This window comes from Hippopotamus amphibius, chromosome 12 (assembly GCF_030028045.1).
Source record: "Hippopotamus amphibius kiboko isolate mHipAmp2 chromosome 12, mHipAmp2.hap2, whole genome shotgun sequence".
NCBI classification, from domain to species: Eukaryota; Metazoa; Chordata; class Mammalia; order Artiodactyla; family Hippopotamidae; genus Hippopotamus; species Hippopotamus amphibius.
The window spans coordinates 51,428,212-51,500,300 of NC_080197.1; the positions used below are offsets into that span (position 1 = coordinate 51,428,212).

At 39.9% G+C, this 72,089-nt stretch overlaps 1 protein-coding gene across 1 annotated transcript; it reads right to left on the reverse strand.

Annotated features, from left to right (window-relative positions):
* Nucleotides 1–37,236: 37,236 nt before the first annotated feature.
* Nucleotides 37,237–49,614, reverse strand: LOC130833432 (dol-P-Glc:Glc(2)Man(9)GlcNAc(2)-PP-Dol alpha-1,2-glucosyltransferase). The gene is made up of 3 exons (XM_057703106.1): nt 49,321–49,614; nt 47,919–48,116; nt 37,237–46,258 (listed from the first exon to the last, which is right to left on the reverse strand). The coding sequence occupies exons 1-3, from the start codon at nt 49,501–49,503 to the stop codon at nt 45,203–45,205; spliced, it is 1,437 nt and encodes a 478-aa protein (XP_057559089.1). The 5' UTR covers nt 49,504–49,614; the 3' UTR covers nt 37,237–45,202.
* Nucleotides 49,615–72,089: the final 22,475 nt, after the last annotated feature.

Sequence of the window (72,089 nt, forward strand, 5' to 3'; positions counted from 1 at the left end):
GTAGTGAAGAGAAGAGGGGCATTAACGGTGTTATGTGGAAAGCTTTGAGGCCACTATCCTACCTCTTTAAAATGGGCAAGTGACAATTATTCATGGGACTCAAATTTCAAAGTTGACAGAGAGCATCTGGACCTGTGTTTCCTGAGCCCCTAAAAGACACAGAGCCACACTTTGGGCCATTCCATGAAGAAAATGTCCTCCACATGGTGTCTGCTGGTGGAGAATTGCATAAGATATTTGAGGCCCTAGGTAGACCTAGGTGACCCTGGGTCTGACTTGACCCTCACAGTGCTAAGGGGAAAACTGTCCTTGAATTTCCATGATGGGCCTACAGTCAAGTTCTTCTTGAGTCAGAGAGACTTCACGTAGGAGTTCCCAGGGTGAAATCTAAGCACAGGGCTTCTTCCATGCATCTCAGGTTTCCTTAGTAGGGAAGACCCTCATTGGAACAAAAAAGGTTTAGAAATTTGTTCCTGAGGTTCTTTGAAACCTGGGGAAGTTAAGCTATCTAACAAAGGGAGCCATGCATTGCCCATCACTATACACACAAAACAGATGATCCCAAAGACTTCTCTAACTGTATGTTGCTCAGAAGCCCCAGAAGAGACTTTTGGTACACAGTGTTCATCAATGGAAAAGAGTGTGGACACAGCGTCCATTTCCTCCCTAAATGTATCCTAACCTGAAAGCACTCCATTGACTAAGGGTCCCGAAACTGCACCTTACTTTGAGTCTAGTGCTCAGGTAAAGAGGGTTCTGGGATGAGGTCCTTGCACGGATTTGCAAGCCCCCTATTTCTTTCAAGAAATTTTTATTTTCCTTCTGGAAACTTGCTGGCAGTGAAGAGAAGAGTGACAGTAACAGTGTTATGTTGAAATCTTTGAGGCTGCAATCCTAGCTGTTTACAATTGATAAGTGACTGAATTTCCCCTGAGACCCCAATATGAAAGTTGACATACAGTATATTTACCAGCCATTTCTGAGCCCCCAAAATACCGACAGACCACACACAGACACCATCCAGGAAGAAATTGACATCCACAGGCAGTCGGCAGTTTTATGGTGACTATTGTAATTGAGATGAGGCCTCAGTTTGGCCAACGTGACACCAGATGTGGCCAAGGCTTAGCACTGCAAAGGGGAAAAGTGTACTTGGTTTTCCAGGCTGGATCTACAGCCGTATTCCTGCCTGAGTGAGAGAGATCACGTAGGAGATTGCAGGTTGGATGCTATGCTCAGTAGGGGATTCCAGGTCGGATGCTATGCTCAGTGCTTTTCTCTGATTAGCTCGGTTTTCCTCACAAGAGCAGAAACACATTGGAACAAAAAGACTGGCCTAGCACATTATTCCTTTGGCTGTTTGAAAGTGGGCCAAGTTGAGCTATCTAACAAAGGGAGACGTGTCTTGCTGTCACTCTGCACACAAAACAGCTGATCCCAATGACCAACATTGCTGAATATTAATCAGAAGACCAAGAGGAGACTCTCAGCACACATTGTTCCTCCATGGAAAACAGTGCTGACACGAACACACTTTTCCTCCTGAAAGCCATTGCAGCATAAAAGTGCCCCATTGACTAGGGTTCAGGGAAAGTGCTGCCTGCCTTTCTGGATGGAGAAACTGCAACTTACTTAGAAGCTATTGGTTAGTTTTCATTTGCCCCTTAGATAAAGAGGGTTGTTTGATGAGCTCCTAGCAAAAATTTGCAAGACTCAAGTCTATTTGAGAAAACTCACTTTTCTCCTAGTATCTTGCCTGCAGTGAAAAGTAGATGGTAGCAACTGTGTTTTGTAGGCATCTTTGAGACTGCAAAACTCCCACCTTCCAGTGGGGAAATGAGTGTTGTCCCCTCCAGACTTCAATTCAAAGTTGACAAATAGCATCTTTACCTGCAGTTTTTGAGCTCACAAAAGACAGACAGGCCTCACCCTGGACCGAACATGAAGAAATTAACCTCTGCAGAGAGTCTGCAGTCTACGGCCAGATGAGGCCCTAGTTTGGCCTAGGTGACACTGGGTTTGGCCAAAGCCTAGCAATGCTAACAGGATATTTGCAATTGGTTATCCAGATTGGATCTAAAGTTTCTGCTTGAAGTAGAGAGACCTCACTTAGGAGTTACCAGGGTTAATGCTAAGCACAGTGCTTGTTCCATGGAATTTGGGTTTCCTCACTGGGCAGACAAGCATTATAATTAAAAACCTGACCAAGAACTGTGGTCCTGAGTCTTTTTAATACTGGGCTATTGAGCTATCTAATGAATAGAGCTATGCATTGCTCAACACTCTGCACATAAAGCAGTGGATCCCAACAGCTGCTGTGGGTGAGGTTGATCAGAAGCAGCAGAAGAGACAATCTGCACAGAGTGTTCCTCAATGGAAAACACATTTCCTTGTGAAAGACATACCAGTGTGAAAGCACTTGTTGACTTGGGGTTCAGGGAAACTGCTGACTGTTTTTCTGGTTGGAGAAAGTGTACCCTACATGGAGGCCTGTAGCCAGATTTCCTTTTCTCTTTAGTTAAATAGTGTTGTGGGAAAAGTTCATAGCATGGATTTGCAATGCCCTATTTCTTTCAAGAAAACTCACTCCCCCTTCCCAGATACTTGCAGGCAGTGAGAACACAGGCAGCAACTGTGTTTTCAGACAGCTTTGAGGCTGCAACCCTCTCATTTTCCAAAGGTGTAATGATCCATTTTCTCCTCAAGCCCCAATTACAAAGTTGAGACATAACATCTGTACCTGCAGTTTCAGAGCCCCCAAAATATACACAGCCCCTACACTTGGACCTTCCATGAAGAATCTGTCTTCTCTAGGGATTCTGCAGGCAGCAAATATCATAAGCAATCTGAGACCCAAGGTCTGCCTACATTACACCCAGTCTGGCCAAGGCTTAGCAGTGATAAGGAGAACATTGTCTTTGCTTTCCCAGGCTGGAAATAATGTCGACTTTCTGCTTGAGGAAGAGAAACCTCACATAGAATTTCCCAGGGTGAACACTAAGCACAGTGCTTGTCTCATGAAGTTTGGGTATCCTCACAACAGCAGACACACATTGGAACAAGCAGAATGATCTAGAACTGTGTTCCTGAGGCTCTTTGGATGCTGGGGAAATGTAAGTGTCTAATGAAGGAAACTGTGCCTTGCCCTTCACTCTGTACAAAAACACTGATCCCAACAACTTCTGTGGCTGGAGCTTACTCAGAATCCCTACAAGAGACTCTCAGCATACACTGTTCCTCCATGGAAAATGTTGTTGTCACAAGCATTTTTTTCTTCCTCAAAGGCATCTTAGTGTGAAAGCCCTCCATTGACCAAGGATTCAAGGAAACTGATTCCTGCCTTTCTGGATGGAGAAACTGCACCTTAATTGGAAGTGAGTGGTCAGCTTTCATTTGCCCTTTTAAGAAATAAGGTTGTGGGATGAAGTCCTAGCAAAGATTTGCAAGCCTGCTGTCTCTTTTGATAAAACCTAGTTTTTCTCCCAGGGACTTTCTAACAGTTCAGAGAGGAAGGGCAGCAATGGTGTTCTGTGGTCAGCTTTCAGGCCACAACACTGTAGCTCTCCAGTGGAGAAATTACTGCTTTTCCCCTAATGCCCCAATTTCAACATAGACACAGAGCATCTGTACCTGCAGTTTCAGGGCCTGAAAAAGACACACAGATCACAAGTGGCCACCTCCATGAGGAAATTTTCTCTACAGTGAGTCTGCAGGCTCTGAATGGTGAAATTTTCTCTGCAGATAGTTGAGGCCACAGGTTGGCCTAAGTGACATTGGGTCTGGCCAAGGCCTGGCAGTGCTAAGGGGAAATGTGTCCTTGGTTTATGGGCTAGATCTAAAGTCATATTTCTGATTGAGGGAAGAAGACTCCATTTAGAAGTTCCAAGGGTGAATGTTAAGTAATGTGCTGGTTCCATGCAAATCAGGTTTCCCCACTAGGGAAGACCCACATTGGAACAAAAATACTAGCCTAGAACTGTGTTCCTGAGTCTGTTTGAAAGTTTAGGAAATTGAGCTTTCTAACGAAGGAAACTGTGCGTTTTGCAATCACTCTGTTCACAAAACAACTGTTCCCAACTGTTGCTGTGGCTGGAGATTGCTTTTTAGCCCCAAAGTAACTCTTGGTACACAATGTTCCTCCATGGAAAACAATGCCATCTGAAACGTCAATTTCCTAATGAAGGCATCCTAGAGTGAAGGCAAACCATTCACTAAGAGTTCAGGGAAATTGCCGCTTGCCTTTCTGGGTGGAGAAAATGCACCTTACTTGGGGGCGAGTTATCAGGTTTCATTGACTCATTAGGTAAAGAGGACTGTGGGATGAGGTCTTGGCAAGGATTTACAAACCTCTTTTTTTTCAGTGCACTCACTTATCTTCAGAGAAGCATAACAGTAGTGAAGAGAAGAGGGGCAGCACCTTGTTTGGGGGCAGCATTGAGGCTGCAAGCCTACTGCTTTCCTACGTGGAAATGACAACATTTGCCCTCATGCCACAAATCCACAGTTGGCACACAGCATCTCTACCTGCAGTTTCAGAGCCTAAAAATGACACACAAGCCACACACTGTACCCATTCATGAAGAAATTGACCTCCACAAGGGAGTCTGGAGGGGTGAATGCCATAGGCAAGAGAGGTCCTAGTTTGCCCTAGGTGACATCGGGTGTGGCTGAGGCATAGCAGTGCTAAGGGGAAATCTGTACTTGATTTTCCAGGCTGCATTTAAGTTGTGTTTTTTTTGAGGGGGGAGAACTCATGTAGGAGTTGCCAGGGTTAATGCTATGCAGCTTCAGTGTACCACTTCCACGCAGCTTCGGTGTCCTCACTAGGGCAGATTCATTTTAGAAAGAAAGCCTTGCCTAGAACTTCATTTCTGAGGCTTTTGAAAGTTGGGGAAATCAAATATCTAATGAAGGGAGCTGTGTTTTGCTCATCACTCTACACACAAAACAGCTGATTCCAAAATCTCCTGTGGCTGTAGGTTGTTAAGAAGCCCTAGAAGAGGCTCTTAGCACAGAGTGTTCCTCCATGGAAAATGGTGGAGACAGGAGTGTCCATTTCCTCTTGAAAGTCATCATAGCATGAAAGTACTCCATTGAATAAGGGTTCAGAAAAACTCCTGCCTGCCTTTCTGCATGGAGAAAATGCCCCCTTCTTGGAGGCCTCTGGCTAGGTTTTGCTGCCCTTTATATTAAGAGGGTTGTGGGAAGATGACCTAGCAAAAATTTGGAAGAGCCTTGTCTTTTTGAGAAAACTCAGTTTTCCTCAGAGAGGGTTGCTGGCAGCAAAGAGAAGAGGGGCAGCAACGGTGATTTATGGGCAGCTTTGGTGTGGGAAGACATTCGGGAACCTTTCTGAAACCTTGAAAATGTTAAAGTATGTGGGCCGAGCGATGGGATTCAGAATGTCCTGCTTGAGCAGTGGAGGAACTGAGGGTGTGGGGTGTGGAGACTAATATCACCCTGTTTGGCCCTGAAGGACGGCTGGTTAGCCAAAGATGGGTAAGATTCCTCAGAGGAGGAACAACCTAAGACAGGCACAGTCGCAGAGGGGCCAACAGGGGTGGTGCATAGAGCCTTCCTTATATCACCGTGTTTGGCCCTGGAGGATGACTGGTTAGCCAGAGATGGGTAAGATTCCTCAAGGGAGGAACAACCTAAGACAGGCACAGTCACAGAGGGGCCAACAGGGGTGGGGCACAGACCCCAAATATCTGAGAGAGGTCTCCTGCCCCCAGGGCTGTTTTGCTCTCCAGGCCCAGCTCAAATCCACACCTGCTCAACTCGGACCCAGGAAGCAAACAAAGATAATTGCCTCAGTCATGTGAGGCCTTTGATTGTTTATGGGTGTAACCTGAGAATGTTAGCCCACGAACTCAATAAAAGCAACCTGGGATGAGTCAGCAGGGCTCTTGATCCGAGAGGTCTTGAGCCCCCCGGTCCCACTTTTCTCTTCAGTCTGTGTCTGTGTCTTCTTCAAGCTTGCGGCACCCGTCACTCACCTCGAGTCGCCGAGCTGGTCTCGGCAAGTGGCGCCCAACGTGGGGCTTCAAAGGCTTGAGTGACGAAGGTTCACGGAAAGTGAAATTGATAAAAGTAAAGAATTGGGAAGTGCCGTGAAGCCCCCAAGAGGAGAGTAAGAGGCCTCTGAGAAAATCCTGCCAGTAAGTAAATCTCTTGGGTAGTTTGTGTTCGGGGTAAAATATGGGAAATAAAGAAAGTTCAGATTAATATCGACCAGATGTATGCCTGTTACAGCAGCTCCTAAGGGCAGGTGGAGTAAAAAGCAAGTGAAGGTCTTGTAAAAAGCAAGTGAAGGTCAATTGTTAGAAATTCTGTAAATAGTTGAGAATATTGTATGTGGTTTCCTTCTTTAGGCTAACACTGGGTTTATGTACTTGGGGATAAGGTTGGGAGCAAACTTAAAAAACTGCATTCTAAAGGGACTCCCGTACCTGGTTCTGTTTGGTCAAATGTGGTCTCTGATTAAGTCAGTATTAGAGCCTCTATTAGAGCCTCTAAGGGCTCCTGAAGGCTCAGATGATAGCTTTGATGAAGAAGCCGGTCCATCAGAGGACCGATGGGCATGTGCGGTGCCAAACAAAACTGAAAAACAAAAGGGAATACAAATGGCTGAGGGATTAAGACCCTCGGCTCCCTCACTTGTGGAGGAGGGCGAACTTCCTCTACTGCCCCCTCCTCCACCCTCTTTAATGCCGCCTGGGGGAACTTATGCCTTTCCTGTGTCTATAGGACACTCAGTTTTATCACCCTTACAGAAGGGCATTTTGCAGGCTAGACAAGAGGGAGATCTGGAAGCTATGCAAATGGCATTTCCAGTAACTATTCATGAAAGGGTGGCACCTGGAGTGGGTCCTAATAATCCTAATGGAATTTATGAGGCAATACATGAGCCGATACCCTTCAAAATATTGAAAGAATTAAAACAAGCAGTACAAAATTATGGAGTAAATTCTCCATTCACCATAGGTATCATACAGGGAGTAGCCGAAGGCTCTCATTTGATTCCAGCTGATTGGGCAACGTTGGCTCATGCAGTACTAGCCCTGGGAGAATTTTTACAATTCAAAACCTGGTGGTGTGATCATGCTGAAACTATGGCAAACCAGAATTGAGCAAGGCAGATTCCTATCTCCTTGAATCAATTGATAGGTAGTGGAAATTGGGGCAGAGTTCAAGATCAGATTCTGATGGAAGATCAGGCCATAGAACAGGTGAGACGTTGTTGCTTAAGAGCCTGGGAGAAAATAGAAGCTAAAGGGCAAGCTCCTGTCTCTTTTCAAAAGATCATGCAGGGGGCAAGAGAGCCCTATACTGAATTTATTGCCAGATTACAGGAGGCTATCAAGCGGCAGATCACTAATGCTGAGGCTGCTGATACTATTTTGCAATTATTGGCTTTTGAAAATGCAAATACAGATTGTAAGAGGGCCATTGGACCTATGAAAGGAAAGGGAACATTAAATGATTTTATTAGAGTGTGTCAGGGAGTGGGAACTGAGAGCTTTAAAGCAACAATGATGGCACAAGCTATGGCTGGACTGAAAATAAATAACCAATTTCCAGGGAAATGCTTTAACTGTGGTAAGCAAGGACATACAAAGAAACAATGTAGGAAGAGAGTGGATAGAAGGGCTGTTAATTTTCAAGATAATGTAATCAAAGGGCAAAAACAGCCTGGACTTTGTCCAAGATGTGGAAAGGATTTCACTGGTCAAGCCAGTGTAAATCTAACTTCCATAAGGATGGAACCCCCTTGTTGGGAAACTATCAGTGGGGCTCGCTCCTAGCCCCACAACCAAAGGGAGCCTATCAGATCTAGAAACAGGCAGAAATGGCCCATTACTCTCCAGTGCCATGGAATTATCACCAGCCACAGCACGCAGTGCAGCCTTAGACCTTCCTTGTGCAGAATCTATTATTATACTGCCTGGAGAAACTCCAACATTGGTCAGAACAGGAATTACTGGACCTTTGCCAAAAGAAACCATTGGCTTAATACTAGGAAGGTCTGGTTTAACATCAAAAGGAATTAGAATTCATACTGGAGTGATTGATAATGATTATACTGGAGAAATTAAAGTGATGATATCAACTTCAGTTCCATGGAAAGCCCATCCAGGTGATAGAATAGCACAGTTGCTTATTCTGCCATATTATAAGATTGGCAATCGTACAAAAGTAAGGATAATGAAAGGCTTTGGAAGCACAGGAGAGGCTGGAGTTTTCCTCACTGAAAAAATTTTAGAAACACGCCCGACGTGCTCAGTAACTATAAATGGAAAAGCTTTTAGAGGATTAATAGACACAGGTGCTGATGTTTCAATTATAAGCAGTAATCATTGGGCTTTTCTTTGGCTTACTTGTCCTGCAGACATTACAGTGGTAGGTTTAGGTAGAGCTCATGGCTTGCAGCAAAGTGCTAAAATATTGCCTTGTATTGGCCGAGATGGGCAGCCAGCCCACTTACAACCCTATATAGCCGACCTTCCCATTAATTTATGGGGAAGGGATTTATTGCAACAATGGAAGGCTGAAATCCACATCCCAACTTTAGATACTTATAGTATGCAAAGTCAAGAAATGCTAGTAAATCAAGGATATCAGCCAGGGTTAGGTTTTGGTAAATATCATCACGGGAAACTATTTCCCATTCCAGCTGAAGGTAATGCAAATAGAGAAGGTCTTGGATATCAGTCTTTTCATTAGTGGCTACTGTTCATAAAAGCTTACTGCTCCCCCCAGCACCAATCCCATTGACCTGGAAAACTGACACCTGTATGGGTTGAGCCATGGCCTTTAACCATAGAAAAGTTAGAAGCCCTAACAGAATTAGTGACTGAACAGTTAGAAAAAGGGCATATTGAAGAATCTTTTAGCCCATGGAACTCTCCAGTATTTCCAATAAAGAAAAAAACTGGTAAATGGCGTTTATTAACAGATCTCAGAGCAGTCAATGCAGTTATACAACCAATGGGGGCCTTACAACCAGGCCTCCCATCACCTAATATGATCCCTGCTAATTGGCCTCTAATAGTTATTGATCTGAAAGACTGCTTTTTCACCATTCCATTACATCCCAAAGATAAAGAAAAATTTGCTTTTTCTGTGCCTGCACTAAATAATAAAGAACCTCGAAAAAGGTTTCAGTGGAAGGTGTTACCTCAAGGCATATTGAATAGTCCTACTATTTGTCAGAATTTTGTTGCTAAAGCCCTTGAACCAATACGGCTAGAATTTCCTAATTGTTATCTTATCCATTACATGGATGATATCTTGTGTGCTGCTCCTAATCAAGATTTACTTACTTCTGCGTATATTAGCATGCATCTTTGCCTTGATAGAGGAGGACTTAAAATAGCTCCAGAAAAGGTACAAATGCATAGCCCATATCAATATTTGGGCACAATAGTTGATAGAACAACTATTAGACCACAAAAGGTGGAACTGAGGACAGATCAAATCCAAACTGTTAATGATTTGCAAAAACTCCTAGGAGATATTAATTGGCTTTGCCCATGCATAGGGATCCCCACCTATGCATTGTCTAACCTATTTGCTTTGTTAAAAGGGGATTCAAAATTAAATAGTCCAAGAACTTTAACATCAGCTGCTTTAGAGGAACTAAAACTTGTAGAAAATAAAATTCATTCTTCTCAATTACAGAGAGTAACTGTTAATCAGTCATTGCAATTAATTATATTACCTTCTCCTCATTCACCTACGGGGATATTAATGCAAAATGAAGGAATTGTGGAATGGTTGTTTTTAGCAAATACTGTGGTAAAATCCTTGTCACCTTATTTAGAATTATTAACTCAGTTGGTTCTGAAGGGAAGAACTCGAAGTAAGCATTTAATTGGAACTGACCCTTCACATATAATTATTAATTTAACTACTAAAGAAATTCAGGCTTGTTTCCAAAATTGTGTAAGTTGGCAAATTGCCTTTGCTGATTATATTGGGAAAATTGATAATCACTATCCGAAAAAATCCCATTTTGCAGTTTCTTAAGAGAACTCAATGGATTCCTATACCAGATGCTTCTATAATTTTTACTGATGGCTCTAGTAAGGGCCGAGCGGGATATATGGGATTTAAAACACGACAAATCCCTGTCCCTCACTTTTCAGCTCAGCAAGCATAATTATATGCAGTTATCTGTGCTTTGCAAAACATACTTCAGGCCGTTTTCACTATTAATTTTTTGAATGTATCTGCACAGGCTACAGAAGCAGCAGCTGAAAGGCATTTTCGACCCTCGTCTAGGAATGTGACTCACTTTAATGATGCACAGCCACTGATATGGTGGCAGGACTCATTGACTAATATCTGGTCATCAGGAAGGTTAATCACATGGGGAAGAGGGTTTGCTTGTGTGTCACCAGGAGAAGGCCTGGAACCTGTGTGGATTCCATCTCAGAGAATTAAGCCATATCATGAGCATTCCAAAGAAACGCCATTTTGAATGGGATGTAGAATCTCCAGAGATGAACTTTGTACATTTGTTTTCAGGTTTGAGTTTTGGATACTAAGTTTACTAATTATGCCATCCCTGATAGACCTTTGTGTGAAGTAAAACGGATATGGGCTGACAGACAAGATCAGATTCTTTGGGATGTTTGCCGTGGGACAGAGGGTGTGATACTACTTAATGGTTCCTATGGAACAGTATGAAACTGGTCCCCTAAGGGGTATACAGTCTCTAATGGTTTACACCAAAAAAACTCCTCCTGCAATCCCTATAAAAGGTTGTGATGGCATATACCAATATTGCCATGCACTCGCCCTATCCCATCTTATGGCTTAGGACTGGATTAATACCTCCTTGGCCTCAATTAAAGAATGGCAGAGCTCAAACAGAAATATGGAAACTTCCCTTAAGTTTAAGAACATTACAAATCTGGGATGGCCATGATGCCAGTGACACATCTGCTGGGATATGGAGCGGATGGTCTCACACTGGACATACAACAATTACAAACTAAAATAACTGGCATGCAATATGATTTTTGCAGTCTCTACACCAAATTTGCTACTTTACACAGTATAGCTGATGGATTAAAAGCATTGCATCCATTGGATTGGATAAAAAGCATGAGTAGCAGTCTCCTAAGCATTTTGATACTTTTTGTTGCCTTTTAATTATCCTATGTTTAGTTCTCAGGTGCACAGGAGAAATGCTCCAAGGATTGACGAAAGAGAAATAACTCAAATAGGCTTATCTTCTCCTACAGGCTTATCTTCTCCTACGAAAACAAAAAGGGGGAGATGTGGGAAGACATTCGGGAACCTTTCTGAAACCTTGAAAATGTTAAAGTATGTGGGCCGAGTGATGGGATTCAGAATGTCCTGCTTGAGCAGTGGAGGAACTGAGGGTGCGGGGCGTGGAGACTAATATCACCCTGTTTGGCCCTGAAGGATGGCTGGTTAGCCAAAGACGGGTAAGATTCCTCAGAGGAGGAACAACCTAAGACAGGCACAGTCACAGAGGGGCCAACGGGGTGGTGCATAGAGCCTTCCTTATATCACCGTGTTTGGCCCTGGAGGATGACTGGTTAGCCAGAGATGGGTAAGATTCCTCAAGGGAGGAACAACCTAAGACAGGCACAGTCGCAGAGGGGCCAACAGGGGTGGGGCACAGACCCCCAATATCTGAGAGAGGTCTCCTGCCCCCAGGGCTGTTTTGCTCTCCAGGCCCAGCTCAAATCCACACCTGCTCAACTCGGACCCAGGAAGCAAACAAAGATAATTGCCTCAGTCATGTGAGGCCTTTGATTGTTTATGGGTGTAACCTGAGAATGTTAGCCCACGAACTCAATAAAAGCAACCTGGGATGAGTCAGCAGGGCTCTTGATCCGAGAGGTCTTGAGCCCCCCGGTCCCACTTTTCTCTTCAGTCTGTGTCTGTGTCTTCTTCAAGCTTGCGGCACCCGTCACTCACCTCGAGTCGCTGAGCTGGTCTCAGCACTTTGGGGCCACAAACCTCCCACTTTCCAATGGGGAAATGACTGCATTTTCCCTCAGGCACCAAATTCAAACATGACACACAGTGTCTATACCTGCAGTTTCTGAGCCCTGAAAAGACACATAGACAACCCACTGGGAATCCATGGAGAATCTGTCATCTGCAGGGAGTCTGCAGGCAGTGAATGGCATAAGCAAGATGAAGCCCTGTGTTGACCTATGTAACACTCGGTCTGGCCAAGGCCTAGCAGGGCAAAGTTGAAAACTCTCCTTCATTTTCCAAGCTACAATGAAGTCAATTTTCTTCTTGCAGGAGAGATACCTCAGTTAGGAGTTCCCATGGTGCATTCTTAGCAAAGAGCTTGTTCCAGGAAGTTCAGGTTTTTGTCACTAGGGAAGATCTGCATTGGAACTAAAGTCTGGACTAAATCTCTGTACTTGACACTTTTTTGATAGTTGGAAAATTGAGTTATCTAATGAAGGGAGCATCTGTTGCCCATCACTCCACACACAGTACAACTGTTCCAAAGGCCACTGTGGCTGGAGGTTCCTCAGAAGCCCCAGAAAAGACTCTCAGCAAGCAGTGTTCCTCCAGTGAAAACACTGCATATGTGGGTATCCATTTCCCCTTAAAGTCTTCCTAGCTTGAAAGCACACCATTGAACAATGGTTCAGGAAAATGCTGAATGCATTTCTGGATGGAGAACCTACACCTTACTTGGAGGATAGCGGTCAGAATTATTTTGCCCTTTATGTAAAAAGGGTTGTGGGATGAGATCCTAACAAGGATTTGCAATCACCCCCTTTCTTTAGAGAAAACTCACCTTTTCTCCCAGAGGCTTGCCTGCAGTGAAGTCAAAGTGGGCAGCAATGGTGTTATGTGGGCAACTTTGAGTCTGCAACATTCCTGCTTTCCAATGGGTAAGTGACTGCTTTTCCCCTCAGGTCCCTATTTCACAGTTGAAAGACAGCATCTGTATGTGCCATTTCTGAGCCCTGAAAGGACATACAGGCCACACACTGGGCTGGTCAATGAAGAAATTATCCTCCACAGAGAGTCTACAGGTTGAGAGTGGCATTATCAAGATGAGACATTAGGTTGGCCGAGGTGACACCATAACTGGACAAGGCCTAGCAGTGCTAAGTTAAAAAGTGTCCTTGGTTTTCTGGGCTATATCTATAGTCGAGTTTCTGCTTGAGTGAGAGAAAACTCCCTTAGGAATTCCCAGGTTGAATACTAAGTGAAGTGCTTATTCTGTGCATCTTGGGTTTCTTCACTGGGTCATGCCTGCATTGGAACAAAAAGCAATTTTTAATCTGCACATAAACATCTGATCCCAATGGCCACTGTGGCTGGAGGTTGATCAGAAGCCACAGAAGAGGTTCTTGGAACACAGTGTTCCTTCAGAGAAATCAGTGCAAATAGGGTCCTACATTTCCTCATGAAAGGCATCCTAGCGTGAAAGCAGTCCATTGACTAAGGATTCAGGGAAACTGCTGCCTGCCTTTCTAGATGGAGAAACTTCACCTGACTTGGAGTCTAGTGGTGAGTTTTCCTTTGCCCTTTAGATATAGAGAGTTGGGAGATGATGTCCTAGTAAGGTTTTGAAGCCTCCTCTCTGTTTAAGAAAACACACTTTTTCTCCCAGAGGTTTACAAACAGTGAAGAGAAGAAAGGCAGCAACATTGTTTTGCATGTAGCTTTGAGGTCTTAAGCCTCCAGGTTTCCAAAGGGCAAATGACTGCTTTTCCACTTATGCCCCAATTTCAAAGCTCAGACACGGCATCTGTACATGTAGTTTTTGAATCCTGAAAAGATTCACAAACCAACAATGAGCCCTCCCATGATAACAGTCCTCCACAGGGAGCCGGCAGGTGGCAAATGGCAAAAGTGAAATGAGGCCCTAGGTTGGCTGAAATGACACCAGATTGGGCTGAGACCTAGCAGTACACCACTGAAAACTGTCTTTGGCTTTTTGTGCTGGGTCTAAAGGTGAGTTACTACTTGAGGGAAACAGCTAATATAGAAGTTCCCAGGGTGAATGTTAAACACAGTACTCATTCCATGCAGCTCAGTGTCCTCACTAGGGCAGACCAATATTGGAAGGAAAGCATTGCCTAGATTTGTGTTCCTGAGCCTTTTAGAAAGCTGGGGAATTCGAGCTATGTGACAAAGGGAGCCATGCTTCGCTCACCACTCTGCACACAGAACAGCTGATCCCAATGTCCTCTGTGGCTGCAGGTTGCTGAGAAGCCCCAGAAGAGACTCTTGGAACAGTGTTCCTCCATGGAAAACAGTGCAGACACAAGTGTCCATTTCCTCCTGAAAAGTATCATAGCATGAATGTGCTTCATTGACTAAGGGTTCAGGGAAACTGCTGCCTACGTTTCTTAATGGAGAATCTGCACCTTACTTTGAGGCTAGTGGTTAGGTTTCATTTGCCCTTTTAGATAAAATTGTTTGTGAGATGAGATTCTAGCACAGATTTGCTACCCTGTTTCTTTTGAGAAATCTCATTTTTCCTCCCAGTGGCTTGTCAGCAGTGAAGAGAAGAGGGGTAACAATGATGTTTTATGGTCAGCTTTGGGGCTGCAACCTTCTTGCTTCCTAGTGAGGAAATGGTTACTTTTTCCCTTAGGCCCCAATTTCAACATAGACACAACATCTGTACCTGCAGTTTCCAAGCCACAAAAAGACACACAGGACACATACTTGGCCCTTCCATGAATAAATGGTGCTCTGTAGGGAGTATCCAAGAGGTGAATGACTTAAGCGAGTTGAGGTGCCAATTTGGCCTAGGTGACAATGGGAATGGCTGAAGACTAGCAGTGTTAAGGGGAAAATGTTCCTTGTTTTTCTGGGTTGGATCTAAATTCGGATTTCTGATGGAGGGAAAGAGAACTCACATAGGAGGTCCCAGTGTGAATGCTAGGCACAGTGCTTGTTCCATGCAACTCGGGTTTCATCACTAGGGCAAACCCCCATGTTGAGAAAAGTCTGGACTAGAATTGTGTTCTCAAGGATGTTTGAAAGCTGGGGAAATCTAGCTATCTAACAAAGGAAGCTGTGCATTGCCCTTCACTCCGTACACAATCAGCTGATCATAATAGCAGCTGTGGCTGAAGGTTTCTCAGAAATCACAGAGAAACTCTTGTTACCCAATATTCTCTCATTTAAAATGGTGTGGACATGAATGTCCATTTCCTCTTGAAAGGTATACTAGCATGAAAGCACTCCATTGTCTAGAGTCCCTGTGTTTCTGGATGGAGAAACTGCACTTTTCTTGGAAACCAGAGGTCAGAATTTGTTTGCCCTTAGGAAAAGAGTGTTCTGTGATGAGGTCTTAGCAAGGATTTGTAACCCCTGTTTCTTTTGAGAAAACTCATTTTTCCTCTCAGAGGCTTGCAAGCAGTGAAGAGAAGCTGGGCAACAAAGTTGTTTTGAGGGCAGCTTTGAGACACAACCCTCCTGCTTTCCTATGGGGAAATGACTGCTTTTCCCCTCAAGCCCCAATATAAAGTTGACACAGAGCATCAGTACCTGCAGTTTCTAAGCCCAGAAAAGACACACAGGATACATGCTGGGCCTGTCCATGAAGATATTTTTGATGCAGTGAGTCAGCTGGCAGTGAATTGTGTAAGCAAGATAAGGCTCTAGATTGGCCTAGGTGACACTGGGCCTTGCTGAATTCTATATGTTCTATGGAGAAAAATAACCTTGGTTTTCCAGGCTAGATCTAATATCATGTTTCTTCTTGAGGGAGAGAGACCTCATGTAGGAGTCCCCAGGCTGAATGCTAAGCACAGTCTTTTTCCATGCAACTCGGGTTTCCTCCAGAGGGCAGACATGAATTGAAACAATAAGACTGGCCTAGACTTCAATGATGGGTGATGACTTAGAGGGCCAGGATAGGGAGGGTGGTAGGGAGTCAAGGGAGGGATGCAATATGGGGATATATGTATAAATACAGCTGATTCATGTTGGTGTACCTCAAAAACTGGCACAAGAGTTTAAAGCAATTATATTCCAATAACAAGCTTAAAAAAAAAACTGGCCTAGAACTGTATACCTGACCCTGTGTGAAAGCTGGGAAATTCAAGCTATCTAATGATGGGAACCATGCATTATGCAATCACTCTGCATGCAAAGAACTGATCTCAATGGCCATTAAAGCTGGATGTTGCTCATTAGCCCAAAGGAGACACTCACCACCCAGTGTTCCTCCATGGAAAATGGTACAGACCTGAGAGTCCATTTCCTCCTAAAATGCATCCTAGCGTGAAAGCATTCCCTTCACTAAGGGTTCAGGGAAAATATTTCCTGTCTTACTGGATGGAGAAAACACCTTACTTGGAGGGTTGTGGTCAGGTTTCTTTTGCCCTTTAGGCAATATGTGTTGTTGGGTGAGGTCTTATCAAGATTAGGTACCCCCACCCTCTTTCAAGAAAACTCACTTTTCCACCCAGGGGCTTTCCAGCAGTGAAGAGGAGACGGGCAGCAACAGTGTTTTGTGGACAGCTTTGAGGCCACAACCCTACCCCTTTCCAAGGGGAAATGACAGATTTTCCCCTCGGGCCCCAATTTCAAAGTTGACACACAGCATCTGTACTTGCAGTTTCTGAGCCCCAAGAAGATATTCAGGCCACACCCAGGGCCAATCCATGAAGCAATTTTCCTTTGCAGGGAGTCTGCAGGCATTGAATGGCATAAGAGAGTTGAGGTCCTAGGTAAGCATAGGTGACACTGGGTCTCAGGAAGTCCTAATAGTGCTAAGGGGAAAAATGTCCTTGGTTTTCTGGGATGGATCTAATGTTAACTTCTGGCTTGAAGGAGAGATAACCCACATAGGATTTCCTAGGGTGGATGCTAAACACAGTGCTTGCTCCATGCATCTCAGGTTTCCTCACTATGAAGGACCCATATTGGAATGAAAAGATTGGCCTAGATCTGTGTTCCTGAGGCTGTTTGAAAGCTGGGTAATCAAGCTATCTATAAAAGGAGCCATGAGTTGTTCTTCAACACTCTGCAAAAAAAAAAAAAAAAATTGACCCGAAAGGCTGCTATGGCTAGAGGTTGCTGGAAGCAATAGAAAAGAGTCTCTGCACACAGTGTTCCTCCATTGAAAATGGTGCTGACGCAAGCATCCAATTCCTCCTGAAAGGTATTGTAGCATGAGAGCACTCCACTTATTAAGGGTACATAGCAACTGCTGCCTGCCTTTCTGAATGGAGAAACTGCACCTTATTTGGAGGTAGTGGTCAGATATCCTTTGCCCTTTAGTTAAAGGAGGTTGTGGGATGAGGTCTTAGCAAAGATTTGCAAGTGAGAAGAGTCACATTTCCTCCCAGAGGCTTGATGGCAGTGAAAAGAAGATGGGCAGTAATGGTGATTTGCAGGCAACTTTGAGGCCACAACCCACCTGCTTTCCAATGTAGAAAGGACTGCTTTTCCCCTCAGGTCCCTATTTCTAAGTTGACACACTGCATCTGTGCCTGCAGTTTCAAAGCCCCGAAAAGAAACTCAGGCCACAATCTGGGTCCTTTTGTGAAGAAACTGTCCTCTGCAGAAAGTCTTCAGGTAAAAAATGGTGGAAGTTAGATCAGGCCCTAGGTAGGCCTAGATGACAATGAGTTTGGCCAAAGCCAAGAAGTGCTAAGTGGAACACTGTCCTTTGTTTTCTGGACTGGATATAAGTCAAGATTCTGCCTGAAGAAGAGAAACCTCACCTTGGAGTTCCCAGGGTGAATGCTAAGCACAGTGCTTGTTCTGTGTAGCTAGGATTTCCTCACAACAACAGACCCACATTGAAATGAACACACTGGCCTAGAACTGTGTTCCTGAGACTCTTTGAAAGCTGAGGAAATCTCGCTATCTAACAAAGGGTATCATGTCTTGCCCTTCACTTTGCACAGAAACAGCTGATCCCAATGTCCACTATAGATTGAGGTAGTTCATGAGCCCCAGAAGTTACTCTCAACATTCCTCCATGGAAAACGTTGTTGCAAGTGGCCATTTCTTCCTGAAAGTCATCTTAGTATGAAAACACTCCATTGACTAAGATTTCTGGGTAACTGCTTCCTGCTTTTCTGGATGGAGAAAATGCACCTTACTTGGAGGCGAGTTGTCAGGTTTCATTTGCTCATTTCATAAAGAGGGTTGTTGGATGAGGTCCTAGCTAGAATTTTCAAGCCCCTGTTCTTTTGAGAAAACTCATTTCTCCTAATGGAGGTATGCACACGGTGAATGGTGTAAGCAAGTTGAGGCCCTAGGATGACCTAGGTGACACTGAGTCTTGTTGAGGCTTAGCAGTGTTAAGGGGAAAATTGTCCTTGGTTTTCCTGACTGGATCTAATGTTGAGATTCTGCTTGAGGGAGAGAGACCTCATGTAGAAATCCCCAGAGTGAATCCTAAGCACAGTGCTTGTTCTGTGCATCTCAGATTTATCACTGGGGCAGACCTGCATTTGAACGAAAAGACAGGCCTAGAACTGTGTTCCTAAGCCTGTTTTAAAGATGGGATAATTGAGGTGTGTAACTAAGGGAGCCATATATTATGCATCACTCTGTACACAAAACAATTGATCTCAACAGCTGCTATGCTGGATGTAGCTCAAAAGTCACAGAAGAGACTCTGGGCCTTCAGTGTTCCTCCATTGAAAATGGTTTGGATGCAAGACTCCATTTCCTCCTGAAAGGCATCCTACCATGAAAATACCCCATTGACTAAGAGTTTAACAAAGCTGCTGCTTGCCTTTCTGGATGGAAAAGCTGCAACTTTCCTGGAGGCTAGTGGTCAGGTTTTGTTTGCCTTTTAGGAAAAGGGGGTTGTGGGATAAGGTCCTACCAGGGTTTGAAAGCCTCTGTCTCTCTGGACAAACATCACTTTTCCTCCAACAGGCTTGCAGACAGTGAAGAGAAGATGGGTAGCAATGGTGTTTTTCATGCGCATTTGAGGCCAAAGCCCTCCTGATTCCAGTGGGGCAATGACTGCTTTCCCTGTCATGGCCCAATTTCAAAGTTTACACAGAGCATCTGTACTTTCATTTTCCAATACCCCAAAAGACACACAGGCCACACACTGTGATCTTTCATGAAGAAACTGTTCCCTGCAGGGAGTCTGCAGGTGATGAATGGTGTAAGTGATTTGAGGCTCTAGGTAGGCCTGGATGACACTGGGTCTGGCCAAGGCCAAGAACTGCTAAGTGGAATTCTGTCCTTTGTTTTCTGGGCTGGATATAGGTTGAGATTCTGACTGAAGGAGAGAGACCTCATGACGGGTTTCACAGGGGGGATGCTGAACACTGCTTGTTCCATGCAGCTAGGGGTCCTCACAAGGGCAGACTGGAATTGGAACAAAAAGCCTGGCCTAGAACTGTGTTCCTGAGGTTATTTGAAAGCTGGGAAAATCTAGCTATTTAACAAAGGGAGGCATGTGTTGCCCTTCACTCTGTACAGAAACAGCTGGTACCAAAGTCTGCTGTGGCTGGAGTTTGCTCCAAAGCCCTAGAAGAGACTCTCAGCACACAGTGTTCCTGGAGACAGTGCATATCCATGGGTCCATTTCTTTCTGAAAGACATGCTAGCATGAAAGCACTCTATTGACTAAGGGTTTAGGGAAACTGCTGCATGAGTTTTTGGATGAAAAAAACTTGAGGCTAGTAGTCAGGTTTGATTTGCCCTTTATTTAAGGAGGGTTGTGGCATGAGGTCCTACCATGGATTTTCAATACCCCTGTCTATTTTGAGAAAAGGCAATTTTCTTCAAAGAGGTGTGTTGGCTGCTAAGAGAAGATGAGCAGAAATGGTGTTTTAAGGGCATCTTTGAAGCCTCAAACCTCTTGCTATTTAATGAAGAAAAAACTGCTTTTCCCCTCAGGCATCTATATCAAAGTTGACACACATCATCTGTATCAGCAGCTTTTGAGGCCCAAAAAGACACATATGGCACAAACTGGGCCCTTTCATGGAAAAAAAAAAAAAAACTGGCATTGGGTGTCTGCAGCTTGTGAATGGCATAAGCAAGTTGAGGCCCTAGGAAGGCCTAGGTGATTCTGGACCTGAGAGACTTAGGGATAGTAAGTGGTATATTGCTCTTTGTTTTAGGGGCTGGATTTAAAGTCATGTTTCTTCCTAAGGGAAAGAAACCTCATCACAGAGTTTTCAAAGTAAATGCTAAGCACAGTGCTTGTTTTGTGCAGTTCAATCTCCTCACTGCACCATCCCCACATTGCAATGAATAGTCTTGTCTAGAACTGTGTTCCTGAGGCTGTTTGAAAGCTTGGGAAATCGAGGAATCTAATGAATGGGGCTGTCCCTTATCCATTACTCTGCACACAAAACAGCTGATTCCAATGACCACTGTTGCTGGAATTTTCTCAGAAGCCCAAGAAGAGATGCTCATCACACAGTGTTCCTCCATGGAAAATGGTGCAGAGGCAAACACCCATTTCCTCCTGAAGGCCATTCTAGCATAAAAACACTCCATTGACTAGGGTTCAGGGAAAATGCTGTCTGCCTTTCAGGATGGAATAACTGCAACTTACTTGGAAGCTGGTGGTCACTTTTTTTTTGCCCCTTAGATAAAGAGGGTTGTGAAAGTATGTCCTAGCAAAAATTTGCAAGCCTTATGTCTATTCAAGAAAACTCACTTTTCTCCCAGAGGCTTGCCTGCAGTGAAGACAATGGGTGACAACTGTGTTTTGAGGTCAGCTTTGAGGCCACAAAACTCCTTCTTTCTAATGCAGAAATTAGTGTTTTCCACTCAAGAATTCAGTTCAAAGTTCACATACACTATTCTTACTTGCATTTTTCGAGCTCCCAAAAGACAGACAGGCCACACACTTGGTGCATCCAAAAAAACAATTGACCTCCACAGGGATTCTGCAGGCTGTGGATGGTGTAAGCAAGGTAAGACACTAGTATGGCCTAGGTGACACTAGATGTGGCCAAGCCCTAGCAGTGCTAAGGGGATATCTGTACTTGGTTTTCCCTACTGGATCTAAAATCCTGTCTCTGTTGGAGGGAGAGAACTCATGTAGGAGTTCCCAAGGTGAATGTTAAGCACAGTGCTTGTTCCATGGAGCTTGGCTTTCCTCACTAGGACAAACCTTCATTGGGGGAAAAAAAAAGCCTGACCTATAACTGTGTTCCAGAGTCTTTATAAAAGCTGGTACTATTGAGCTATCTATGGAATAAAGCCATTAATTGCCCATAAATCAGCACACAAGGCAGCTGATCCCAAGGGACACTGTGGCAGGAGCTTGATGAGAAGCTCCAGAAGAGACTCCACACACAGTGTTCCTCAGTAGAAACACCTGTAGATGCTAGCATCCATTTCCCTCTGCAAGACAAACTAGTGTGAAAGCACTTCATTGACTAAGGGTTCAGGGAAACTGCTGCCTGCCTTTCTGAATGGAGAAAGTACAAACTACACAGAGGTGAGTAGTCAGGGTTCCTTTGCCCTTTAGGGAAAGAGGTTTGTGGGATGAAATCATAGCAAGGATTTGCAACCCCCCTGTTTCTTTCAAAAAACCTCACTTTTCCTCCCAGACATTTGCTGGCAGTGAAGAGAACACAGGCTGCAATAGTGTTTGCCTACAGCTTTGAGGCTGTAACCCTCCTATTTTCCAAGGTGGTGATGACTGATTTTTACCTCAGGACCCAATTTCAAGTTTGAGACACAACATCTATACCTGCAGTTTCAGAGCTCCAAAAGGATACACAGGGCACACCCTTGGCCATTCCATGAAGAAACTCTCCTCTGCAGGGACTCTGAAGGCGTTGAATTGCATAAGCCTGTTGAGGCTCTTGGTTGGTCTCCATGACACTTGGCCTGGCCAAGGCCTAGAAGTGCTAAGGGGAAACCTGTCCTTGTTTTCCCAGGATGAATCTAATGTTGAGATTCTGCTTGAGTGAGAGAGACTGAAGGTAGGGGTTTTCAGAATGAATGCTAAGCAGAGTCTTCTTCCATGCCATTCAAGTTTCCTTGTTAGGGAAGACCCTTATTGGAACAAAAGACTGGCCCATCACTGTGTTCATGAAGCAGTGTGAAAGCTGGGAAAATTGAAATATGTAACAAATGGAGCCATGCATTGCCCATCACTCTGCACACAAAACAGATGATCCAAACGGCTTCTATAATTGGATGTTGCAGTTCGGATTTCCTTACTAAGGAAGACCCTTACTGGAACAAAAATACTGGCCTAAAATTATGTTCCTCAGGCTGTTTGAAAGCTGGGGAAATTGAACTGATGAAGGGAACCATGCATTGCTCATCACTCTGAAGACAAAACAGCTGATCCTAATGACCACTGCTGCTGGAGTTTGCTCAGAAGCCCAAGAAGAGACTCTTGACACCCAGTGTTTCTTAATGGAACATGTTGTAAATGCCAGTATCCATTTCCTCCCAAAAGGCATCATAGCATGAAAGCACTACATTCACTAATGGTTCAGGGAAACTGCTGCCTGCCTTTTGGGCTGGAGAAACTACACATTCCTTGGAGGCTACTGGTTATGTTTTGTTTCACCTTTAGGTAAAGAGGGTTGTGGGATAAGGTCCTAGGAAGAATTTGAAAGCCCTTGTTTCTTTTGAAAAATCTCAGTTCCCTTAGTCTAGCTGGAGTTAAGAGGAGGGGGAATGGTGTTTTGTGAGCAGCTTTTTCATGGAGAGTCTCTAACTTTCCAATGGGGAAATGACTGATTTTCCCCACAGGACCCAATTTCAAAGTTGATACACAGCCTCTGTACCTGCAGTTTCTGAGCTCCAAAAATATCCACTGGCCACACACTGGGCCAGTCGATGTAGGAATTGTCCACTGAGGGGAGTATGTAGAGGATGAATGGCATAAGTTAGATGAGGCCTTAGGTTGGCACAGGTATTACTGGGTCTGGGCAAGGACCAGCAGTACAAAGGTGAAAATTGTCCTTCCTTTTATGGGCTGGATCTAAAGTTGAGTTTCTCCTTGAAGGAAAGAGTCTTCATGTAGGAGCTCACAAAGTGAATCCTAAGCACAATGTTTATTTTGTGCAGCTTGGGTCTCCCAACTTGGGCAGACCAGCATGGGAATGGAAAGACGACTAGAACTGTGTTCCTATGGCTGTTCTAAAGCTTGGGAAATTGAGCCATCTAACAAATTGAGCTGCGCATTGTCCTTCAGCCATCTGTGCAAAACAAGCTGATCACAATGGCCACTGTGGCTGCAAGTTGCTCAGAAGCCCCAGAAGAGACACTTGTCACACAACATTCCCTCATGTAATACAGTGTGGATGCAAGGGTCCATATCTTTCTGAGAAGCATCCTAATGTGAAAGCACTCCATTGACTAAGAGTTCAGGGAAACTGCTGCCTGTCTGTCTGGATGGAGCATCTACACATTTTTTGGAGGCTAGAGGTCAGGTTCATTTGCCCTTAAATAAAGAGGGTGTGGTATGACTTCCTGGCAAGAATTTGCAAGCCCTCTTTTCTTTTGAAATAACTCAATTTTCCTCCAGTAGGCTTCTCTGTGAAGAGAATATGGGCAAAAATGGTGTTTTGTGGGCAGCTTTTAGGCTACAAATTTCCCTCTTTCCAAAGGGAAAATAACATTTACCCTCAGGCCCCAATCCCAAAGTTGACTGATAGCATCATTTCCTGCAATTTCCAAGAACTGAAAAGGCACCTAGGCCCCAACAGGGCCCATCCATGAAGAAACTGTCCTCTGAAGGGATCTGCTGGAGGTGAATGTCATCACTGAGTTGAGGCCCAAGCTAGGCCTAGGTGACAATGTTCCTGGCTGAGGCCTAGTAATGGTAAGGGGAAAACTGTCCATAATTTTCTGGGCTACATCTAAAGTCATATTTCTTCTTGAGGGAGAGAGACCTCATGTAGGAGTCCCCAGGCTGGATGTTAAGCACAGTCTTGTTCCATGCAACTCAGGTTTCCTCCATAGGGCAGACATGCATTGGAATTAAAAGACTGGCCTATATTTGTGTTCCTGATCCTGTGTGAAAGCTAGAAAATTGGAGCTATGTAACAAATAGAACCATGCATTTGCAATCACTCTGCACACAAAGAACTGATCCCAGTGGCCATTGAAGCTGGAGCTTGCTCATTAGCCCCAAGGAGACTCTCAGCACACAGTGTTCCTCCATTGGAAACAGTGCAAAGATGAGGGTCCATTTCTCCTGAAAGGCATCCTAGAGTGAAAGCACTCCATTCACTAATGATTCATGGAAACTGCTGCCTGCCTTTCTAGATAGAGAACGTCACATTACTTGGAGTATGCTGGTCAGATTTTGTATCACCTTCAGGTAAAGAGAGTTGTAGGATGATGTGCTAGTAAGGATTTGCAACTTCCTGTTTCTTTCAAGAAAACTCAGTTTTCCTCCTTGATCATTACTGGTAGTGAGGACTAGACAGGCAGAAATGGTGATTTGCGGGCAGCACTGAGGCCTCAACCCTCCCACGTTCCAGACAGAAATGACTGCTTTCCCCCTTAGGCTCCAATTTCAATGTAAACACATCACATCTGTACCTGCAGTTTCCAAGCACAGAAAAGACACATGCCAAACATTGGGCCCTTTCATGAAGAAACTTTCTGCCACAGGGTGTATAGAGGTAGTGAATAGCATAAGCCTGTTGAGGCTCTAGGTTGGCCTATGTGACACATGGTGTTGTCAAGGCATAGCAGTGCTAAGGGTTACACTGTCCTTGATTATGCAGCCCAGATCTAAAGTCAAGCTCCTGCTTGAGTAAGAGAGAGCTCATGTAGGATTTCCACAGTTGAAATCTAAGCACAGTGCTTTTTTGCTGCAGCTTGGGTTTCCTCACTAGGGCAGACCAGCATTGGAATGAAAATACTGGCCTAGAACTGTGTTCCTCTGTATGATTGAAAGCTGGGGAAATTGAACTATCCAATGGGGAGAGCTGCAAGTTGCCCTTTATTCTGCTCATAAACAGCTGATTACAATGGCCACTGTGGCTGGATGTTGATTAGAAGCTCCAGGAGAGACTCTCAGCACGCAATGCTCCTCCATGGAAAATGGTGCAGACAGGAGCATCCATTTCCTCCTGAAATGCATTCTAGAATGAAAGCACTCCATTCACTAAGAGTTCAGGGGAAATAGTCCCTGTATTTCTGGATGGAAAAGGCACTTTACTTCGAGGCTTGTGGTCATTTTTCATTTGCTCTTTAGGCAATGTGGTTTGTTGGATGAGACCTTACTAGGATTAGGAACCCCCTGTCTCTTTCAAGAAAATTCACTTTTCCACCCAGAGGCTTGCTGGCAATGAAGAGGAGATGGGCAGCCATGGTGTTCTGTGAACAGATTTGAGGCTGCAACCCTCCCTCTTTCCAAGGGGAAATGACAGATTTTCCCCTTGGGCCCCAATTTCAAATTTGACACATGCATCTATACTTGCAGTTTCTGAGCCCCAAGAAGACATTCAGGCCACACACTGGCCCTGCCAATGAAGTAATTGTCCTCCACAGGGAGCCTGCAGGCATTGAATGGCATAAGAGAGTTGAGGCCCTAGGTAAGCATAGGTGACACTTGGTCTGAGGAAGGCCTAGTAGTGCTAAGGAAAACTGTCCTTTCTTTTCTGAATTGAAACTTAAGTCAGTTTTCTGCTTGAGAGAGAGCTTAAGTAGGAGTTCCATGAGTGAATGCTAAGCATAGTGCTTGTTCTATGCAGCTCAGGCTTCCTCACTATGTTAGATCCACATTGGAAGAAAAGCATGGCCTAGAACTGTGCTCCTGAGGCTTTTTCAAAGCTGCAGAAATTGAGCTATCTAATGAATGGAGCCATGTGTTGCCCATCGCTCTGCAGAAAAAAATAGCTGATCCCAATGATCACTGAAGCTGGAGGTTTCTCAGAAGCCCCAGAAGCGACTCTCAGCACCCAATGTTCCTCTATGGAAAACAGTGCAGACGTGTGCATCCATTTCCTCCTGAAAGGCAACCTAGGCTTGAAAGCACTCCATTGACTAAGATTTCAGGGAAACTTCTTCCTGCCTTTCTCAGTGGAGAGACTGCACCTTACTTGCAGGCTAGTGGTCAGGTTTCATTTGCCAGTTATGTAAAATTGGTCACAGGATGAGATCATAGCAAGGATTTGCAGCCCCCTGTTACTTTCAAGAAAACTCACTTTCCCTCCCAGAGTCTTGCTTGCGGTGAAGAGGAAATGGGCAACAATGGCATTTTGTGACAGCTTTATGGCACAACACTCCTGCATTCCAAATTTTAAATGCAGCTTTCCCCACCAGGTCCCAATTTCAAAGTTGACACACAGCTTCTGTACCAGCAATTTCTGAGCTCCAAAAAGACACAGAGGACACATACTGGGTCCTTCCATGAAGAACCATCCTCAACAGGATGTCTGCATGCTTTGAATGGTGTAAGCCAGTTAAGGTCCTAGTTAGTCCTAGGTGACAGTGGGTCTGGCCAAGGAAGCATAGCCATGCTAGGTGGCAAACTGTTCTTGGTTTTCCAGGCTGGATCTAAAGTCAAGTTTTGTTTTCAGGAGAGAGATCTCACCTAGGAGTTTCCAGGGTGAATCCCAGGCATAAATCTTGGTCAATGTAGATTGACTTTCCCCACTAGGGCAGATGTACAATGGCAGGAAAGCCTGGACTAGAACTGTATTCCTGAGTGTTTCTGAAAGCTGGTGAAATTGAGTTACCTAACAAAGGGAGCCATGTATTGCCAATTTCTCTGCACACAAAACAGTTGAAGCCAATGGCCTTTGTGCCTGGAGATTGATCAGAAGGCCCCAAAGTGACTCTCAGCACACAGTGTTCCTCCATGGAAAATGATACATATGCAAGCATCCATTTCCTCCTGAAAGGCATCATAGCATGAAACCACTCCATTGACCAAGGGTTCAGGGAAACTGCTGCCTGCCTTTACAGATGGAGAAACTGCACGTTACTTGGAAGCTAGTGGTCACATTTCATTTGCCTTTTAGTTAAAGAGCGTTGTGGGATGAAGTCCTAGCAAGGATTGGCAACCACCTTTTTATTTTGAGAAATCTCATTTCCTCAAAGAGGCTTGCTGGCAGTGAAGAGAAGAGGAGCATTAACATTGTTTTGCAGGCTGCCTTGAGGCCCCAACCCTCTCTCTTCCCAATGGTGGAATGGCTGCTTTTCCCTTCAGGACCCAATTTCAAAGTTGACAGACAGCGTCTGTACCTGCAATTTCTGAGCCAAGAAAAGACACATAGACACACAGCAGGCCCTTCCATGAATAATATGTGCTCTATAGGCAGTCTGAAGGAAGTGAGTGGCATAAGTGAGTTGAGGCCCCAGTTTGGCCTATGTGACACTGGGAATAGCCATGGACTAGTGTGCTAAGGGTAAAACTGTCCTTGTTTTCCAGGCTGGATCTAAAGTCGAATTACTGATTGAGGGAAAGAGAACCCACAAAGGATTTTCCAGTGTGCATGTTAAGCACAGTGCTTCTGCCATGCACCTCAGTTTTCCTCACTAGGGCAGATCAGCATTTTTTTTTCAAAAAGAGAACAGCATAGAACTGTGTTCTCAAGGCTGTTTGAAAACTGGGGAAATCTAGCTATCTAACAAAGGGAGCTGTGCATTTCCCTACATTCTGCACACAGACAGCTGATACCCAAAGTGGCTGTGGCTGAAGGTTGCTCAGAAATCCCAGAGAGACTCTTGGAGCACAGTGTTCTCCCATGGAAAGTGCTTCAGATGCAAGGATCCATTTCCTCCTAAAGATATCTTAGCATGAAAGTGTTCCATTGACTAGGGTTCAGGAAAGTGTGGCCTGTGTTCCTGAATGGAGAAACTGCAATTTACTTGGAGGCTAGTGGCCAGATTTTGTTTGCCCTTAGGTAAAGAGGGTTGGGAGATGAGTTACTAGCAAGGATTTGTAACTCCCTTGTTTCTTTCAAGAAAACTCACTTTTGTTCTCAAAGGCTTGCAGGTGGTGAAGAGAGGATGAGCAACAAATGTGTTTTTGGGGCAGATTTGAGGCTGCAAGATTTCTGCTTTTCAATGGGGAAATGACTGCTTTTCCCCTCAAGCCCAAATTAAAGCTGACACACAGCATCAATACCTGCAGTCTTTAAGATCCCCCTCTAAAAATAGTACACAGGCTACACACTATGCCCATCCATAAAGAAGTTTTCAACACAGTGATCCTATAGGCAGTGAATGGCCTAAATGAAATGAGGTTCAAATTTGGCCTATGTGACACCAGTTTTGGCTGAGTCTAGCAGTGCTATGGGGGAAAATTTCTTTTGTTTTCATGGATGAATCTAAAGTCGATTTTCTGCTTGAGGGAGAGAGAATTCATATAAAAGTTCCATGTGTGAATGCTAAGCATAGTGCTTGTTTGGTGCAGATTGGGATTCCTGACCAGGTTATACCTGTATTGGAAGAAAAGCTGGCATAGAATTGTGTTCCTGATGCTTTACCAAAGCTGTGGAAATTGAGCTACCTAACGAATGGAGCCATGCAATTCCCATCACTCTCAAAAGAAAAAATAAATAAATGGCTGATCCCAACAGCCAATGAGGCTGGAGGTTGCTCAGAAGCCCCACAAGAGACTGTCTGCACACACTGTTCCTTCATGGAAAACAGTGCAGATGCGAGCGGCCATTTCTTCCTGAAAGGTATCCTAGACTGAAAGCACTCTGTTGACTAAAGTTTCAGGGAAACTGCTACATACCTTTCTGGATGGAGAAACTGCAACTTACTTTGAGTCTAGTGGTCAGATTTCTTTTGCCCTTTAGGTAATGAGGGTTGTGGGATGAGGTACTAGTATGGATTTGCAAGAGCCCTATTTATTTTGAAAAACTCAGTTTCCCTAACAGAGGCTAGCAGGAAATGAGGAGAGGTGCAGAAATGGTGTTTTGCAGGCAGTTTAGAGGCTGCAACCCTCTGGGTTCTGAATGGGGAAGTAACTTCTTTTCCCCTTATGCCCCAATTTCAAAATTGACACACAACAACCGTACCTGCAGTTTCCAAGCACCCAAAAGACAAACAGGCCACACCCTGGCCCTGTCAATGAAGAAATTGTCCTCCACAGAGAGTGTGCAGGCTGACTCTGGGTACACAGTGTTCCTCCATCAGAAACGGTGGTAACATGAGCAACCATTTCCTCCTGAAAGGCATCCTAGCATTAAAGCACTCTAGTATAAGGGTTCAGGGAATCTGCTGCCTGCCCTTCTGGATGGAGCACTGCACCTTATTTGTAGGCTGGTGATCAGGTTTCGTTTGCCCTTTAGGTAAATTTGATTGTTGGATGAGGTTCTTGCATGGGTTGCAAATCCCTGTCCCATTTGAGAAAACTCACTTTTCTTCCCCAAAAAACTTGCCTTCAGTGAAGAGAAGACAGATTGCAATGGTATTTTGTGGGCAGCTTTGAGGCCACAACCCTCCTGCTTTCCAATGGGGAAATGACTTCTTTTCCTCTAAGGCACAATATCAACTTTGACACATAGCATCCTTACCTGCAGTTTCCGAGCCTAAAGAAACAAAGGCCATACTGGGTCTGACCTTGAAGAAAATTTCCTCTGCAGGGAGTCTGAAGCTTGTGCATGGCATGAACGAGTTGAGGCACTTGGTTGCCCTAGGCAAAACCATAGCTGGCCGAGGGCTAACATTGATGAAGTGAAAACTGCCCTTGGTTTTCTGGGCTGATTCTAAAGTCAATTTTCTGCTGCAGGTAGAAAGACCTCACGTAGGAGTTCACAGTGTAGATAATAAGCACAGAACTTGTTGCCAGCAGCTTGCATTAGAATGAAAAGACTGGCCTATAATTGTGTTTTTGAGGCTGTTTGAAAGCTGAGGAGATGGAGCTATCTAGTGAAGGGAACCATGTGTCAACCTTCACTCTGCACTCAAGCAGCTGGAAACAATATCTGCTGTGACTGGAGTTTTCCAAGCCTGAAAAGAGAAGCTCAGAACCCAGAGTTCCTCCATGGCAAATGGTGCAGATGCAAGCATCCATTTTTTCCTGAAAGGCATCCTAGCATGAAAGCATTCCATTGACTAAACATTCAGGGGAATTGTTGCCTGCCTTTCTGCATAAAGAAAGTGCACTTTACTTGGAGGCTGATGGTCTGGTTACCTTTGTCCTTTAGGTAAAGTGTGTTGTGGGATGAGGTCCTAGCAAAAATTTGCAAGCGCCTGTTTCTTTCAAAAATACTCAATTTTCCTCCAAGATTCTTACCATCAGTGAAGAGAAGAATGGCAGCAACTTTGTTTTGTGGGCAGCTTTGTGGTTGCAAACTTCCCACTTCCCAAAGGGGAAATGAATGCCTTTCTGCTCAAGCCCCAATTTTAAAGTTGACACATAGTATCTGTACCTGCAGTTTTGGAGCCTCCAAAAGACAAACAGGTCACAACTGGTCTTATCCATGAAGAAATTTTCCATGTGGTGAGTCTGCAGGTGGTAAATTACATAATTGAGTTGAGGCTCCAGGTTGGCCTAGGTGACACTGGATCTGGCTGAGGGGTAGTATTGTTAAGGGGAAAACTATCCTTCATTTTCCAGGCTGAATCTAAAGTCCAGTTTCTGCTTGAGTGAGAGAGACCCCACATAGCATTTCCCCTTGTGAATTCTAAGCAGAGTGCTTGTTCTGTGCATCTCAGTTTTCCTTACCAGGGCAGAATTGCATTGGAACCAAAGACTGCCCTAGAACTTTGTTCCAAAGACTGTTTGAAAGCTGGGGAAATCAAAGTATATGACCAAGGGAACAATGTGTTGACTTTCACTCTGTAGATAAACAAAGGCCACTGTGGCTAAAAGTTGCTCAGAGCCCCAGAAAAGACATTATTATTATTATTATTATTATTATTATTATTATTAAATTTATTTATTTATTTATTTATTTTATTGGCTGTGTTGGGTCTTTTTTGCTGTGTGCAGGCTTTCTTTAGTTGCGGTAAGCAGAGGCTACACTTCATTGTGGTGCGTGGGCTCCTCATTGTCATGGCTTCTCTTGTTGTGGAGCATGGGCTCTAGGCACGTGGGCTTCAGTAGTTGCAGCACATGGGCTCAATAGTTGTGGCTCACAGGCTCTAAAGTGCAGGCTCAATAGTTGTGGTGCATGGGCTTAGTTGCTCTGTGGCATGTGGGATCTTCCTGGAGCAGGGATTGAACCCCTGTCCCCTGCATTAGCAGGCAGATTCTTAACCACTGCATTACCTAGGAAGCCCCCAGAAAAGATTCTTGACACACAGGGTTCCTTCATTGAAACCAAAGTAGATGTGAGCTTCCATTCCCTCCTGAAAGTCATCCTAGCCTTAAAGCACTCCAATGAATAAGGGTTCAGAGAAACTGACCTGCCTGACTTTCTAGATGAAAAACTGCACCTTACTTGGAAGTGAATGGTCAGGCTTGGTTTACCCTTTAGGTAAAGAGGGTTGTGGAAAGAGCTCCTTGCCAAAATTTGCATGAACCATGTTTCTTTCAAGAAAACTCACATTTTTTTTAACCAGAAGATTTCCAGCAGTGAGGAAATGATGGGCAGCAACGGTCTTTGGGGGCAGCTTTGAGGCAGCAAACCTCCCACTTTCAAATGGGGAAGTGACTGCTTTTCATGTCATGCTCCAATATGAAGTTTGACACACAGCATCTGTATGTGCAGTGTCCGAGCCCCTGAAAGGCACTCAGGCCATACACTGGGCCCATTCATGAAGAAACTGTCCTCTGCAGGAAGTCTGCAGGTGGTGAATGGCATAAGTGAGTTGAGGTGCTAGGTAGGCCCAATTGACAGTGCATCTGGCCAAGGCCTAGCAGTGTTAAGGGGAACACTGTCCTGTGTTTTCCTGGCTGGATTTAAAGTCAAATTTCTGACTGAGGGAGCTAGAACTCATGTCAGAGTTCCCAGGGTGAAGGCTAAGCACAGTGCTTGTTTCATGCAGCTTGGGTTTCCTCACTAGGGCAAATCCACACTGGAAAGGAAAGCTTAGCCTAGAACTGTGTTCCTGAGACTGTTTGAAAGCTGTGGAAATTTAGCTATCTAACTAAGGGAGATGTGTGTTGCCATTCACTCTGCACAGAAATGGGTGATCCCAATGACCACTGTTGGTGGTGTGTGCTCAAAAACCCCAGAAGAGACGCTCAGCACACAGTGTTACTCCATGGACAATGGTGTGGACATGAACGTCCATTTCCTCCTGGAAGGCATACTCACTTAAAAGCACTGCATTGACTAAAGGTTGAGGGTAACTATTGCCTGCCTTTTTGGATGGAGAAACTTCACCTTACTTGGAGGCTAGTGGTCAGGTTTCAACTGTCCTTTAGTTGAACAAGTTTGTGGCATGATATAATAGCATGGATTTGCAAGCATCTGGTCCATTTTGAAAAAAATCAATTTCTTCACAAGACTTGCTCACTGTGAAGAGAAGATGGGCAGTAATGGTGATTTGCAGGCTCTTTGAGGCCACAAGCCTCCTGCTTTCCAATGGAGAAATGACTGCTTTTCTCCTCAGGTCCCAATTTCCAGGTTGACACACAGCATTGTTATGTGCAGATTCCAAGCCCTGAAAAGAAACTTAGGGCACACACTAGGCCCTTTGTTGAAGAAACTCTCCACCTCAGGGAGTTTTCAGGCAGTTAATGGCATAAGCTCGTAGAGCCTAGGTAAACATAGGTGACACTGAGCCTGGCCAAGGCTTAACAGTGCCAAGGAGAAAATTGTCTTTTGTTTTCTGGGCTGGATATAAAGTCGAGTTTCTGTGTGAGGGAGACAAACCTCACATGGGTGTTCCCAAGATGAATGCTAAGCACAGTACTTGTTCTGTGCAGCTCAGTTTTCCTCACTAGGGCAGATCTGCACTGGAATGAACAGACTGGCCTAGAGGTCAGTCTGAGTTCCTGAGGCTCTTTGAATGCTGGGAAAACCTAGCTATCTAATGAAGGGAGCCATGGCTTTCCCTTAACTCTGCACAAAATCAACTGATCCCAATGTCTGCTAAAGCTTGAGGTTGTTCATGAGCCCCAGAAGTGACTCTCAAAACAGTGTTCCTCCATGGAAAACGTTGTCACAAGCATCCATTTCTTCCTGAAATTCCTCCTAGCATGGAAGCACTCCATTCACTCAGGGTTCAGGGAAATTGCTGCCTGACTTTCTGGATGCAGAAACTGCAGCTTACTTGGAAGCGAGTAGTCAGGTTTCATTTCCCCTTTATGGAAACAGGGTTGTGGGATGAGGTCCCAGCAAGAATTTGTAAGACCCCAGTCTCTTTTGAGAAAACTCAAGTTTTTCTCCCAGTGGCTTGCTGGCCAGCAATGGTGTTTTGTGGGCAGCTTTGAGGCCTCAACCCTCCCAATTTCCAATAGGGAAAGACTGCTATTTCCCTCAGGTCCCAATTTCAAAGTTGACACACAGCTTCTGCAGCTTCCGAGGACCAAAAAGGTAAATAGGCCACAACTTGGCCCATCCATGAAGAAATTATCCACCGCAGGGAGTCTTCAGGCAGTGAAACGCATAACTGGGGTGAGACCCTAGCAGACATAGATGACAATGGGGCTGGCTGATGCCTAGCAGTGCTAAGGGGAAAACTGTCCCAGCTGACTTCTTTTGTAAATGTCAGATAGAAGGGAAAAAAGAATTTCCCATTGACAGAAGCTTTTGGGAACTACTTTGTCATTATATGTAACAAATTCTGGAATAAAAATGGTATTTATTTCATTACTTTTATTGAAGTATAGTTGATGTACAAAGTTGTGTTAGTTTCTGGTGTAGAGCAAAGTGATTCAGTTATACTTACATATATACACATATATGTATTATATATGTATTCTTTTCTCATATTCTCTTCCATTATGGCTTATTACAGAAGACTGAATATAGTTTCCTGTGCTATACAGTAGGACCTTCTTGTTTATCTATTTTATATATAGCAGTTTGTATCTGCTAATCCCAAACTCCTCATTTATTCCCCCCATCTTCCCCTTTGGTAACCATACGTTTGTTTTCTATGTCTGTTTCTGAAAAGCAGTATTTATAACTTTCAAGTTTAACTGGCATTTCAAATGAAAGAAAGTATAATATAGAGGTTTCCAAATATTCTTGATAATGGGAAATGGGATGCAGTTGTAATTATCTGATTCAAGTTTCCACTGGTCATGTGTTCTCAAAATGTTCCGTGACAAAAATAAGCAAGTATATTTGCTTAAAACTAAACATGTTCAAAGAATGTCTTCCAAAAAGCAATGAAAAAATAATTAGTATTTGTGACATTATGAAGGTAAATTAAATGGTATAAAATTCCTGTTAGACTAACAACTGGAAAAGATGTCTAAGATTGTCATATTGAGTGAAAATTTAGAATAATATGTTATGAAAATAAGATTTTCAAAAAGGAATTAAAAGTTGCTTAGCACAGTTGTCCACATTAAAGAATCAACATCACTGAATTTTTATTGTGCAAGCATGGTCTTCAATACACATCTTATTATACTGTTTTTTTTTCCTTTTCATATCAGTATTCTGTATGCATTCCATAATAAATGAATCTCCCAAGTGAAATATCTTAATGGAGAAAGTGATTCTGAGAGTCATTGATACATGTTTCTTCTCAAGTCTACCTTTCCTTCTTGACCCTTTCTTTGTCTTCAGTCTTTCTACTTCATTTTCTTCTTTCCTTTCCTAGCACTGTTGCTAAAGTTCTCATGCTTATCACCACCAGAAGTACTTGTACAGATGCAGGCAGACAGTGATGTGGAGGTAGGGGAGGTGGTGTTTGGAGGAAACACACATAGATATTCTCATATGATACTAAAGTGTTAATGTCTGATTAGCCTTAATGTGTCATTTTTACCTGCATCTCAAAAAGGGACAAAAGCCTATGACCAAGACATAGATTTCTAGGTGGGGTTAATTAAAAATTTCTATCTTAGATCAGGAAGGTCTTCCCTTCCTGTGGCTCTCCCTAGGCCAAGGCCTCCTTACACCTCTGAAACTTTGCAGTGTATTTGGTCTTCTAATCATAAGGCCAAACATGTACAGAGACATTACTAGGAGTTAACATTCCAAGTCAGGCCAGGTTTCTTCATCTAAATTTGGTTCTTGCACCATATTTTTACAGACTGACAGGTTGTAAAAGAAATGAGTATAAAAATTACATATAACAGTATCTACTGAGGAAGACAATATGGTAGCTGCTTCCTTTCAAGAAACATTTCTCCTGAGAAGACTGCATCTCTCCTGGCTTCAGGCCAAATATTTCAGGGTGGCTCCTCAAACGCTTAACACTCCTTATTGGGAATGATGCCCTTCTCCCTGGTCCCTGCACCACCTACAACAGGATTTAAGGGGGATTGGGGAGCATAGGGAAATTCCCTTCATCTGTTTTAATGGAATATGGTTATCCCCTTCCAATAATAATTTTTCGCCAGCCCCGCTTACCACAGGGTCTGTGTGCAGGATGTGTTCTCCCTGTTCCTCACTGCATATTGCAGAACATTGTTCATTTTCTACCTATTTTCTACCTAAAAATCACCTCAGCTCCTTTGAAGCACAGACTGTCAGAGTACACAAGTTTAGAGGGAGTTAGCACAGTGCCCTGCTTAAGAGGGCAGGCCCTGGAGCCATACTACCTAAGTTTTTGCAAGTGGTTTCAGTTCCCTGTGCCTCACTTTCCTCATCAATAAAATGGGAATAATAATAGTATTTGCCTTATATTGTGAGGCTTAATTTAAAAATTACCTAGTGCCTAGCATATCGCAAATATTCCATAAATGCTATTCACTGTTATTGTCACCTACTTGACTGTATGATAGTTTTACTATGCAATTTTTGTTCACATCCTTTTATTCTGCATGGAATGTTTTTCACAATGTCTTCACAGATCTCCATCAAGTATAAACTCATACATCAATTTTCCCACGCAATGTTTCTTTGTCCCTTCAGCCAGATGTAATTTCTATTTCCATGTAAACACCGTAGCTCTTATACACCTCTTTAATGGTCATCATATTATAGTTTGCATTAGCTGGCCCTCAATTGGAAGGTGAATTCTTCTTGCCTGGAAATCTGTTTCTTTTGTATTTCTTGATAACATTTTCACATAAGAGACCCTTAAAAGGTCATTGGATTTAAATCACAAATATTATGATTTACCATATTAGAGGACCATATTAGAAGTCAATATTCTAAAAACTTACTGTCCCCACCTAAATTAATTTCAGGAACTCTCTTTTAGTTCTTCAGAAGTAACAATCCCAACTTCCTACACATAAACAGAGAAACTATACAACTATAATCAAGACGATTCCTAGGCAGGTAAAGGCAAAGGAAGTTTTATCATATGAACTGTTTCACAGATTATTTAACTTAAAAAGACAAAAAAAATCTATTTGAAGGCACTGAAAAGCAAACCAAAGGAGGCAAAATTGGACAAGATTTGATCACTGAAAGATCTCACTGGGTGAAATTCAGGTTTATAATGACTTTTCCCCTGAGGACACACCCTAATCAGAAAACTGCATTACTGGTTTGAGGTGTGAGAGAGTGGAATTTAGGGCTGTCAGAGTCGCTATAAATTAAGAAGGGAAATCCCAAGAAGGAGGGAGTCACAGAGGAGGAATCCCCAAAGCTGTGTGTGCGTCCTCAGCTGATCTCTGAGCTGCATATAAGCAGGGGAAACTCCAAGAAGCCCAGTGGAAGGCAAGAGCTGGAAGTCTTAAAACAGAGGCGGGATCTCTCCTCCTTACCATAAGGGATCAAAGTTTATGATTTGAGTCCTGCAAAGTTAAAAGTGTTTGGAAAACACTTTGGGCTTTCTACAGTCCTGGCCTAAGAAAGAAACAGAAGCCTCCACAAGTTCAAGGTGATCAGCCAGTGATGTAACTGCCTTCCACTATTATTAGAATAAAATGAAGACAGTCATCCAGGTTCATGATGGGTAATCATTCACAGAGACTTAAAAACATCATTCAATTCTCTTACTTCAAGAAGACTTATAAAGCATAAAAAGGATCTAAAAAAGAATGAATATATGTGGAACTGAATCATGCTGCTGTACACCTGAAACTAACACAGCATTATAAATCAAGTATACTCCAATTTTTTTTTTTTTTAAAGAAGACTTATAAAGTGTAGAATTGGTAGGTGGTAGACAGGGTAAAATGGCTACTAGTACAGAGTGAAAGAAAACAGCCACTGGCATCCAGTTTAGAATAAGAAAATGTATTAAACAGACACAATAAGTTATAAATATTATAAAAACATTAATTTATTTACAAACAAAATGAAACTATAATATTTGAACAAACTTTACAAAAAGGTCTATCTTTTATTCCTATAAAGAACAGACTTACTTAAAAATCCATTTTAAATGACATGAACAACATAATTTTAGAAGTAAAAAACATTTTATAGAATGGTATCTAACAAAAACAAAACAAAAGCATCTAGAATATATATTTATAGATTTTTTTTAAAAAGATTAAACTTTTCCACTCAAATTTTTTTGAAAAATTCCAAAGTATTCCATGTTTAACTGACAGTTTGCTTCCAAATAGGAGTCTCCTTGGAGAAATTAAGTATCAATTTTCAAACAACTGTGCTCCTCCAATTGGTAGCTGCAATCATTCCAATTAAAACAAAGATATTTACTGCCATGTAAATTAATATGGCTGAAGACTCCAATCCTGAGTTGTTTTCTTTTTTCTCCCTTAAATTCGCAATTACACATATGTAGCACTTTGAGGCATCATCAAAAACAGAAATGGAAGACACAATAGTAGATGGAAGATTATCTGCCTCTGGAAGAGCCAAAATTAGCATTGGCCTCATTTTCCTGGTCTATAAAAGAGTATAACCATATTCTCCATGATCATTTCTCTCTCTAAAATGCTCCAAATTTAAAGGTAGACTTTGTACTCTTCGATCCCCCACCAATTGATAGTGGTTCACATGAATTCTGGTGTCAGCTTGCCTAGGTTTGAATCCCAGCTCAGCCAGTTATTTTGTAATCTTGGGCAAAATACTTAAAGTCTACTCAGTTTCCTCATGTGGAGAGTGGGGATATTAACAACAGTATGGATTCCATAGAGTTGTTATGAGGCATAAAAAATGAGGGTAAAGCACTTAAAAGAGTAACTGATACAATGTATATGTTTTCAAATTTGTCATCACCTTCATTCACTGCTTGTGGGAGGAGAGCTTGACCATATGCCATATAAAGAAAAGAATGTCACGGAAAGATATACTAGGTTAAATCACCTTGTATGTGAGCACAAAACAAAAATAATTTAACATTTACCCTAGCTTCATGCAATTCAGGAAACATTTTTTAAAAAATAGACATGGATGCTATAAAATACTTTGTGGATCAAAACTTAAAACTATAGAAAAAAGTTAACTCAGACAATAAGTTTTAAGTACAGAAACCCCTGAAATGTGGCACAGTATCACCACCTAGTGGATACTGCATTAAAAAATCTTATAAATAGTGCTTGTTCTATTTATCTGCAGGGTGAAAAGCATTTTCATATATAAGCACATTCTCTTCATAAATGTAAAGGGCATTACAAAATAGAAAAGAAATTAATAGCAGTACTCTTCAATACTATAGCTAAAATACCTCCTACTAAGTCTGTATCTCAAATTTGTTTCTAAAACAAGGGAACAGAGTTAAAAGCATAGTTTTCATTCAGAAATTTAAAATATATTAAAAGTCACCAGAAATACTTCACCATGACTCAGCAATTAATGCAGAAAATATTAGCCATAAGAAACTTAGGAATTTCAAATCACAGTTTTATAAGGTATCTTAAAAAGCCATTTTATTCTACCTACTTTCTATCTGAATCTATTCTGAAACATCCTTGATAAACAGAATCTTGGCTCCAGTTAGTGTAGGTAAACTTACTTTTTTTCTGGGTCCATTCCCCTGCAGAGACTAAACAATTAGAAAATGTATGTTTTTCATGAGTTGAAATCTGTTGGCCTTCGATTTACAGGTGTGAATAGCCCAATCCTTTCAAATAATTATTCCTCAACTATGAGATCTTACCAAGTTATGGGATCTCTGCTTTTCCAAGTGAAATATTCTTTTAGCCATTTCCTTTCAACAAATCTATGAACACTCATCATCTGTTCATGCTCCTTTAAACAGTTTCTAGCATTTCTAAAAATGACTAAATCCAATGTAAAAAACAATATGCCATGAATGGTCTGGCTAATGTAGACCATATTCTACTTCTCTTAAGGAAAACCTTTCCACGGTGAGGCAGAGTAGCAGCCAAAAACTCACAGCCTCGGAAGTCACACTAATCTATGTTCTTAAGTAGTTGACTTCCAGCAAGTTACCTGATCTGCTTGACTTTTAGTTTCTCCAGCAGTCAAATAGAAATCAACATCTGCCTCATATAAATAAAATCAAATGAAACAGTATTTGTAAATCAGCCAGTATAACACCTAGCGCACTGCAGGTGCTCAATAAATAATAGCAATTATTGTTACTATTACTTTTCCTCCCTCTTCTTCATTTTGTATGTGCCATAAACACACATATATGGTTCAACTGAACTCAACTGACAAGCTTCTGTGAAAAAAAAAGAATGCAATGTGTAACATTTTTCTCCTCAGAAAAATACAGCATCTCTATTGGTCTGATACAGAGTTCAAATTAAATTAACATCAAATTCATCAAATGCTCATTTTTTGAAAAGCCGAATATAAAGATATTATTGGGTAACTTCACTCTGACAAAATTTCTTATGCTAGAAATAATTTCCAAATAGTAAAGAATTTAGTGTTGGATTCAGGAATATGTGTTAACAAATATATCCTCAATCTATCCATTCTTTTTATAATTTTCTCAGCTATACAGGTTTTAGTATATATAGGAAATGTTTGCCTTGCTGTCAACATTTAAATACATTAAAAAGTACCCTAAATAACAAGCTATCCCTAAAGTAGCAAAATGCAGCCTAAGTGAAACAATATGAAATATTCATAATTGGTTGAAATCTCTTTTCCCTTAAAAGTTTGATAACAATCAGGAATTCTGCTGCTCTTATAATTTAACGGTTGATAGTTACTTATTTTTCTTATTTTAAATAAACAGCAAGTTTTGAAATCATCTTATAAAAACAACACATATTTTCAAGTAAATACATGTGTAAGTATTAAACACTAAATTAAAAAACATTAAAACTAGGTAAGGAAACATAGGCAAAAAAGGGTTGGAAGGTCTCTTATTATTAAATATGTGATTTATCTCCTGAAATTAGCTTATGGTTATATATCATACTTTTCCTAGGATATTCACTTCATTCCATACTAATGAAACTTTATTCAGCATACATTTACTCAATATCTATTATATGATATATTTATGAACTTTATGGAATTCAGCAGGGGCTGAATTCTTTTTGAAATAAGACTAGACAGGTGCCAGGCACTGACTTAAGACAAATACTATTTTCATTTGAAGGGAGAACTAAAGATTAAACCACTTGCCTTATTGATGCCAAAACCACAATCAGATGCAAATTCCTACACTTTTTGTAGTCCATGGTTCCTAAGTCACAATCAAATTTCCATTAAAAAAAAAAAAAACCTTTTTCATATTATTTGCATGATGCTTCTTTCTTGTTTTACTTTTTAATGAAATTTTAATTATTTTAAAAATAAAAAAATGTTCTCTAATGAACTTGAATGTGTTTCTTTATAGAAATATTTTACTTGAAAGTGAGTCTAAAATAACAGTCCACTATTTACAGGATATAAATAAAAATTGAGAATCTCTTTTCCTCTCCTTTCCTAGTCTTCAGACAATTATAAAGAAAAAATTGTCAAGTCCAGTGGTGGTTGAATTCAAACTAGAAATACACTACCTTAAGCTATTTATTTATTAGAAATACACTGAATTAAGCCATTTTTATTAAGGTACTTTATGACAGGCTAAGCACATTCCTGAAATAACTTTAAGAAGAGGAGGAAGAGACCAGAAAGCTAACATAATTTCTCTTGCCAAATGACATGCTATGCTTAAACTCAGGAATGACTGTATCAGTATTTCCAAATAATTTAAACACACAGATGCATGAGAAAAGATTTCTAGGCATCCAGGAAAAGAAAATATAAATAATATGTGGGGAAACACAGCACACTGGAATCTTACTAATGGTATATAAAGATAATACTCTGAACCTACAGAATTTCATATAAGGTAGAAAAAGTTCAAACAGATGTATTACTGGGCCTAAAAAACTTATGAACCAAGTCTTTTTATGATATTCTTTAAAATAATCCCACTTACAGACTTTAATAACAATAACTGCAAGGCCCCACAGGCTCTGTAGTTTACCAATACTAGTTTTTTTTAAGAACTACCTTCCAATAAGAAATTCAGTTAAGTCTAATATTTAAAAAAATAATGTCAAACATATCTATTTGGTAACTCTTGAAAAATATTCAAAATACCTATAACTTCAGGATGTTTCTAAAAGCAACACTGTAGAGCACCTTTAAATTTACAGCATTCCAAAAGATCTCTTAAAAGGGCAGGGACTCAACTCAAAAATGAATTTGATGCAGATGGCTAACAAACACATGAAAAGTCGCTCAACATCACTAATCATTAGAGAAAAGCAAGTCAAAGCCACCATGAGGTATCACCTCACACTGGTCAGAATGGCCATCAGCACAAAATCTAGAAACAATAAATGCTGGAGAGGGTGTAGAGAAAAGAGAATCATCCTGGACTGTCGGTGGGATTATAAATTGATACAGCCACTATGGAAAACAGAAGGGAGGCTCCTTAAAAAACTAAAAATAGAACTACCATATGACCCAGCAATCCCACTGCTGCCCACATACCTGAGAAAACTATAATCTAAAAAGATACATGTACCACAATGTTCACTGCAGCACTATTTACAACAGCCAGGACATGGAAGCAACCTAAATGCCCATCAGGAGATGAATGGATAAAGAAGATGTGGCACATATATACAATGGAATATTACTCAGCCATAAAAAGGAATGAAACTGAGTTATCTGTAGTGAGGTGGATGTACCTAGAGTCTGTCATACAGAATGAAGTAAGCCAGAAAGAGAAAAACAAATACCTTATGCTAACGCATATATATGGAAACTAAAAATATGGTACTGATGAACCCAGTGACAGGGCAAGAATAAAGATGCAGATGTAGAGAACAGACTTGAGGACATGGGGAAAGGGGAAAGGAGAAGCCAGGACGAAGTGAGAGAGTAGCATTGACATATACACACTACCAAAAGTAAAACAGATAGCTAGTGGGAAGCTGCTGCATAACACAGGGAGATCAACTCAGTGATGGGTGATGACTTAGAGGGGCAGGATAGGGAGGGTGAGAAGAAGTCCTGGGAGGGAGGGGATATGGGGATATATGTATAAATACAGCTGATTCATTTTGTTGTACAGCAGAAACTGGCACAACAGTATAAAGCAATTATATTCCAATAAAAAGCTTAAAAAAATCTACAAATAATAAATGCTAGAGAGGGCGTGGAGAAAAGGGAACCCTCCTACAATGTTGGTAGGAATGTTAATTGGTACAGCCACTATGGAGAACAGTATGGAGATTCCTTTAAAAACTGAAAATAAAGCTACCATATGATCCAGCAATCCGGAGCATATATTCGGAAAAAAACATGGTTCGACAGGATACATGCACCCCAATGTTCATTTCAGCACTACTTACAACAGCCAAGACATGGAAGCAACCTAAATGTCCATTGACAGAGGATGGATAAAGAAGATGTGGTACATATATAAAATGGAATATTACTTACCCATTAAAAAGAATGAAATAATGCCATTTGCAGCAACATGGATGGACCTAGAGACTGTCACACTGAGTGAAGTAAGTCAGACAGAGAAAGACAAATATGATATCGCTTATATGTGGAATCTAAAAAAGTGGTACAAATGAACTTATTTACAAAACAGAAATACAGTTACAGATGTAGAAAAAAAAAACTTACAGTTACCAGAGAGGAAAGGTTAAATTCAGAGATTGGGATTGACATATACACACTACTATATGTAAAATAAATAAGTAATAAGGACCTATTATATATCACAAACTCTACTCAATACCCTGTAATGACCTATACAGGAAAAGAATCTCAGAAAGAGTGGACATGTGCATATGTATGGCTGATTAACTTTGCTGCACACTTGAAACTAATACAACACTGTAAATAAACTATTTCAATAAAAAATTTAAAAAAAAGAAAAAAAGTGAATTAGAACAATGATCCCTTTAATCCATAGGGTAGAACAGCTTCCCCATTCTTGCCAGACTAGATTAGAAAGAAAAAGTTTTTTGTCTCAGAAATATGCCTAAAAACAAAAGCCTTGCACCAATAGTATCAGATAAGAAATTTGTTTTTCCTAAGTAACACATTTTGGGGGGGAATTTTGACTTCATACCTCCATTATAAAATAACTATTTAAGTGTGCTTTCTTGTCAAAGTAAAAAAAAATCAGTAAAAACAGTCATTGTTATAGCTAAAGAGTCAATCTACTGTCTAAGCACTAAATAGAGTACAACTTGGCCCCAAAGAATGTGTATAACAAAAAAATGTATTTATTACTCAAGACTACACTTGTAATTTTTACCTGTGCACAACTTTATATTTGCAAATGAACAGTACCTTCCAAATCCACTCATTATTTAAAACCCACAGAAAGCATAATCCAACACTGAAGACGGTTCACACAGTTACTGAAAAGTTTACAAATGTAAAACTGTATTAAAAAACGAATTCTATTCAGAGTTCTAAGTTTTCATGTCAAAATTAACATATCCAAATAATACTTCTCTGTGAGGGTATGACAACCCAATGAATGTGCTCCAAACAGCAGACACAGAATCCAAAATTAGGACCCCCAGTTCCTACCTGAGCATTTGTTCCCTAATCCACAAAATAAGATTAGATCAAATAATTTCTAAACTTCCTTTAAATTATAACTTTTTTTGGATAATGGAATCAAACACCAGTTACCATTAGTTTTATAATTATGTGACCTTGTAAGTCACTTGTTTTTTACCTCTCAGAGAAGATGCAATTTTATTTAAAATAACTCAGCAAAGAAATGATCTAAAAGTTTTATGAAGTTTATTTTAAAATCTCCTTTGGTAACTTTGGTGGGTTAAAAAGTAATCCACAAAAAGGTCAACTTGGAACCTGTAAATATGACCTTATATGGAAAAAGAATCTTGTAGACATAATTAAGTTAAAGATCTGGACAAGCAGTTATCCTGGATTAGTGTAGGCCCTAAATCCAAAGACATTGTCCTTATAAGAGAAAGAAGACAGGGATGAAGGCCATGTGAAGACAGAGACAGATACTGGAGTGATACATCTATAAACCAAGGGATACCACGGACTGTAGAAGGTAGGAGAGGCATGGAATGGATTCCCTTTTACAGCCTCCAAAAGTAACTAGCACTGCTGACACAATTTTAGGCTTCTAGCCTTCAGAACTGTGAAGAGAATTTTTTTAAGCCAACAAATTTGTGGTAATTTGTTATGGCAGCCACAGGAAACTGATACATTAGCGTATTTCAGAAAGAAAATTCCTTTTAAAAGGTATTGTCATCAACATAATTTATCTTTGGCCATCATATATTTCATATCAGGAACAGTGAAAGGACTTCATCATTTCTAGATTTTTAACAAAAATCAACAACTTGATTCCTAGATAAACACAGAAGAGCCTCTATTTTATAACATTTACTATCTATGTGAGTATTTTACCTTATGATTAAAATTATATTTACTAAAATGTTAAACAACTTTTCAATCAATAATATTACCTAAACATTTGTAAATATTTTTCAGACTTTGCTACTTTCTCTGAAGAGAATAAATAAGTTCCAGTATTATAAAGCATGCCCAGTTTTCTTAAACTTGTATATAAAAAGTTTCCAAGCTTTTTGAGCGGCCAACAGTATCAAAGAAATATCATGAGATAGCTATGAATAATTTTATTTTCTCATCATTATTCATGCTTATGGATCAAATCTTAAACTTTTCTCAGTTCTTTACCATTTAATTTCCTTGGGATATACACATATATTTTTTCAACATATATATATTTAAAATACATATATCTGATATTTAAAATACAAAAAAAACTGATGTGATCTGAGAATCACCATGGTGCCTAAAAGAAATTCCAAAATTTCTACTTAGTTTTCATTACAGAAATAGCCTAAATAATAAGTCTATTTTTAGAGTTCAAGATATCCCTGATATTACCACATAAACCTCTGAATGTCCTGACTATTTGGCCATTGAAAAGTCTTGTTCAGAAAGATATAAAAAGTTAGGAAATTCACAGCTGCATAGCAACCTAGCTCACACACAAGTCTGGATGTAGGCGGCAGAGGGATGTTAAGCCTGTAAATAACATACGGTAAAATGAAGTAACGGAATTCTAGCAGTTTCTGAGGTACTATAACAGTGAATAAGCATATGAAAAACATTAAATTCCAGAAAATCGACTTTGATTTCAATGAGTCAGCAATACTCCAGCCAGCAAATATATAAACTGGAACTAACAAATATTTCACAATTTCATATCTTTGAAAAACTCTTTTCCACACATAGAATGTATAATGTCTATTATCTGCTAGCAAGTATTTATGAGCATAAGTATATTTCCAAATTAAAAATATGGAGACTAAAGTAATCACAAAAAACTGAACTCTCCGTTTCCAAACTAAGCAAAGAAAAGCCCTGATTTTGTTAAGAGACAGTAGGTGAGGAAAAGAAAAAAAAAGGGTAAAAGAGAAAAAGTAGAAGAGCTGAGGAAAGTGTAGACAGGCTTCATGACTACTCCGGTCACCAATAACAATTCCACCATTAACTACCACAAAAGCACAAAATAGAAACACTAGAAGGATGTAGGGCCAGGTCAGAAGGAAAAGCATACTCAAGTTCTTAAAGGACATGGAATAAGCCAAAACAAACTGAAGAATTTTCCTGAATTCTGAAAATAGTCCTTTAATAGGGGGAAGCCTCTCTTCTTTCTTCTTTTGTAGCTCAGTTTTCCAAGCTTCAGTTAACTTTTGTGCAATGACGTTTCCTGCACAGAAGACCGCCCAGATGATATTTGTTTGACGAAACATGAAGCCACAAAATCCAAGCAAGGCTGAAGTTTTATGATTTCCATAAAGACACATCAAGTAGGCAAAAAGAGTAAAAAACATGGATCCTGCTTCTGTATAATAAAGGAAGTTAAAAAAATAGAGTGTGGGGAATACTGCTAATGTTAATGTGGACAGGATTCTCTGGATGCTCGAGGCAGCCTACGAGAAGAGAAGACACAGTTCATGATGAAACAAATAGGCTATTTCTGCTGAGCTAATGAACTAAGAAATAAAAAACTGCCTGAATCTTATTTAAATAAAACTATTCAATATTAATCTAATTTCTGGCTGGGCAAAAACACAGTATGTATTTATGCGGGCACTTTCTGATACTTTTTAGTTACACCTGGCAGTTTGCAAGCTAATAAGACACTACATGTGTGTATCAAAGCTTCTATGGCCTAAAATACTTCTAATCATTCAACAAACTGTTAAGGAGTTACTATGTACAAGACAATGAACTTAATTCTATGGGGAACATGGAGATGAATGGGACACAGTGAAGGTAGTCCCATTTCAGTGGCCTTAAGTCTCAGTGCCTTCCATGAGCATTCCCTCAGCCATTATCACTGGTTTCTTTTAAGGATCACCCTTCAAAACTCTGCACTAAAGAGAATGTAAGTATACACACAACATTTATACCACCATACACAACGATCTTACTATTTTGTGATGAAATTACAGGGATCTTCTGGAAAACAGTGAGCCTAGTCTAAAGTTAAACATCTTCTTTTGGCCTGATGTCTATTTCAGAATTTCAACATATTCTTATCTCCTTGAATTCTATCTTCTAGTTAATCTAAATCACCAAGCCAGACCATGCCATTCCCTTGATTAAAATGAAGGGCTGTCCATCACCTACTAAAGTTTAAAAAGCTTTTCATGACTTAAAAAGATATTCATGACTTCTCCCCTATTTCTACAGCCTTCTGCAGCCTCACATCCCTGTACTTTATAATCTTATAATTCCAAATAGTAATTCCCTGCATCTTGTTGCTCACTGCCTCGTCTATCTTTGCTTATGCTACTTCTCCTGTCAGGATTCATTCCCATCCTACAGCCCTATCTGTCATCAAGATTCAGCTCAGGGACCATCATCTCTGTGAAGACTCACCCAATGCCACCCACACCTCTCCCACCCGGTCAGGCTGCAGCAAGTGTTCCTCTGCTCCTTCTCTGTACCCTCATAGCGTTTTACAGCTATCGCTCTCTCATAATTTACACTACTGAAATCAACTCATGTTATAAACAACTATTATAATTAATATTTATTGATTCCTTACTATTATATCAGGCAATATTCTAAGCACCTTCCATTATTAAGCTCTTTTACTCTTCAGAACAGTCCTGTGAGGTAGACTCTATATTTTCCCATTTAACATGGAATCACTAAGGGGTAATCTGCCAAAAGAAACACAATTAGTAGTAGATAGAATTCAAACCCAGGTAACCTATCTCCAGGCTCTGAATTTTTAAATCATAAAAAAATTGCCCAGGTAAGTCTGTTTCTCCTAATGAAGATATAAGTTTTACAAGAAAGAGATTGCCTCATTTACCTGTCCAGTCTCAATGCTCAGCACACAAAATAAGTTCAGTAAATATTTACAGAATTGGTTTAATTCATGAAAATTTATAGATTTTATAGAGTTACTCATGTTTTTAAGCACAAATATCTTCTAAAGTGCTTTATCTTTACAAAAGATACACAAATATTAAATGTTAAATACTCTTTTCACCAAATTTCATGAAACAAATTCACCATAATTGTGGAACTGACTGCACCTAAATTTAAATATAATAAATTATTTTGAAAACAAACCTTGTGTCTGGGTTGCACCTTGCGGAGAAGCAAATACAGTAAATAGAAGTTGCCAACACTGAAGAGCAGATTTACAAATCGGAGCATTCCAATGGAGCAGACAATATGTTCAGACCACCCAAAGATCCAACTGGCAGGTTTCACCACTCCAACTGATAGCAGGTATAAGCCAGGTAACGTAGTGATCATGGGGTCCCACTTAAAAACAAAAGGTCAACAATGAAGCAAAAGCAAGAGGTAATACTGACAGCAGTGACACAGAGATGTCATCTTTACCAATAATCAAGCATTTGGGGAAGTTATCCTCTGACACAGTTAAGTGAGTCCGCGGCAAATCAGATGCCTCCTCTAAAAACGTTTATCTTATGTTTTGTGCCTGTACCTGCTTTTGATTGTTAAGGTATGAGCAACCAGTAGACGACAACTTAAACTCAGATTTCTATTTTCCAAAACATATTTTTTGGAGGGCCTGTATTTTGGTGATTAAATTGCAAACGCTTTAGTTTTAGAAAGCCTGGAATCATCCGCTGGAATTCTGATGGGTTTGGAGAAAAAAGTGTTTAAAGAGGTTAAAGCACAGGATGCATAAAACAGCTACAATGTACAGAGCCATGAATTGTGCTTAATCCTCTGTATTTAGTCCTGCAACAAGTCCTATACTAGATACTATTTTACTGTCATTTTCAGATGACTAACCTGAAACTCAGAAAACATCCAAGCCACATGACTATCAAATAACAGCGCCAAGATTTAAAATCAGGTTTCTCCTAACTATACACTTTACATTTCTAACCACTACTCTACAATGCCTTCACCAGAAGAGAAGGATAATATGTTTACTTTATTTTTGTATCCATGTCTACATAGCTACATAGCCAAATACATATTCAAACATGAGAGCACTTTACTGGTTGCCAGTTTATTCAGTTAACAGAAGGTTGCTTAAAAATACCAAGGATGGAATTAATGTAACTTGTCGCTTCTTAGTGGCTGAAGATTCCCCCCTCCCCCTCCTATCCCACTCCCCAAATACACAGTGAGATGCTTGGCAGGTGAGCTAAAAGAAAGTTTTCTGACATTTCCTAGGAGCAATGCAATGTCTCTAATCCCGGGATTGGCAGAGAAAAACTAGGATAGCTTTCATCAGTTGCCAAAAAGAGGGGCAGTAGCTCAGTTCCCCATTAGTTAATCTCCCATAGCATTTCTTGCTAGGAGACATATTTGCTGTTTATACATTCATTTAACAAATATTATACAGATCTCAAAGACAGAAACAAAAGATCACCCAGTTCCTTTCCTGTTTGGAGTGGAGGGAGCTCAGGATAAAGATGGGAGCAATAAGCAGTGGGGCCAGGGCTTCCCTTTCTAGCCTGCCCGAGGGTGCGCAGGTTGGGGACCCCACCTGCGAGAGGGAGAAACGGCCCTCACAGTAGCGCTGCGCCTGCGGCAGGTGGAAGGTCTCGTCCATGTAGGGCTCTCGCAGCGCCCGGCTGAAAGCAGAGAAAAGGAGGCAGGACACTAAAAAGGTACAGCTCAGCGCAGCTGAGAAATAGTAACCCTCCAGCTGCGCCATTCCTGCCCCCATGGCCAAGAACCTAGTCCTGGAAAATCTACGCGCGATTCTCAAGTCCGCAAAGTCGAGCTCAACACTCGGGCTCAAAACGAGCGCGCAAGGCGGGACTGGTCTTAGGGAACTGAGCACACCCGGAAGGCAGAGGATGCTGGGAGACCGCGGACCCTGAGCTTCCGCAAGGATCGGGTCACTGTTTCCCAGGTGACGAGTTTAGGTATCGGACCGGTCTGTTGCCGTGTCAATCACGTTGCGCAGGGCGCACTGAGTGGTCAGAGCATCCGGAAGGGGCAGACCTTGGGGATCAGAGGGCGCTGGAGTTGCGCAGCTTGATGCTCTGAAATGAAAGCAGCTGCTTATGCTGACGGTCTTTGACGGCTTTTTTCCTGCTGTCCCCACCTCTCTCCAGCAGGTGGCGGCATCCCCCCACGTTTGCAATCCCCAAGCTCAAAAATTTGCACATTCCCCCGGCCAGATTTTTATTTTCTCTCAAGTGGTCTGAATTACTAAAACATTCAGTTCCAAGGCATTTGATGCATCAGCTTTGGAGGGTGGGAGCGTTGGTTGTGGAAGCAAAGATTGAGACTTTCAGATTAAATCTTGAAGTTTCAGAGAGACCCTTCACTACTGAATGAAATTTACTAAGTCATTTTTAGGTTAAAAGCTCTTTCAAAATGTCCGTACTCTGAACAAGATTTTATTCACATCAGCGTTCATAGTGCATTCAGAGAGGTAGATCACAGTACTTATGAGAGTTGGGGAAAGCAGTATTTTAGACACTGGGATGTTTTAGTTAAGGAAGGCGTTTCTGTGCCTGTAAGTTTGATTGCTGTTAAAATCTCTACTGCAGCGATCTGTTTTTCCTGCTAAATGATAAACACTAGCATCTTAATGGGTGGTATTATGTATCATTTGTATTTGTAGTCCCCAGAATGGCTTTCACATATTAGACACTTAAATTGGAAGACATAATTTGCGTTGACTTCACACAATTCCAGTATTGTGGAGGCTGGAGACGAGAAAAAGTATTTGAAGAATGCTGGAGATAAATTATGTTTTGTAATTTTGCCTTGTCCATAGCTGGCAATGTTTTGTAGAAAGATGATCTCTTGGGTAACCTCAGTCACTGTTGTCTTTGGTGGGAATACATCAGAAATGAGTGAGGATTTGTTTAAATTTGCAAACCTCAGGGTTTTCAGTTCAACTATCTCTCTGGGTTAAAGTTAATTCACAAGCTCCAATGTAAGCCACTTTCTCAAATTAAACTGACTGCCTCTCTATTCAGTCTCTGCCTTTCCCTTATTAATAAGAAGGGTATCAGGTGGATGTGTGGTGGGTGAGAACATGCATAAACCACAGGAACACAATCATGTCGGGATTCTGCTTTGATGTGGTACTTAGTTTTGTATTCACTATTCTCTCCCATTTTATTATTTAGTCCATGCTGTACTTAATCTATTTGAAATCATGTTCAGATGATTTAGTCTTCAAGAGGTTGATATAATCTGCAAGTAACTGACCCCAGAACCCATAACTTTCTCAGTTATGATAATACATACTGTAGGGGCAGAAAAACATATTTTTCCTCTATTCTTGTTACTGAACTCAGCCCCCAAATCAATACTTGACAGAGAGACAAATGTTGGTAGACAGGAAAGTTGCTTTTAATCAGAATGCTGGCAGTCTGGGGAGATGGTGGACTCAGTGTCCCCCCAAAAACCATCTCCAAAGATTCTGCCTGGCCGTGAATGTTTTTAGAGGGAAAAAGGGAAGTAATCTCAGTTGTCATTGAGATAGGGTGTCAGAGTCATCGCCATCCCCCCCCCCCCCACCCCATCCCACGCAGGCTTATGTGCAGGCTTGTCAACTTCTTGTGATTTTTCTTTAGATGCTATCTTATTCACACAGTTTGTTCATGAGTTTACTAAAGGGGAAACTAGGAAAGTGAGCTGGTCATCTGTTAATTAATTATTCTTCATTTCCATTTCTTTGGTCTACAGAAAGAACTAACATTTTAGACAAGGTATTATGTGATCAAAAGATTTGAAAAGCATGCTAGGGCCAGAGATGTGTAGAGCATGGGGGTGTCTGGTTTATGGTTAGTGTCAAGACAAAAGGGGCCTCCTGCAGATAGCTCTTTCCTGCTAGAAGCTGCTTACACTCTTCTAAGCTCTCAACTGTGGCATCTGTAACAAAAGACAGATTGAGAAGAAAAAAGCATACAAATTTATTTCATGTAAGTTTTATGCGATATGGGAGCCTTCATAAGGAAGTGAATAACAAGGAATAGTTTAAATCTAACATTTTTGTGCTAGACTTGTTGGAGAGCAGAGTCATGGAAGGATATGATAGGACAAAGAATATGAGGTAAGTGTAGTAAACTGAAGGAAAATTAGCACAGCCTGTTCATTCAGACTCCTCTGTGTCCTTTTGATAGAGACAGAGTAAACGGACAAGGTAAGTGATTAAATGGTTAATCCCACTAGGAGATTGTAAGTAGAGAAAAAAGTATAAGATACCCCTGTAAGTTAATGATCACTCAAGAAAGCAGGTTTGCATAACCACAAAACCAAGCAGGCTTTCTTTGCAATAAAAACATGCAACAGAAGCATGACACATACCCCAAAACAATAAAACAATGGTGGCATGAGACCCATCCTGCCCAGAGAGGTCAGTAAGTTAATGATTTCTAGGGCATGCTCCTCTGGGCACACTAAAAGCAAAAATATAAGGAATGGGTGACATTATACAGAAACCTGAAATGATCTACCATTGTTAGTATACGTTACCTCCTTTTTGTTCATTTTCATTGTGCTGAGGCAGGTTAATAACAAAACAGGAAAGGACAAAGCAAAAATAAGAAAATGCAAGCCCCAAGGAATAAATAACTTATGGCCTCTTTCACAGGACCCTGCCAGGGGCAGCACAAACATCTGGGTCAACAAGATAAGGGGAAAAAAAATTAACATATGCACTCTGGCTTCTGTACATTGCTTCTGCATAGATAAACATAGCTATAGGCTCCCAAAAGCACGGGAACTAGTCTATAAAAGGAGAAGCTGTCCTTTAGTTCAGCACTCAGTCTTTGGATGTGAATCCACTGGGCCTGTACTGGTACAATAAACATTGCTTCCTGTATTACAAGCCTCAGTGTCCTGCCTACCTCTACCAGTTCCTCCAACAGTGCCATGATAGTCCCACATAGGGACAAAAAAACTCCCCTGCCTGAAGTGGAGGAGGAACTGATGTTGGAAGTGTGACATCTACTCAAGAATGAGGAAGAAGTTGGTCTTCTCCACCTCCCCACCTTTCCTTTGATTACAAGACTGTAGCCCACTAAGTTCTTGGGGGCATGGCACCCTCTTGCCTGCTCGCTTGTAAGTCTCACAAGTGTCCTACTCTAATAAATCACTTCTTATCTATCACTTTGCCTCTCACTGAATTCTATCTGTGCTGGGACATAAAGAACCAGAGTTCCTCAGAGCCCCAGAGATGCATTTCTGCAGTTTCACCTTTGTCTTCTAGGTATAGGAAGGGCACCTCTCAAGTGTGAGTTTTATCACTTACTTCAGGGAAAGGTATGAATATCCTTCCTAAGTTTTATGATCTGTTTCATTGGAAGGTCAGACTGTCCTTCCTGCACATCTGCTTCTCAAATTCCTTATGCCTGAAATATTCATTATGCCAAGGTGCCGTTCTCTGGACTAGCATGTCCTGATCACCTGTCAGTACCCTAAAGACTACTGACCTTCCCTAGAAATAGTGGACATTTTTTGAAGGTAGTAGAACAAGGCCAGACACTTATGCTACACATTTATCTCCATAATAATTGCTACCAAGATCTTACATTAAATATCTGACCCCTATACATATCCCACACATCTGTTTAAGATAATTGGAAAGTTTTAAGGAAATAAGGGGTTTTAGAAGTGTTAGTTTCATTAATAATTTACTTGCCTTCATTTTACAGAAGAAGCTGAAGCTAAAATAAGTGATTTACCTGAAATCATATAGGAAGTTAGTGGCAGAGCCATGGTTAGAAATTAGAACATCAGACCAAAAGTAATGAAATAACCCCACAGACTTATGGCTTAAAATAATCTTCAATTTATACTGAACTGAATGTTTCATTAATCCCAATAACCTTTTATTACATTCTATTCCTTTGTGTTTGCATTCATCAAGTCAAAAATACAGGTTTCATTATTTTTTAAATGTCCCTGGTGCAGACTAATTGCATCAAAATCTGCTGATGAGCTTTCTAAAAAACTAGTTTCCAGGGTAGTATTTCACACCACTGAATAATAATTTTCATATAATAATCATCAGTGAAAAACATATTACCTAAGAATGCTAAGAAATACTAAGAAATACTAAGAGCCCACTAGAAGTCTTCATAGAAAACTCCACTAGTTTGTTGGTGAATAACTTTTACTGTCTGCAAAATGAAGAAGTTGTCACTCATCTACTTTAGGATTATGACATCTCTTATAACCTATAAATGCATTTCCAAGGTCTGCCACAAAATCAAGACCTCACATTAACTATTTCTAGGGATTTTAATAAAATAACTTACATTTTATTAGATCTGCATTTTAAAATTGATCACCGTTAATATCCACCTTATGTTCTCCATTTCCATAGGTCCTTATTTTGTGAAAAAGAGTCATCATTGGAATGGGCAATACTGTCATCACAGGTCCTCAATTAAACTTCTTATTTTGTGTTGTCTCTTGAATTATGATTTAACAAGTTATGGCAAAACGGGCGATTTCTTTTGGAGTTCCAAGGATAGGCAATGTGTACATGAGATAAATCTTTGTTAGTTTAAACTATTAATATTTTGCATTTATTACTGCCATAGAACTTAGCCCATCCTGATGGATTCTGACATTCCTCATTGGTGAACTCACATGATGCTGTATATATTTAACTCTGTGTGAAACACTCATTCCCTAACACTGATTCCCCAAACATTGTAATTCCAATAACTGAAAAATTTGTGCAAGTACTATCACTTTGAAGTGAAGTCCAAATTCTATCCTTCCTCTTATTGAGCCCTTTTCTACTTTCTACTGACCACTTGATAGTCACAGTGATGGTTTACTCACTTTTAGCTATAGCTATAGCTGCACCTTGGGCCAGAATCATAGATGATAACCTTCAATATGTAAGTAGCCTTGAGGTCAATCTTGATATTCCAATTTTTAAAAAAGTTTAAAATTAGTCAATTAATTCATCAATTATTTAAAAAGAAAGCACATACAAAATTTTGGTACAAAATCTTCCTGGTTTGCTGGAGACTTCCCAGTTTTAGCCTTATAAGTTCCAGGAAATCCTTTAGTCTTAGACAAACAGGGATGAGTCATCATCTGGAAAGTTGTACCAAACAACCCAAAGCAAAACTTCCTAAATATTCCTTATAATACTGATTCTTAAAGTGTGATCTCCGGACCGGCAGCATAGCATCACCTGGGAAGCTGGTAGAAGTGCAAATCATTAAGCCTTGTCTTAGACTTACAGAAACAGAAACTCTGGGGGGTGGAGCCAATCAATCTGTGTTTTAATATTCATTTAATAATCTATTTATGATTCTCTTAAATTCCCAGGTGAACTTGATGCACATTAAAATTTGGCCACCCATATTGCATTATTCCCTCTTTAGGATCTTTTCTTTGTATTTTTTCATCTTTTTTTTTTTTTTTCTGTCATGGAAAAAATTTTGGCCTCTCCAATTCTTCATCTTCAGGCTTTCCCCTATTGAAAAACACAATGTTCATTGCCAAGTAACGTGGAGACTCCTTACTCCTCAGCAGTTAGAGAGGAGAAATTCAAACACTTAAAATTTAATATTTTTCTATTATATTCAGAAACTTCTAATTTTTATTTTTAAAAAAATCTTTATGTGAAGAGGAACTGTCCTTTGTGAAAAAAATGAGTAGCTGGAACAATTGTCCTACAGCTATTGCTACCAGTTAAATGGGAAACATTCCAAGGAAAATAAACTTCATAAAAACCTTTGCCCTTAAACTATATAAAATTTAAGGTCATCATAAATTGGTTATTAAATGAATTGGGCTATTATATCAATGAAATTGCAGTACTATTAAATCAACCAAAGGGAAAAGTTGGAAAGAAAGATATTCACTTAATTTATATTTTACATTTTTAATAAACACAGTAATATGATGCCACTAATTTTAAAATTTCAGAGTTGGGACTGAGATTTATGATACAATTGTTATTACTGAAGAGACGCTCACCCAGGTTAATGTGAAATATTGAAGAGGGTTTTGGTTTGCTTATTGGTTTTAAATCAGAGCCAGAGGAAGGCATGAGGGCAGAGGTTGACTGGCTGCCACTTGGGGACAAACAAAAAACATCACACACTTTCCTGGACCCTTCAATCAAGTGAAGTGAAAGCCTTATTCCTCAGGGGGAAGATTAGGTGATGTTTGCATTCCAGGACCCAGGCAAAGCCCCACTGCTTCTGGGAAAGGGAGAAAAGGAAAAACCTGCTGCTGATGGAAGGGGTGAGGAGGCCTTCGGGGCCAACATCCTGCGCTAATTCAAAGAAGAGGTCTGCTGCCACTAGAGGTGAGGCAGGAAACGCTCCCTCCCTCTAGGGCTACCACAGATGCAAAGCTACCATAACATGGAGGAATGGGGACAATGTGAAAGCTTACCCCGTAAGGCCTGGATATATAGGGCCTGTTTAACACAGAAGATGGATGGGAACACTGAACCTACCTCCTCACTTCCCATTATGAGACTTGCACTGAGTGACAAAGCAGTTTGCTGCTTCAATGGGGCAAAGGCATGGAGAGAAAAGCCTCTGAACTGCAGGCTTGCAAAGACTGCTGAAAGTTGAGGGTAGAGCAAGAATACTGAGAGAAAACCTTTGACACCCACCGTCCAATATCTAGCACAAGGTAAAAGCAGACCTCTATGAGAATTTGAAGTCCATGATGTACCTTCATATGGTGTGTGTGTGTGTGTGTGTGTGTTATATAACCTAAGGACACATTTCTATAGAGTATATGCCTAGGATTGTAATTGGTAGTTCATAAATCTGTGTATTTTGTAATTTAAGTATTACAAAAGGGTTTTCCAAAGTGGCTGTACAAATTTATTTCTGTAAGCAGTATTTGAGAGGTTTTCTTATTTTGTAGACTTAGTAACCCTTGGTTTTTAAAAAATTTTACTAAATGATTCATATGTAATGGTATCTCATTGAAGTTTTAATTGACTTTTCCCTAATGGCTAATGAAAGTGAGTATGTTTTCATATGTTCATTAGTCATTTGAGTATTCTTATTTATGAAGTTTTTACTCATGTCAATTGTCCATTTTTCTAAGTTCTGTGTCTTTTAATTCTTTATTTATGGTGAACCCTTTGTTGTTTGGTTGTTTTGAAAATGTCTTTTCTCACTCTCTGTGACTTTTTTCACTGTTTATAAAAATGGTAAAAACTACTAATTTATGTATTCAGATTATTACCTTATGGTAATTTCCATTTATGAAGTTTCCATATACTCTGAGGTCAGGTCTTCTATATTATTTTATAGAACCTCAATTATTTGCCTTTCAAATGTAGATCTACGATCCACCCATGATGGATTCTAGTGCATTATGTGAGATGTGAATCTAGATCATTTCCATAAAAGTAAACAATTGTCCTACCACATTTTAAAAGGCCATTTTATTGCCACTGCTCTACAGTGCCACCTATGTCAGATGAAGAAAACAAAGGTCTATATTTGCACGTGTCTGTTTCTAAACTCTATTCTATTCCATTGCTGTATTTGTCTGTCATTATAATATTACACTGACTACATCTTTATGATAAATCTTGATTACTGATTTTTTCCCACTATGTTCTTCTTTTTTGAGAGTATTTTGGATACTTTTGGATATTGTATATCCATTTATATTTTATTAGTTCCCAGAAAGAAAGAAAAAAGTTGCTGTTTTAATTAGTATTGTATTGAATTTTTTCAGCTATTTGCAGGAAGCAATTGACATTTTTACTGCATAAAGTAGTTCATTACCCTGTTAGTTTTTGATATTGGCTGTCATCCTTTTTTCAGTACATCAGTCAGAGTCTTGCTTTTTTTTTTTTTAAGAACTTTTATTGAGATACAGTTGACATACAATGAACTGCATATATTTAAAGTGTACAATTTGATTTCTTTTTCTTATCAGTAATGTATGTATGGCAATCCCAATCTCCCAATTTATTCCCCCCCAGCCCTCCACCTTCTCCACCCTTGGTGTCCATATGTTTGTTCTCTACATCTGTGTCTCTATTTCTGCCTTGCAAACCGGTTGATTTGTACCATTTTTCTATATTCCGCATATATCTGTTAATATATGGTATTTGTTTTTCTCTTTCTGACTCATTTCACTCTGTATGACAGTGTCTAAGTCCATCCATGTATCTGCAGATGTCCCAGTTTCATTCCTTTTTACAGCTGAGTAATATTCCGTTGTATATATGTACTACATCTTCTTTATCCATTCATCTGTGGATGGACATTTAGCTTGCTTCCATGTCCTGGCTATTGTAAATAGTCCTGCAATGAACATTATGGTACATGTTTCTCTTTGGATTATGGTTTTCTCTGGGTATATGCCCAGGAGTGTGATTGCTGGGTCAAATGGTAGTTCTATTTTCAGTTTTTCAAGACACCTCCAAACTGTTCTCCAGAGTGGCTGTATCAGTTTACATTCCCACCAACAGTGCAAGAGAGTTCCCTTTTCTCCACACCCTCCCCAGCATTTACTGTTTGTCGATTCTCTGCAGAGTCTTGCTTTTAAACAATTACATAAATTTAAACAAAAATTCTGATAGATCTCTAAGAATGCAAATAAATGATATCCTCATATTTCATGGTATGAAGTCAACCGAGAATGTCTAATATTGAAAAATCAAGGAGTAGTAATATAAGCATGTTACTTCAATTTATAAAGTTAAATGTGAAAAGGAGCAACTTGAAGAGTGGAAGATTGTTAAATCGAGGGAACAGGAATCAGGTTAGTAAGGATAGTGCCCATTTTTAAGGAAAATTTATAAACCTTTGAATTTAATTTATTTTGAAAAACTCTTTGTACTTAAAAAAGTGGTCTATCCTTGGCCCTCATGCAGACACAATTATGGGAGGTCATGGCAGATCAGTGAAACTTAAGTCCCAGGTTTCTGGCTGGAGGACTGGGAAGAGGGGCCCAGAGAGCCTGGAAGTGTTGAGGAGATCATGGAGAGAAGAGAGGTCAAGAAAATAATCTTATAAAATTATACATGAATTTTCTGGGGTCCCTTTTGAACTACAAGTGCATGAATGACCCTAAGCAGCATACCACAGGCTTTGAGAACTGAACTACAGTTTAGATCATCACTAAGTTCCCACACAGTCTACTCTGGCCCAAATGCAGGACAGACCTAAATAGCACAACAAACATTTTGAAACCTGAACTGATAACATAACCGTAGCCCAGAGAAAGCAGATTAGAACTTGTAGCCTGGACCTCTAACCTAGGTGATTCTTACTAAAACAAATGAAAATCAGCATTCTTTTTAGGATTTATATAAGATTCAAAATGTCCAGGATACAACCCAAACTTACTCGGCATTTGAAAAACCAGGAAAAATTCAACACTGAAAAGATGAACAGACTCCAACCTTAAGAAAGCAGAGATGTTGGAATTATCAGACAGAGACTTTAAAGCAGTCAGTATAATCATGCTTTGAGAAATAAGGTAAAATATTCTTGAAATTAATAGAAAGTCTCAGCAAAGAGATAACAGATATAGTGTAGAATCGAAGGAAATTAAGAACTGACAAATACAATATCCATTTCCCCCAAAATTCACTAGATGGGTTAAACAGCAAAATGGCCATGACAGAGAAAAAAGCCAGTAAACTTAATGATAGAGCAATAGAAATTATCAAATTTGAATACCAGAGAGAACAAAGATTGAAAAAGTATTAACAGAGACTTAGGAACCTATAGAAAATACAAAAAATGAGATTTGGACAATATATTTGTGTACCAAAGATATTTATAAAGTCAAACTACTGGTTACATGCAGGGGAAAAGTTCTCCTTTCCTTGAGGAATTGGTATGTTACTGCTTAAAGACAGTGAGAGAAATGTAACATATCACTGCATATTTTCCTTGTCATTTTGGTTTCCAGGAAACTGTAAGTTAAATTTCAGGCCCAACTATAATAGTTTGGAACCTTCCAGACAGCTTTTTCATTATTTATTTCCAGTGCAAATGTCCAGGAAAAAAGTAAAAGGGGTGAAATTGGAAAAGAACAAGCAAAACTGTTGCTATTAGCAGATGAGATGATTGTCTTCATAGAAAATTTATAAAATCTAAAAAAAATGCTACAACAGATAAGTGCACTTAGCAAGACTAGTGGCTACAAAGTCAATATACAAAAAATCAATTGAATTTCTAAATATTAACAATGACCAATTGGAGAATGAAAATTTAAAAGAATCATATTTTATAAGAGTATCAAAACAACTAATAGCTAGGAATAACTTTAAAGAAAGATCGTGAATCCAGAATAATATGAAAGGTTAATAGCTTCATGACTATGAGGATTTCAAAAAGGAACGTAAGTTTGGTTCAACATTCAAAATTTTTGAATGTTGAACCAAACTTACGTTCCTTTTTGAAATCCTCATAGTCATGAAGTATTAACCCTTCATATAATTCTGGATTAGATTTCTTTAAATTTTATTAAAGATGTTTATTTTTATGTTCATAGTTTGTGCTTTGCTTATAAAACTCATTGGTATCAAGGTTATGCTAATCTCATAAAATGGTTTGGGAAAATTTCAATCCTTTTCTGTTTCCCAAAAGAAATTGTGTATGATTGGTACTATTTTATTTGTTCTTTAAATGTTTGATAAAATTAAACTGAGAAGCTATCTGGGGAAAAAATGTGGTCTATCAACTGGTGTCTGTCCAATCCCCAAACAACTGGCTTATGACCAGAAAGTACAGAAATAAAAATAAATTTTTAAAAAGTTTCTAGCAGTGTCATAGAGTAATTGTATGTCTGTGGAATTTAGTACTGAAAAAAAAAACAAAAAGACATTTTTTTTCTTTCATTTCACTTTTATTGTAATTCATTTTATTGTATTTTATAGAATTATCAATTCATGAAGGATTGGAATCTTTTTTAAAAAGACTTTTTTAATCTTGTGTAGTTTGAGAAACACTATTACATTGTGACAAATGATTATTTAACTCAAAAATTTAAAAGAAAAAACAAAACAAAACTGTGTGCTATGTCCAGAAAATGCATAAGGTGACTTGTTTTTAATCTGGTAATCAAGAAATTTAATGTAATACATATCTAAATACAGTGTTTCCATTTGTCCAACATCATTTAATATAATGTTCAACACTCCGTCTAAAATTTCCCCTTTCTTTTATTTCTGTAAATTAAGTGCTTTGTGAGCAAAAGTTTATTTATAAACCTAGCCTAAACTAATTTGGCTTTTCAGTGAATGGCAGATTTTTTTTCTCTCTCATACATATGGGTACTCTGCAATTGTAGGGAGGGGCTGGTGAGAGTTCTAGTTGTTCTAGTTTCCACCTCTGCAAACTCACCATCAGATAGTTCATTGCAGTGAAAGTAAACTCTGACCAAATTTCTGAGAAAATGGACATCTACTAGCTCTAATGAGGCAGAAACAGCCATAAAATCTGTTTGCAGGTTGAAGGAGTTCCTTCTCTCTGCCATTTGGTATCCTGGCCAGCACTTTTAAGCATGTCTGATTCACAAGCAGATATGGTACTATTCTTACAATACAATGGGCAAAACTTGTAACCAACATTGTAGGCAGTTTTTGTTTTGTTTTGTTTCATTTGTTTCTAATGGAGAGAAATGGTATCATCATTCTGGACTTCTTAAACAGCAATAATACTGGCAATTAAAGAACTGTTTCATAAGACATGTTAATTATTACCATTTAAAGCTCTATGCAGGTATAGAATCTTTTTTTGAAAACAAATCAGGTTTATTAAGATACAATTTGTGCACATTGAAATTCACTCCTTCTAAGTGTATAGTTCTATGCATAATCCTTTACGAGCATATGTGTATGTCTCCCAGGTTCATGTGTTAATTGGCCAAACTCAAATAGTTGAATTAAAGATAATTAATATACTAAATGGTTGATCAAAATATTTTGATTCAACTTAACCTATTCATAAGCATATTATTTCTCAATCTTATAAAATGTAACATTGTTATTAAAATATTACACTTTTTCCATAATGTAAAGCATTCAACTATCACAAAAGTGTTTGTGCCAATTGCTTGCACAACTTTGTAATCAGTTTACATTCAATGCCACTGAACTAGACAAGATGCTCTGGAAATATGAGGATTTCTGTGGAAGGATGTTAGTTTTCCAACCTGGTTGTTCTTAGTTTCACTATTAGTTGTTTTTTGTTTGTTTGTTTGCATTTGTTGTTGTTTTTGACATGTCTTCCATCAGTATAAGGCAGAGGTTGACAGACATTTTCTGTAAAGATCCAGATAGTAACTATTTTCAGTGTTGTGGGCCATGTGGTCTCTTTTGTAACTACTCAGCTCTGCTGTTGTAGTGTGAGAGCAGCCACAGACAATACTTAAACAAAAAATCATGGATGTATTCAATAAAAGTGTATCTAAGAAAACAAGTGGCAGGCAGCATTTGCTTCACAGATTATAATGCCAATGAAAGGATGTCACTTGTCATCTGGTTGCATGAGAATTAAGTCACTAGCCACTGTAGTTGCTGACCTTCAACATACCCTGAAAGAAATTCAGAATGGAGATCAGGAATGAGGCACTCTGTGCTCTGGGAAAACTGGCAGAATAGGCCTTCAAATAGTTAGATGTTTACCGGAGAAAAATTTATGAACCAATTTATTGCATCTTCCTGTACTTAGAAAAGCATTAAAATCATTAACTAAGATACCCGTGTCTTATGACAGCAGCAACCTTCTACGGAGATGTGTGTTTGATGGCACGTACCTGTTCACCAAAATCACATATATGCTGGCTTTACCCCTTACCGTTTCAGAGCAATGCCTCAGAGCTATCTGAGAGGCTGTCTCCTGGGCTATTAGTCTTCAGCAAGTCCCCAAATAAAATTGAAACTCACAGTTCTCATGTTGTGTGGTTTTATTTGAGCTGACTGACAGTTTTGGCAATCATGACGGGACCCAGAGCAGATTTCTCTCCTTCACCTGCACTCTACAAGGATCAGGAGCCTTGGCATCATCAGGGCCCTTGTGCCAATCTGCCTACTTGAGAGTCCAGACAAATTTGATTAAGGCTCTCCTGGCTCTCGGATTTCCTGATTATTGATTGATGATTCTGAGTTTTATTTGGCGGTGTATAACAGGTACCTGGCACCCCACTTGAAAGATACTGGGAGAAGCCTAGTTGAAAGACACTGGGATTTGCTCAATTGAAAGGCACAGAGGTTCTAGGGACCTCCCTGGTGGCACAGTGGTTAAGAATCTGCCTGCCAATGCAGGGGACACAGGCTTGATCCCTGGTCTGGGAAGATTCCACATGCTGAGGAGCAACTAAGCCTATGTGCCACAACTACTGAAGCCCATGTGCCTAGAACCCATGCTCCACAACAAGAGAAGCCACCACAGTAAGAAGCCTGTGCACTGCAACAAAGAGTAGCCCCTGCTCCTTGCAACTAGAGAAAGGCCATGTGCAGCAACAAGACCTGATGCAGCCGAGAAAGAAAGAAAGAAAGAAAGAAAGAAAGAAAGAAAGAAAGAAAGAAAGAAAGAAAGAAAGAAAGAAAGAAAGAAAGAAAAAGAAAGAAAGAAAAACACTGAAGGTCTGGACTGGGTGATTAGGTAGGAGGCTGGCTTAATGTCTTTTCTAATTGAGGGGCATTGGAAAGCCACCCTCCAACTAATACCCCTGTCCATTTATGTATGTACAAAAATTATACTTACAAGTACTTACTTACTTGGGAATTAAAGGAAATCTCACCCTGAATATAGCCCAGATGGGGGTCTTTTATTGCATACACACAAGTTAGAGAAAGCTGGCTCAATAAAAAATATTTTCAGAATTCTGACCCTTCAAGGAGGAGCTTTCTTTTACCTCCATGTGCCTTTGAGATGTAAATGTTCTATCAGAACTGTGAGGAACTTCTCTTATTCTTATCTAGACTATTTCCAATTCCTGAGACTGGGAGGAAAAAAAAAGGAAAAGAGACCTTTTTAAACTTAGCTTATTCTAACTGTTATTTATAAAGTAGTGAGTTCTGTATTGTAATACCTGATTCATGACTAAGTTTTTAAAATGAAGCTATGAGATCTCTAGTTGTCTCTGTCTATATATTTGTGTGTACTGTATAGATATGATATGTCTCTACCTCTGGAGGATATTACCAAAATTAAGAAATTGAGTGCTTACATAAATTCCCAGAAATATAAAATAAACTAACCCAAATGAATTTCAGGTTCAGATGATCTCAGAAATATATAGTATGAAATTATCATTTGATATGAAAGTTTAGTTTGTTGGTTTAATTAATACAAACATTTCTTTAGAATTATCAGCATTAAGTATAATATTTTTATCATACCTAAATTTACTAAAAGTCAAATAAGAATTTGTAAGATTTGTCAGCAAGAAAAATAACTTGGAATGATAAAAGTTTTATAAGTAAATTAAATGTAAATGATATAGGGCTTTTAGGTAAACTCTTTAGGAATAATTATGTCTTAGGAATGTCTACTTAAAAAAATAATCTCTCCAGATACTTGGTAACTTGAAACTTTAGAGTTTTCATAAATTAAGTTAAAAGATGTCAGTTTATTAAGTATCTAGTTCATTCCCAAATAAAATTAGATACCAGAACATTAATTACTGAACATAGGCTTCCTTTTACAGGGAAATTAAAGATATTTAGGACCATTAATAAATATGTTTGGTGCCACATCAAGACATTTTCTTTCAGAAAACACATGCTTTTTAGAAATTGTAAGTAGTCTGTATAAGTTTGCCAATCTACAGAATGCTATTGTAAAAGAGAGTTCATAATTGCCTTCTTCTTAGTTTTCACTAGTAGTTATGTGCTTTTAAAGAGTTGAGTCCTAACTAATATATGTAAACAAAACTACCAAGATAATAAGGAAAATATTTTTGTATTCAAGAAAAAAAGAATTTATAAGAAATAGAAATGCATTTTGTTAAGGATAAAGAAAGTTATTTTGTCCTAAAGCAAGTTATTTCTAAATGGAAAAAAATAAGGAACAAATTAACATGGATGTAGCAAGTTGTAGAAGATTTGTGAGAAAAATAAGAACCTTTGGAAAGGAATGCTATGTGTGGTCAGAACTGATTAAGATTAAAATAAATTTGAGCAAATGAATTTCAACATTAAAGGTAAAGAAGTGTAAAACCTAAATTGGGTTTTCTCTCTGTTAGGTGGACAAAGTTTTCCTAGAAAGCTGATTTGCTTTTGATAACAGGTTGTAAACTTTTTTTTTACCTTTTAAGTAATTATAAGTCTTTTGTCATTCATAGACAGTTATTGTTTTACTCTGATGCCTTTGAAAAAATGTGTCATCTTTAAGAAGATTTATAGAAAGGACTTTTTGACAAATACAGGCTTCTGATAAATTTCATGTCATACCACTAAAGTGAGTAAGAAATTAAATAATTCTAATGGAAACCTTGGTGGCTTCCTACAACTGTTAACAAAAGTTCAAGTATTAGTTACATACAACTGAGCAAAGTGATGAATTTGGTTATAATTTTTATTTTATTTTTTTGTTTTGAAATATTACTGGCTTTCAATCTGTGTTTTTCAGATGTAAGGAGAGCTTTTCCCTTAAGCTAATTATGACATACAGCAATTTGGTAAGCAGAATTGAAATATTTATCTTTTCTCTCTACCTAATTGGGAAAGAAATTGGAAACTTTCAGGTTACCAGAAGCCTTATCAGGTGATTAAGGAAGGCTAACTCCTAATAAATGCAGGGATCTAAAGATATTTTGGGACCTTGAGAAGAGAGGAACTCACCCAAATCTGTAGATATCACAGGAGGGATCTGATGGCAAGTAGCTGGTGTGGCCTTCTGGCCTTGAGAAGTCTTATAAAATTCAATTTGAGATTCCTTATAAAATTTCCAGCAAAGCCAATTAAAAAAAACCCTATATGTTCAATTATACCTATGTAAATAATCAGGCCAAATTTATTGAAGTCAGAGTTTTTTTTTTGCAAACAAATTAGTCTTAATTTGGTTACATTTGATAGAATAGAACATAAATTTAGAGAGAAAAATTATGTTTCTGGTTGTTAATTGAGGTCTGTATTTACTGCCTAAAACTCACTTCCTAGATAGCTCCCTGTTGTTATGCTACATTATTGTAAATTTTAATTCAATTATTAAAAAAACACTTTGTTTCTGAAGCTTATCACAGTAATCTACCTTTGAATGAAGATCAGATGCCCCATGACCTACAATTAGGATATTATACATCCTGGAAAAAGCATCATTTAAAGGACTATCTCCAACCTAGATGGGAGGAAACTTATCAGGTGCCCTTAACCAGGTCATGTACAGAAGAACTGAAGGAAATTGACCTTTTCTTCTTTCTCCTCCTCCTCCTCCTTCTCTTCCTCCACCTACTTCTCCTTCTCACCTTCTTTTATGTCTATGACATAACTGGACAACATTTATAAATTGGTTAAAGGAGATTTCTAGAAAAGAGATAGAAACTAGTTATTGAATAAATGCTTAAAACTCTAGCCAATCGCAAATTTACCTTTTCTTTCCCTAACTTTTAGGTTCAATGACTGATAGTGTAACTTATGTCTGTATACTTCTTCACTTGAATATTACATCTTATATATGGGGATGGCATGAAATTACACGTTTATGCTTACTTTTTCCTCTTTGTAAAGGAGTAGAAAAAGGTAGCTTGCCTTGATTTCTGAAATGAAATTGAGATTTACAGATGGTAAATTGGAAATGTGAAGACTGTATTTGCACATGTAAGACCTTCTGCTAGGGACTGAGACCTCACTTCTTTGTCTCAGAAGTAGTTAGATGATGTTGAATGGAGCTGTGAGCTACATATATTCCTGCACTGTAATTAGCATGTTTGTCTGATTTTTTTTTTTTTTGGCCTGATCTTATTTGTATAATCCTCTGTACTAAGGGAAGGTGACTAACTCCTGAGAAGAATGCTAATGAGTATCTTTGTTATGTTACTCACAGTGATTGCAAAATTCTATTAAATCATACTGTGGAGCTAGAGTAGCATAATTGTTAAAAATGTAGGTTTTGGACTTAGATGAACCTGGGCTTGAATCCTATCTCTAGCACTTCCTCAGCATACATAAGTAAAATTAGGACAATAATATGAACTCCTAGAGGTTGCTATACATTTAAATAAAATAATATGCATAAAGTACCTAGGACAATGCAGCTATGTATTCCACTGTCTTTTAAAATTATTATTGTCCAACTTTTCTATCTTATACATGACAAAAATCAAAAATCAAAGATTTACACACATGACTAGAGAGCCTAGGTCTAGGCACTAGCTTTCTGATTTCTATAATCATTCTGTTGTACCTTATCATTGTTCCATGTTGCTCTTTCTAAGGGGGTGTAGAACAAATGGAAGTGTGCTGCCAGCTTCTTTCCTTTCATTTCACTCTCTTTTGTGTGCCTGGTTCTTTAGGGAAGGTACTGACTCTGGCCTTTTAGCATCATCCATCTCTTTATGTACTGCCTTGCTGTCAGTGACTGAGTGGGACATTACTGTAGATCCTCCACAGTTTAGAAATTAGTATTCAGGCAATATCTGTCACCCTGTGAAAAATGGTATTGACAAATAACATAGCACTGAAATTAAGAGGGAAAATATTGCTCATAATTAATTTGTGCATGGGTTTATGAGTTTTGCCACTTTAAATAGAGACAGAGGGGTTGAGTACAATAAAATATTCTTCTGAAACTAATTATGCAAGATAGAACTAAAAATTACTTTTATCTGAAAAACAACATTACCACATTCTTGGTAGATGGGGAAAACATTGTACATCATTGCTTACATAAGGAATGACACTAATTGCAACACAAATCCATGAAAATTTACAGTACTTCATATAATAGATTCACAGATAGTCCTGCATTTGTTTAGAGGCTCAATAAATACTTGTGGCAGCACTGGGATAGCCTAGAACTAAATTCTAATTCTGACTATACTGCTAACCAACTATAAGTTTTAGCAAGTCACCAAATATCCCTAAGCCTTGGTTTCCTTGTGTGTATAATTAGACTGCCAAACTATGTGATTACTAAAATCTCTTTCCATTCCAAAAAGTGCTTTGTCAACAGTGAACTAGATTCAACTAAAGTTTCCACTAGGTTCTTCAGTCCAATTTCAATTCCACAAGCAATTATTGAATACTGTATTAGGTTCAAAAACTAAAGAGATGAGAAAAAAATCTGCTACCCATGGTTACCTACAGACATGTGAACAAATAACTATATTGTACTGTATGATAAGTATTATTTTAAAATTTCAAAGTACAACATTATGATCAAATATTAAGTGATTAATTTTAGAGGAGAAGCAGTCACCAGGAGGAAGTAACATTTGAACAGGACTTTGAAGGGTGAATAGGAGTTCACTAGAAGAAAATTATGGAGTAAGACATTCCAGGCAGATGAAATAGTTGTACAAAAATAGACAGAGGCATAAAATTGCCTGAAACACTCTAGAAAAAATAGATAGCTCAATATTCCTGGAACATTTAGGAGGGGCTAATATGCATGTCATGAAATGAATTTTGACATGTAAGCCAGAGTTGAATTGTGAAGAGCCTTGTAACATAGACTAAAAATGCTGGTTTCATCTTATAGTCTTCAGATAATTTGATTTTAATGGGTATTATTATGACTGTCAATGCAAAATATGCTACATAGAAGGTCAACATTATTACAAATGTAGACATTGTCATTAAATACAGTTGATTCAAACAATAAAGGTTTGAACAATGTAGGTCCAGTAATACAAGGATTTTTTTCTATAAACATAGTGGAAAATTTTTTGGAAATTTGTGACAATTTGAAAAAACTCAAAGATGAACTACATGGCCTAAAATATTGAAAAAAATAAGAAAAAGTTAAATATAAATGCATAAGGTATATGCAGACACTATTTTATCACTTACTACCAAGAAATGTGCATAAATCTAATATAAAAAATTAAAACATCAAAACCTATGCTCACAAACACAGACTATAAAGCTGCCATTTGCAGTAGAGATATAAAGAAATGTATGGATGTAGTATTAAATAATTTCATAAAATTAACTATAATACTGTACTACAGTAATAATTTCATAGCCACTTCCTGCTGTTATTGCAGTGAGGTTAAGGTTGGGTGTATCCACTTAAAACACCTTATGATGCTCATCATCTTTCTGTGAGCACTTTGACTTTCCAGCAAATTGCATATTTCAGTGAAAAGTGATCTCTTGTAGTTCTCACATACTTTTTATTTTGTTTAGTGTAATACCATAAACCTTGAACAATACCATGGGACCCCTATTAAGGGACATTAGTGATGCTTGAAGTGCTCTCAAGAAGCAAAGGAAAATCATGATGTTACAAAAAAAAGTTGTAGTGCTTGATATGTACCATAGGTTGAGGTATGCAGCTGTGGTTGTCTGTCATTTCAAGATAAATGAATCCAGTGTAAGGACCATTGAAAAAAAGAAAAGGAAATTCATGAAGTCATTGCTGCAGCTATGTCAGCAGGCATGAAAACCTTGCAATTTTTGTGAAATACCTTTATATCTCATATTGAAAAAGCAGCTTTTATAAGAAAGGCATACCTGTACAATAGCCAAGACATGGAAGTAATGTGTCCATTGACAGATGAATGGAAAAATATGTGGCATGCATATATATATATATATATATATATATATATATATGTAAAATCATTCAGAAAAAGAATGAAATAATGCTATTGGCAGTAACATGGATGGATCTACAGATTGTCATATTAAGTGAAGTAAGTCAGACAAACAGACAAATATCATGATATTACTTATATGTGAAATCTAAAAAAAATGATGCAAATGAACTTATTTACAAAACAGAAATAGACTCACTGACATAGAAAACAAACTGATGTTTACCAAACGGGATAGCAATGGGGGGAGGAGAGATAAATTAGGAGTTTAAGATTAACTTACACATATTGCTATATAAAAAATAAATAACAAAGACCTACTGTATAGCATAGGGAAATATATATATATATATATATATAAAACTGAATCACTTTGCTGTATTCCTGAAACTAACACAACATTGTAAATTAACTATAATTCAATTAAAAAATGTTTAAAAAGAAAAGCATACATATAGACTAATATAATTTGAGAAAAAGAGGTCATCATATGACAACTTAAAGCAAAATGAAGGTGAAAAATCTAAAGCTGGAGAATTTAATACCAACAAAAAATGGTTTGATAATTTTAGAAAGATGTTTGGCTTAAAAAAATGTCATGATGGGGGGAGGAGTCAAGATGGTGGAATAAGAGGACATGGAATTCATCTCTCCTCACAAGTACATCAAGAATACATCTATAGATGGAACAATTCTCAGAGAGCACCCACTTAACATTAACAGAAGACTTTGGACACCTAAAAGGGCAAGAAAAATCCCCTCACAACTGGGTAGAATGAAAGAAAAGAAAAAAGAAAAGAGAAATCAAAAAAGGGACCAGCAACCCTGGCAGGAAGCTGAAGGTGAGGAGAGTTTCCAGCAATAAACAAAACAAAACAAAACAAAACAAAACAAAACAAAAACCTCATAATGGGAAATCAGCTGGGACAGAAAGGGACCTTCAAGGGTTGGAAGAAGAACACAGTGGATGGTCTGTGGAAGGCAGGAGAAAGTTAGAACTGTGCACATGGTCTGTGCTACAGCCCTGCATATACCAGCCTGAGTCATTTATCTTCTGTTGTGGAGCAGAGCTGGGTCCTGGAAAGTGGGGCTTGTTGCCTGGACCCAGGGAAGGGACAGCTGTGAAAAGACAGCCTATAAAGACAGGAGTAAGGAGCTCTACAACCAGGAAAGTTTGTGGAAAAAGCCTAGAACACCACATAAGCAAGGTGTCACCGTTGAGAAGTGCCGAGACCAGCTCGGCAACTCAGGGCGAATGTCGGGTGCCACAAGCTTAAAGAAACACAGACACAGATTTAAGAGAAAGATGGGACTGGGGGACTCATGACCTCTAGGATCAAAAGCCCCGCTGCTTCATCCCACGTTGTTTTTATTGAGCTCTCAGCATTCCAGGAGCAAGATAGCGTAAGGTTCTCACACTCCCAGTTTTGTCCCACATTCAAGGTTTTTCTTTGAAATAACCAAAGGCCTCATGTGATTGGGGGCAGTGGTCTTTTGCAAGAACAGCAGAAGGAGGGCAGCTGCTATTAGCCAAGTCTCTGTTTGCCTCCTGGGTCCCGATCTGAGCTGGGTGTGGGAATCAAAGCAGCCATGGGGGCAGGAGACCTCTCTCAGAAGGAGTAGGGTCTGTGCGCCACCCCTGTTTGCCCCTCTGTGACTGTGCCTGTCTTAGGTTGTTCTCCCCTGAGGAATCTTACCCATCTCTGGCTAACCAGCCATCCTCCAGGGCCAAACAGGGTGATATGAGGTGTGCAAGTGAGGAAGGGGTTGTGTCCCCCAGAGAGGGTCAATATTCTGTTTCCATAGTAGCCTATGCCCCCATGGCCTCCATGCCCAACACCTTTAGTTCCTCTGCTGCTCAAGCAGGACATCCTGCACACAGTCACTCAGCCCACATACTTTAATTACTTTTAGCCATATTTATTATAACATTTTCAAGGTTTCAGAAAGAATTCTGAATGTTTTCCCACAGAGAGGCATGCAGGGGGTGGGGTTACAATTGCAACCCCCTCCCCCACCCACTGGCTTTGGCCTCCACAGGCAAGGGAGGGGCACCCATCTCTGCAGGCTTTCCTGCCCCTCAAGCCAAGGCCTCCTCCACCCATATAAGCTCTGGGGTCCTGTGGGCCACCCATGCCAAAGCCTCCTCAGGAATCAGCCTTGGGCACTCCTGCCTTAGCAAGAATCCACCAATGCTGGTGGGGGCTGGGTGCTAAACTTTGGGTTAAGAGAGTGGATCCAGGGAGATGACCACTTTTGGTTGCATGAATACAACAGAGGGGATGGGAGTGAGGGGCTCTGTGGCCAGGAATGCCCCAGAGGAAACTTGGTCTGCATAGGAAACAAAGTGTCATTGTTGAGTGGCAAGCAAATGGTGTGGCTACCACCACCCCCAGATGCCAGCCCCTTCCTCCATGGGCACTGGGAGGGGCTCCCACCAGAGCGAGCATGCAATAGTCTGTTGCAGCTGCCTGCTAGTTTCTGCCATTGCAGGCACTTTGTGCACACCTCAGTTACGGCTACTGGACCCCTCCCTGGCTTGAGCAAGTAAGTGTGCCTCAATCAGCTGCTGCTTTTGCTCACTCTCACCTGGGTGGGGAACAGACACCT

Excerpts from the sequence above, each read along its gene's own strand:
- LOC130833432 (XM_057703106.1), bottom strand. The coding sequence starts at position 49,503 with ATGGGGGCAGGAATGGCGCAGCTGGAGGGTTACTATTTCTCAGCTGCG. Across the intron at positions 48,117-49,320 it reads GCCGTTTCTCCCTCTCGCAG|TGGGACCCCATGATCACTAC; the intron begins GTGGGGTCCCCA and ends TTTGTTTTTAAG. Across the intron at positions 46,259-47,918 it reads AGGTGCAACCCAGACACAAG|GCTGCCTCGAGCATCCAGAG; the intron begins GTTTGTTTTCAA and ends CTCTTCTCGTAG.